At 37.5% G+C, this 72089-nt stretch overlaps 1 protein-coding gene across 2 annotated transcripts; it reads right to left on the reverse strand.

Moving 5' to 3' along the window:
• Positions 1-29294: 29294 nt before the first annotated feature.
• Positions 29295-50931, reverse strand: RHAG (Rh associated glycoprotein). 2 transcript variants are annotated; one of them, XM_049653788.1, is made up of 10 exons: positions 50719-50931; positions 42222-42405; positions 41441-41591; positions 39273-39420; positions 39002-39168; positions 37368-37505; positions 36653-36774; positions 32244-32317; positions 31773-31846; positions 29295-30006 (listed from the first exon to the last, which is right to left on the reverse strand). In XM_049653788.1, exons 1-10 carry the CDS (start codon positions 50873-50875, stop codon positions 29974-29976), a joined length of 1248 nt encoding a protein of 415 aa, XP_049509745.1. In that variant the 5' UTR covers positions 50876-50931; the 3' UTR covers positions 29295-29973. The 2 variants fall into 2 exon arrangements, with proteins under 2 accessions (XP_049509745.1, XP_049509746.1); XM_049653789.1 differs by lacking the exon at positions 50719-50931 and adding an exon at positions 44532-44775.
• Between the last annotated feature and the right edge of the window lie 21158 nt (positions 50932-72089).

The following is a 72089-nucleotide window of genomic DNA, read 5'->3' on the forward strand; positions in this document are numbered from 1 at the left end:
AGCAAATAATTCATCTTGGTTCCTGAGTACTGTCTTATGACTTTTCAGGAGGAACCCCAAAACTGGAAACACACTGAAAAGCTGAAAGAACAAAAAACAACAAAGATAAATATACATATATAATACTTGCAATAATGGGAAGGCCCCATCATTTCTGAAAGCATTATAGAAATAGCATCTCATTTAGACTTCAAGTTTATCTCAACTAACTGGCAGACTGAATTGGACAACGCAAATTCCTCATTGGAATTAAGTAACTTATGATGAATATTGGTATGGTTTATAGTAAGTTCTGTGTACCCAGAGTATTTTGTACATTATGCTGGTGGTAGTACATCTACTTAGAGGTTAGATGAGACATGAAAACAACATGAGCTTTATGGACAGAGCTATAAATCCAAAGGTTTTCTTGCAAACTCCTAGGTGATTCCAGGTCAAGCTATTTTAGTTCTGCATAGTACACTCACTTTACCACTGTTTCTTTGCAGGATCAGAATAATTATTTTTGTAATTTATAATAGGCTTACTGTCCCATAGAGCAGTACCATGTAATTCTAATATTCCGTAATCCTTAAAAACTTCAGGGAGGACTTCATTGTTTGCTAAATTTGGTGGGTTTGTCAGTATATTCATGTGCTTGAGAGAAGCTCTATCATATATTTCATCAAATTCTCTATAGGGCCCCTAACCACCCAAATGACCTAATAAATACCGAAGATAAAAGGCATCCCTAAAATACATATAGTTGCCTGATCCAGTGTTCCCCTGAATCAGTACTTAGAGTAAATACGTACTTATAGTAACAGAACCTAAATTATTACAAAGTGAAATAATATTAACAGTTGTCAGTTGTGCTATTGGAAATGGGAACTATTTGACAAGACTCTTTTCCTTACATTCTAGAAGACAGCAACTTCATCACTCACAAGTATAACAAATTGGATTGTAGCATTATTGTGAACTTACATGGCTCAGAATAAATATTAAAGTTTTAGTTAGTACTTTGTTTAGTATTTGACAGTTCCCCTTTGTTTAAATTCACTCTTGTAAGTGAATTCTACTGAGTGTTCCTTATTCATTCATGGCTTATCCCATAGTCCGTGTATAAGTAGTGGTATAGGTAAAACATGAATGGCCAAAATTGTAAAAATGTATTGAAGTCATATACTGAACTATTTATGGTGTGATTCACAATCTGTGGATTATAAGTAAGATATTTGACACAGTAATGTGTGATTGGAGAATTATCAAATGTGTTAACCAAGCAGGCTTGTGACATCTCTGTACTCAGAATGTTCTATAAAGTGTACATTTTTGAAATGGCAATTCTCTAACAAATACTGTTTCATGGTCTCTTGAACAATCTAGTGTACCTAAGAAGACGTGAAGTTGAAGAGGGAAGATACGGTTACTGCAATCCTAGGACCTCCAAAGAGCTTCACATTTTCATCAATCAAGGTTAAGTCTCAGGAATTGAGTGCCTTGTTAATCAAACCATTTTCCAAGCAACACTGACACAATGCCATTAACAACAGAAGCATTCATTACTGTTTTGCCTACAAGGGAATTCATTAATCAGAGTAGGAAAACACATACACAGTATTAAACCAGTTCTGGGCTGATCGCGACAAACTGTCAAGAAAAGATTTTATAGAGGAACAAAATTATTGGTGATCATGCCTTCTAAGAAGAAGTGACACTTGAATGGACCTTTAAAAATTTCCAGAATTTGATTAAAAGTTTGACACAAGCCAGAGACAAAAAGTGTCCCAAATTTCTAGAAGGAATAAAAGAAGGTAGATCCTGGAAGCTGAAGATCAGGGATCTTGAATGAACTGTTGTTACTCAATGCTGATTTTAAGAGATGTTAGTGGGAATTACAAGAAAAAAATGTTCCAAGGACTAGTAAGTGTGAAAACTGAATTAAATAAAATTAAACAGGTTTTTGGTGTTTTTCTCAAAGGCTTTAATATCCTAATAGGCACACCATGAACCAAAAGAGAGGCCTGTAATATGAGCATTTCTCAAATTCACTTCACTGACACTGGTTTTTTGCATAGAACATCTACTAATGTCTCAAAGAACAAGATTTTGGAGAACAATAGTGTGAGAAATGCCTTTTCAAAAAGTTGTTGAAACATTAAAATAGCTTAGTAGTATTTACTAGATGCCAATATTAGTCTACTAAAAATAATTAAAGATGAAACCATTCCCATTTTTAGAGTTATTAAAGTACCATTAAAAAGTTAATCTAATGATTTAAAGGGTTATTTTTAAAATTTTTTAAATGTTTATTTATTTTTGAGAGAAAGAGAGACAGAAAGTGAGTGGGGGAGGTGAAGAGAGAGAGGGAAACACATAATCTGAAGCAGGCTCCAGTCTCTGAGCTTTCAGCACAGAGCCCGATGCAGGGCTGGAACCCACAAATGGTGATATTACAACCTGAGCCAAAGTTGGACGCTTAACTGACTGAGCCACTCAAGCACTCCTAAAGGGTTATTAAATTAGTGGAATGACATAAAAGTACAATATTTGGATTTCATCAAGGCATTTAGCCAAGGCACATGTGAGCAAGATACAACAACTTTATCTAGGTGAAAATATGGTTAGTATATTTATAACACTAGTGTTATTGTTTACATTCTTTTTAAGAAAATGATTATCTATTTTTGAGAGCAGGGAGTGGCAGAGAGAGGAAGACAGAGAATCTCAAGCAGGCCCCGTGCTCGAGGATATACATTAAGGATTGTTGGCTACAGAACTTGTGGTCTTAACCCAACAGAGGTTTAAGCAAAGAATGAGATGAGGGCTTCTAATCCTAGCTTTTAAAGGAAACTTGACTTTGGAAAATAACATTAGAATTGCAACTTTTGTGCACTGTTGGTGGGAATGTAAATTGCTGCAGTCACTATAGAAAACAGTAAGTCAGTTCCTCAAAAAATTAAAAATAGAAATATATTATGACTTGGGTATTTACCCAGAGAAAATGAAACACTAATTTAAAGGTATATGCACCCCTATGTTTATTGCAGCATTATTTACAATGGCCAAGAAATGGGAGCAACCCAAGTGTCCATCAATAGACAAAAGGATAAGGAAGAGGTGGTATATCTATACAATGGAATATTACTCAGCCATAAAAAAGAATGAGATCTTGCCATTTGCAATAACATGGAAGGACCTAGATGTTATTATGTTAAGTGAAATAAATTAGAGAAAAACAAATACCACATGGTTTCACTTATATGTGGAATTTAAGAAACAAAACAAATGAGTAAAGGAGAAAAAGAAAGAGAGAGAGAGAGAGAGAGAGAGAGAGAGACAAACCAAGAAACAGACTCTTAAATATAGAGAACAAACTTGTATTACCAGAAGGGAAGTAGCTGGGGGATGGGTGAAATAGATAAAGGGGATTAAGAGATACAAACTTCTAGTCATAAATAAATCACAGAGATGAAAAGTACAGCATAGGGGATATAGTCTATAATATTGTAATAATGTTGTTTGGTGACAGATGATGTCTACAAAAAAAAAACCTGAATTTAAAAAATAACATTAGGATTGTAACAGGAATTTCAGAAGGGTTCAATAATTTAGGAAGATGATATAGTTAAAATTATTATGATAGGAAAATAAAAATTAAAATAGGAATTTGAGGCTGGGAGGACAGAGTTCCTCAGGTGTGAACCACTATATATAAAGTGGATAAAGTGGATATGGTATGTTTCAAGCAAAGAACAAAAATTAGAAAGGTAAATTTTAAGAAAAAAATGTAGACATAGTCTAGGGAGAAACGTGGAAAAGACATTTCATAGATGAAATTAACACAGAACAATAGTACAGAGGTCAAAGTGCGAAAAAATGAAGGTATAAATAGTAAAGGGACGAGGTTGGTTAATACATAAGCAAAAATAGGAATGTTAAGAAACAAATGGAGTTGGGTATATGGAATTAGATGAAGGATTTATTGAAAGAAGATCTTGGGATGCCTGGGTGGCTCAGTTGGTTAAGCATCCAACTTCACCTCAGGTCATGATCTCATGGTTTGTGGGTCGAGCCCTGTGTTGGGCTCTGTGCTGGCAGCTCAGAGCCTGGAGCCTGCTTCGGATTCTGTGTCTCCCTTTCTCTCTGTCCCTCTCTCAAAAGTAAATAAACATGAAAAAAAGAAAAGAAAGAAGATCTCATTCTTCTGGGGAATTAACCTGTCATGTGACCTTTGAGTATCAGAGAAAGGGCCATAAAATAACATCAAAAGATCAGAAAAGCAAGTCCTATTGTTTTAGTTAATAATATGTCAGTTGCTCTGAGTCACATATCTGTAAAATTGAGATAAAAATATCATCCCTACTTTCCTCTGAGGGTGGTTATAAGGAATAAGTGATATCCTTGCAGTCCTTTGTAAAATACAAAGTACAATACAAATAAAAGATGATATGATGATGATGATGATGATGATGTTGCATATGGAGGCAAAGCAATGATTTTCTCTTCATTATATCTCCCAGTTTGGTTTTCAAACTTAGAATTTACATAATATAGCAAAACTCAATTTTAATCATCTGCCCTTTAGAACTTAAAAATTGGAATTTATGGACTAATGAAAACTATGAATATTATATCTCCTTCCTTCCTTCCTTTCTTCCTACCTTCTCTCTTTTCTCCCTCCCTCCTTCCCTTCATCCTCCCTTTCTACTATCTATTATCATCTATCTATCTATCTATCTATCTACCTATCTTATTCCACAATCAAGAACTGTAAAATCTTTGAAGTGGAAATTACAGAGATATGATCCAATACTTGGTCTAGCTCTGTAATTTTACAGACAAAGAAATAGAGACTAAATTCTTATATAAATCCACACAGCTAATGACAGATAGTTCTGGGTCTCAACTGTTGAGACCATACTCTTGATTGTGTCTTTTGTACACTCTGTTTTGAATAAAAATTAAAATTTTGTAGAGTAAGACTATGATCATGATTCAGTTCCTTTATAATGAAATATGTAGGATATGGAATATGTATATAGAGTATGAAAAATGTAGATCAAAGTGGTTGCAATAAAGGACACAGATCATAAATATTTCCGGATAAAATACTATTAGAAATAATAGAAATATTATTCTATTGGATATTTGGATATTGGATATTTTTATATATCCAAATTTAAAACAAACTAAAAATTAAATTTAAAGTAGCTTGACTAACTTTGAATCCTGTCTAATTACTCCATTATACATATATGAGCCAGTTATAAATATGTGCATGCTAATAAACCTATCAGGGTAAGAATGATGTAGAAAATTATAAATAGGTATGAAATGAACATTTATTTTTCACCGCCAGCATGGTTTGATATGGCCTCTTCAGATTGAGAATATGTAGATTTCCAATAATTGGCAAAGGTCCGGGTCCTGAAGGAAAATGTTGCTTGGAAGCTTTAGTCATGAAGATTTTCATATTTAAAATAAAAATAAGAAACGCACTCAGAATTGGAAGTATGACTGAAGAGTCAAACCGACTCATTATCTTTAAGTAGAAGTAATTATCAAAATCATAGAAATCTTTGTGATTACAACCAGGCAGAATCAGCAACTTCCGATGCAAATCAAAAACATGAAGGCATTGCTTATAATATTTTCCCTGTCTTATAGTCAACCATCTATTTTATAATTAAAATGAATTCAGTTCTACATAGTGTGCTTGCTTTACTTGAGCCCCTTCCCCCTTCTCTCTTTTCACTTCTCGGGTCGATCCGTTTTATCCAATAAAGCCTGGGAGAGGGATTTTCTCTTCATGTAAAACAATGATTATTCTTGAAATTTCAGGGAAATACATGTTTAATCCTCAACGTGAAGTCTACACTTTCACAAGAAAAAGAATTGTATTGTTTGCTAAGTTACCCCATTATCTTTGTGTGGTTGTTCAAATAAGTGTCATGCCAAGAATTTCAAGGTACTTATATAATGCTAAGTTCTTATTCTTTCACTCTCCTAAAAAAGTTTCACTGGAGTCCCAGTGCCATGAAAAGAGAATTGGTTTTTAACTTGAATGCTGTGTACAGATCTGAGTAAGTGACTCACCTCTTCGGGCCTTAGTTTAATCTTTTTAAACCAAGAGAAATACATAGATTGTTCAATTGTGCTGAGTTAAAAATGAACAGATATACAGCTCCTAACATACACTTAAAATTCATTGCCTGGCTGGCATTCCTCATTTTTTCTCACTTTTTTTTTTTTTTTTAAATTTTAAAGAGAGAGAGCATGTGAGCATGTGAGAGAGGCAGAGGGAGCTAGAGAGAGGGGGAGAGAGAATCTTAAGCAGGCTCCACACTTAGCACACAGCCCAATGCAGGGCTCAATCTCATGACCTGAGCCAAATGATCTGAGCATCATGATCTGAGCCAAAATCAAGAGTTGGATGCTCAACTGTCTGAGCCACCCAGGTGCCTCATGTGCTATTGACTTTTAACCATGCATCTGGGATATAGCCCATTCTAGTGGATTTGCTCAAGAAAGAAATATTTCTCTTTCCTTTCTGTGTTGGAATGACTGTGAGTAAGGAACTCGTTTAATAGTTTAAACTGAACAATTTTTTATATATTGCCTTCTTGATAACAATATTTCTTCAAGTTTCCTACAAGTTGCCATCGTATTCTATATTTACTTTTTAGTTTATCATTCATTGTCTTCAAGGAATTTAAATTTCTTGAAAGTGAGGACTCTATTTTCATCCCCCTCCCCTACGGTGGAATCAACAATGTTTAGAACAGTGCCTGGCGCAATGTTTAGAACAGTGCCTGGCACTAAAAAAATTTAAATTTATGAATGGGGCAACTGGTGGCTCAGTCAGTTAAATATCTGACTCTTGGTTTTGGCTAAGATCATAATCTCATGGTTTCTGGGATGGAGTCCTGTGTTGGGCTCAGTGCTGACAACATGGAGCCTACTTGGGATTCTCTCTCTCTCTCTCTCTCTCTCTCTCTGCCCCTCCCCTGCTCGCATGCAGGTTCTCTTTCTCAAAATAAATAAACTTAAATAAAAATAAATAAATAAATAAATAAGCAAATAAATGATTGAAAAATCTTCTGAACACTTTATTTTTGGAGAGTCATTCCTAGTAACTTAGAATTTGGGGAACTGAGTGACTATATGTACCAAATTCTGTCATTTTGTAAATAAGTAAATTGAGACCCAGAGGGTTCAGATTGAGCCAGGGTCATGCAGCTTTTTCCTAACAGAGCTGCAATCAGGACTTACGGCTGCTGCTTCACAATACTCTTTATGCCAGATGGCTTAATGCCATGATACTAAGTGTTTTGTACACAGTTACTTGACTCCTCTGCTTGGTGTGGCTTTGGATGCCTGGAACACAATTCCAAATAGTCCTGTCTGGGCAGGCAGTAATGAAAACTTTCTTGAACCAAGTCTTGAACTTTTGAATAGTCTAAAAGGGGCAGCTACAGGCACAAAACAAAGGGCATGGAAAGTGACCATTAGTTTCAGAGCCATGTTTTCAATGGCATCCACACTTAACAGTGTTACTGTCAAGTAGGCTCTTTTTCTAAAACAGAGAGTAGAGGGAGAGACAAAGAGAGACAGTCCAATCAGATCAAAGTGGGTGTGTCTGGAATTAAAATAACTTGTAGCTGATTTTTTCAAATTTTGATACAATAATAGGCAATTCAGTATATAATAATAGATCCCAGTGATGTTAATATTATTCCAATATTACAAATGAGGAAACTGAAGCTTTAAGAAGTTAAATGATTAGCCCAAGGTCACATAGTTGGTAAGTGAGAGAATTCAAGTTTTCCCGATTCCAAAGCTCTTATTTTAGGAGAAAGAGTGTATAGGTTATTATCATGCTTTTAAATTGATGGGGAATGGAGGGTCATCCCTCAAGGAAGATACTTTTGATAACTTGAAATATGATTGTTTATTATTATTATTACTGAGAGTTTACCATGTACCCCAATATTATACTATGGTATTTAATTTCTGGGCCTAAGGAGGGTCGGAAGCCTATTATACAGCTCTTGATGCATAACATACGGCATAATGAGAAAAAAAACAAGTGTGGCCTTTGGCACCAAGCAGATGTAAATTTGATTTCAGATCCTGCTTTTAATTTTGTCTTTTGTGGCAAGCTACTTAAACTGTCTGATTCATCTAGAGGATTTATCAAAATTAAAATAAATATATGAAAACAATCTGATTTATTGACCAGTTATCTACCTTTGTTAATGATTGGGCATGCTTTCTATATTCATAGGGCATTAGATTACCAGAATTCCTACTTAAAAGATAAGAGCAATTTCACCCCCCAAAATTTGTTCCATTCTGGTGAGTCATAGATGAAAAGTTATTATGTAAATGGTTGATTCTTTATAAAATGTACTATTATTATTAATCCACACACCCACCTCTCTCACTACATTCAAAACTGTAAGCATGATTCTCTTACTATTTCACTTAGGAAGTCACTTCTGTGGACCATTTTTTGGACACCAGAATATCAAATTTCTCCAAGATTATTTCTTGGAGATCAAATAAAATTGGAGTTTGGGCTATCCAACAATCTGTAAATATAGAAAAATGTAACCAGTTATTCATGAAGATGGCCACCTGATTAATGAATTAGGGCCCTTGAATGTATTTGTTTAGTTCTGATAAAATCCTTACATCTAAGGATTAGTATAAAGTACAGTATCAGGGGCACCTGGGTGGCTCAGTCGGTTGAGCATCTGACTTCGGCTCAGGTCATGATCTCACAGTTAGTGAGTTCGAGCTCCACATTGGGCTCTGTGCTGACAGCTCAGAGCCTGGAGCCTGCTTCGGATTCTGTGTCTCCCTCTCTCTCTGCCTCTTCCCCATCTAGTGCTCTCTTTTTCAAATAAATAAACATTTACTGACAGCTCAGAGCCTGGAGCCTGCTTCGGATTCTGTGTCTCCCTCTCTCTCTGTCCCTCTCCCACTTGTGCTCTGTCTCTCTCTGTCTCTCGAAAATAAATAAATGTAAAAAATAAATAAAAAAATAAATTAAAGTACAGTATCATATCCTCCCCTGTCTAGGGAAAACATCTCAAGATGTACAATAAACAGCTTAAAGGTTTTTGGTGGAAACAAATGCTGGCGAAGCCTAAAAACAGATAAATTTTCACAAAACTGTCTGTAATTACAGTCAATAAATGAATCTTTCAGTTTAAAATGTGAACCCAAATACAAAAACTTTCAGAAATAGGCTGTCTGAGTAGAGCTTAAGGTTTTTAATCAAATCTGTCAATCTAAATAGTATTATTTACCACTTTAAATGATTTGGGAATGGATAAGGCATAAACATACCAAAAACATTGTTTCAGTGCCTCAGAGTTGGGCTAGGCCTAAGGGTGCTTCCTCAAGAAGAGTCTCCCAGAGACTCCCAGAGTGTGAAAGGGTGAGATGGGGTCCGGGAGAGGCAGCATTTTGCTGACAACTGGGAAGTGACTCAGAAGAGATTCCTCTTAATGAATAAAAGAGGAAAAGGAAGAAAAATAAGAAAGGAAGTTTGAAAGAAATAAAGGAAGGAGAGAAAGAAAATATTTTCATGTGGAATGAGAGGAGGGCATGGTGGGATAGTAGCTCACAGAATATTCTGAGGCCAGCCTGTTCTCAGGAGGGTTGGCATGCTGGCTCAAGCTGGAGGCAGACCAATGTTCAGGACCCTGCAGGTAAAAGAGAAGTTTAACCAAGTTTGGCTAACAAGCATTTTGTTCTGATTGATCAGTGGGTAAGTAGTTCAGGTTATAATTTAATGAGACCAAAAAAAAAAAAAGAGAGAGAGAATTTGGAGGATCCCTGTCTGGTTTTGTCATAGGTAAACAAGGGACTTTGTGAGTCTTATCTAGTCTTATGGGGATGGTAGTTTTTGCTTTGTTTTGTTTTGTTTTGTTTTCAGTAAGCTCTTGTTTTCTGGAACATAAAAGGGTAAGGATCCTTTAACGTTTGCTTTTTACAGGAGCACAGGGCTCAGATTAAATTCCACACTATCAAATCCCTGTTATCTAATGTTTGGCATGTTATCGAAAAACTTTGAAACCAGAAAAAGCAATTAGTCAATAAAGATCCACACATATACATTTATTTCCCAACCTTTTGTGGTAAGGCCAAGAGCTTTTTGGGGGGTCTGCATATTAAAACTTCCTATCTATTTCCTGGCATAAACTAACCAAAAATTCACAGTCTAAGATGTTCAGCTTCAGGCTCTTTAAATAACATAAAGGAACTTGACAAGGAATCTAAATAAGAGTCTTTCTAGATTTTTGTGTTGTTTGCTTGCCACTCTCTATGGTCTTAGTTATGCCTAATGCAAAAGCAATTTGTTTTGTTGTTTTAACAACTTGTTTTTATAGTCTTCCTAAAATATCCAACATAGAAATTAACACTTTCACTGATTACATTTATATGAATAAGTGCATAATATGAGCAACGAATTTCAGAAAGCTTCCCTATAAACAAATTACTAAAATTGCATCATTCAAAGAAGTATTAAGTAAATTGATAACATATAATTGCTGAAGGTCTGGCCTTTGCTCTCAGCTTCTGGGAGGTAACCTCTAAGCTCTTGGAATGTCCTGCTTGATTTGTTTACCTAGGGACTTTGGGCCACCTAAGCAGTCTATGCTAACAGTGTGGCCTTAGGCCATGTGGTAACAGCTCAGTCTCTGGAAGGGTAGAGAATAAGGTCAGCCATATGGGTGGCCAATCATGTCTATGTGACTAAGCTCAAATAAAAACTCTGGAGACGAAGGCTTGGAGATCTTCCTGGTTGGCAGGACTTCATATTGCCATTCTGTTCAGTTGTCTCCACTGGGAGAGGGCAACTGGAAGCTTATGTCTGGAATTTTTCTGGACCTGTTCTATATGATTCTTTTCTAGCCTGACTGCAATCTGTATCCTTTTGCTGTAATAAACAGCAACTGTGAGCATAAGTGCTTTTTCTGAAATTCTGTGAGTCTTTTTAACAAATTATTGAATCTGAGGGTATTCTTGAGGACTCTCAAACTTTGTACCTTTTAATAAATTCAACATAGAAATTACCACTCACTTTAAGTACACTTAAACATGAGTGAATATTGAACTGGGTTGTTTTAGAAAGGCTTCATATTGGTAAATTGCTAAAATTGGATCATTCAAACAATTATAAAGTAAGCTGGTAACATATAATTATTTGAATAATCTGATTACCGTAATAGACTAGACAGCTTGCTTAATTCCATGAGTTGAGTACAATAAATGTCAGTAAAGAGAACTTCTACTGTATATTGATTAAGAACAATGAGAAGGCCATTGCACCTGATTTTGCCCACTCCAGAGACATGCATTTTTAGCTGAACATTATGTGTGATATAATGATATCTGAAAAGGATCTACTCAGGACATTTTGAAGATATCTAAAAGACTTGCTGAGAATGACTGAATCTACAAATCATAATGTAAAACATTTATAATTTACATACTTATGGCCAATAAACTCAAAAGGGCGTATTGTGAGATCTGATGTAAATTCTCATTTGTTGCTTAATAAAGAATTGATTATATTTATTAAAAAGTGCTTCTAACAGAATAGTTTTGAGCTGGACTAGATTCTTCTTAGATCAGATCCTAGAGATACTTCTGTGACTCGCTCCTAAGTGTCTCATCTTACACATAATTGTGTTTTGCTTTAAGATACCTTGCCCTGAGATTTTTAATTTTCTCCATGAATTTATTCAAAGAATAAGTGGAGAGGTTTCCATCAATTCATTTATATATGTTTTTACTTCCCTGTTATTAACTGAGTGCTGGTTACACGTTTTCTTGGTGGAGGTTGGAAGCAATAGCACCATAGTACAGCTCACTGCTGTGTGGTCTGGGCATTTTCTCTACAGACAACATTTGGCCCTACAACTGGAACATTTTCTACAACATTTTTTCGGTAAGACTGTGTTCCATGTCATCATCATGGGCATGTAAAACTCACTCTGAACTAAAAAGCCACTTCACATTTGGAATCAAGGATAAAATAAAATGTCCTTAATGCATAGCAAACTAAACATCCATCACGTATTGAAGCAGCAGCTTATACAGTGATATTTTGCAATCACTTCCTCCTCCATTTTGCTCCATTTTAGAACTTTGGGAGAAGAATGAAAGTAATTTGTCCTGGCTTGATACAGATATAATACCTGGATCCTTCTGTAAGATTAAAAGGCTTTAATAAAATGGAATAGCGCTAATTCCGTAATGCAAGTCCAGAAGACATTATTGCAGGGTGATAGGTCACTATTTTTTATTCTTTTGACAAAAATCTCAATTCTTTTTCTTCCTCTTCCCCTTTCCATTTCTTCTTTTAATGGACAATTTAGTTCTATAGCTACAGGTGGGACTGAACAAGGTAGATGTCCAGACCTGGTGGTGAGAGTGACTCAACAGTTCAGACCAACACATATTGCTGGAGAGCCTGTACAACATAAGAAAGGTGTCCATGTAAGAGGGCTGCTCATGGGGAAGAATAAGAGCCAAGAAAAGTGAAGAGAGTGACCACATGGACAAGTGGTCCAGGGCGGGTTCTCATAACCTAACAAAGGGTGAGTTGGCATCTATGCAAGAAGAACCCTGATGATGAAGTGTGGGTGGTAAGGCCATCTGCACAGGTAGTGAGGCAATGGTAGTGAGGGGAGATTGGTTACGTACTGGGGCCTGATTAATTAAATACCCATATTAAGGATAAGAGGCACAAGGTTTGTCACTGATAGAGAAAGGGGCTCCAAAAATAGAAGACAAGAAAGTTAGAATAAACTGGAGTGTTGGATTGGAATGGGAGATGTTTGTGTGAATTTACAGTCTTGAATAGAGTCAATTCTGCTATAGTATGACATGCACATACCTAAAAATTTTCATGTCATACAAAATCAGACAACGAAAAGACAGAGTTTATGGGAAAATAAGGTTGGAGCAAATACTTCATCAGTGATATATTAAAAAAAAAAATAGATTGGAGGGGCACCTGGTTGGCTCAGTCGGTTAAGTGTCCAACTGTTGATCTCAGCTCAGGTCATGATCTTTCTGATCATGGGATAGAGCCCCATGTTAGGCTCTGGCTGACAGTGGGAGCCTGCTTGGGATTCTTTCTCACCCTTTCTCTCTTCCCCTCCCATGCTTGTGCTCTCTCTCTCTCTCTCTCTCTCTCTCTCTCTCTTTCTCACTCTCTCTCTCTCTCTCAAAAAAAAAGAGACTGGAACATAGTAAAAATGATAGCACAGTTGCACATGTTAAATGGCTAAGAAATACAGAAACACTATACTGAATATGTGGTCCTTAAAAAGGACCAGAAATTTGCTTGTGGAAGTGGGTGTGAAAAGGATTACAGCTTCTGAGTTATTGTGAAGCAGTGAAAGGAGAATCATTTGAAATCAGACAGAAAGTTGTAACACCAGATGCAACCAGTATGGCCTGTAGCACATGAAGTAAGTTGAAGCAGATGGTAGATGTTAGGGGTGTGTGTGTGTGTGTGTGTGTGTACATGCATGTGTTTTATGGACAAGGCTTGGTTCAACTGGGTGCAGTTTCTGTGTTCATTTTGTATTTCCTGCAAAGGAAATCATGTCTAAACAAACACAAAATTTATGCTATGCTTAAATTGTTCCTTAATATTTCAGTTGTACTGGAACAAAATCACATTATGAAACAAATGTTAAAGCAGAACTCATTGCATATAGATACAGATACATATTGAAACATTTATAGCGCAAATGCACACATTCATACACACGCTTACATAGATATTTTCTATCTCCAACCACTGAGAGAACATTGGAGAGGCAACATCCCAATAGCAAAGAGCACACTTAGTTCTCAGATCTTAGAATCTACAAATCTTCCTCAATTACACTGGGATCACATTCCAATAAACCCACTGTAAATTGAAAATATTGTAGGTAAAAAAGGCACTTAATACACCTAACCTACTGAACATCACAGCTTAGCCTAACCTGCCTTAAATGTGCTCAAGAGCACCTGGGTGTCTCAGTTGTTAAGCATCTGACTTTGGCTCCGGTTGTGATCTCACAATTGGTGAGTTCAAGTCCCACATCAAGGTGAGCATAAGCCCCACTTCAGGTGGGCATGGGCCCTGCTTCTGGTGAGCTCCAGCCCCACTTCAGGTAAAAACACAAGGCCCAGGTGAGCCCCACTTCTCTCTCTCTCTTCTCTCTGCCCCTTTCTCCCTTATGCTTTTTCTCTGTCCAAAACAAACAAACAAAAATGTCCTCAAAATAACAGTAGCCTTACAGTTGGGCACAATCATCTAACACAAAACCTATTTTATAATAGAATGTTCAATATCTCATTGTAACTTGTGGAATTCTGTATCGAAAGTGAAAAACAGAATAGTTACATGGGGACAGAATTGGTGAGTGGTTATAACTGGTTTTTCACCCTCAGGATCGCACACCTGACTGGGAGCTGCGCTGTAGCTACCCAGCATAAGGAGAGGTGATCAGACTGTGTATCACTAGCTGCAGAAAGATCATAATTCCAAAGTCAAAGTATGGTTTCTACTGACTGTGTATTGCTTTCGCACCATTTAAAATTGAAAAATCAGGGGCGCCTGGGTGGCTCAGTCAGTTGAGCGACCGACTTCGGCTCAGGTCATGATCTCGCGGTTTGTGAGTTTGAGCCCCGCGTCGGGCTCTGTGCTGTCAGCTCAGAGCCCGGAGCCTGCTTCGGATTCTATGTCTCCTTCTCTCTATGCCCCTCCCCCACTTGTGATCTGTCTCTCTCTGCCTATCAAAAATAAATAAATGTAAAAAAAAATTTTTAATAAATAAAATAAAATTGAAAAATCATAAGTCAAACCATCATAAGCTGGGGACTCTCTGTACCACTAAAAGGAACCAGGATTTAGAGAAAAGACTGGTTGAAGAGCTGGAACCAGACAAGTACAAGATAAGCACCACATCAGAAGGACATAGGAACCAGCCTGAGTAGTCTTCCACCTGCCAAATCTGGGACAATTTTACCATTACAACAAGTAATAACTATAATGTAAACAGTTGAATAAAATAAGAATTCATGAGTCTCTATTGACATAAATAAATAAAAATTAAAAGATTGAGGAGGAATGGGGCATATCACATTGTTTTCCTACAAAACAATATTAATGACAAAAGTAAGAACAAGAAACTTTAAAATGGAGAAAGAGGTACCACCCTCATCAGTGATCAAACGATCATTGGCAATAGAGCAAGCTCAAAAACAAGTTCTACCTGATGGGATGAAATGAGTGTATGTAAGTTCACTTTTGTGATACTGCTGTAAAAGTTGTATAACTTGAATCTAGCCATTAGGAAACCTCAGGGAGACCCGAATTGGGGGCATTCTACAAAAAAAAATGGCCTATAATTTTCAAAAACGTCAAGGTCATGAAAGTCAGACTGAGGAACTGTTACAGATAGAGGGATTAGACAGAAATAACAAGTAAATGCAAAATGTGATTCTGAGCTGCATTCTTTTGCTACAAAGGATATCATTAGGACATTTGGTGAAACTTGAATGGGGAGGGTTTAAGATTTAATAGTTGCTATGTGTATCCCCCGAACCCTGACACCAAATTTATATGTTGAAGCCCTAACCCCCAATGTGACTGTATTTGGAGATAGAGCTTTTAGCAGATAGTTAAGGTTACATGAGGTCAAAAGGCAGGGTCCTAATCTGATAGGAATTGTGACCCTAAAAGAAGAGAAAGGGATCTCTCTCTCTCTCTCTCTCTCTCTCTCTCTCTCTCCCCACACCTAGGAAAAGCCATGTGAGGACACAGAGAGAAGGCAGACATCTATAATACAGGAAGAGAATGTTCACCAGGAACCAGATAGGCTGACACTTCGATCTTGGACTTTCCTGCTTCCAGAACTGTGAGAAAATAAACTTCTGTTGTTTAAGCTGCCTGGTGTATTTTGGTACAGGAGCTCAAGCTGACAATGGTCATAATTTGGCAAAGCTATTTCCCTAGTTTTGATGGTTGTGGTTTGGTTTAGAGAATATTTGTTTATAGGAACTATACAGGGACAATGAAGTCAGAAACTTAGATGGTTCCAGAAAAGACAGTTTTTTGTACTGTACTTCTTTTTCTGAAAGCTTCAGATTGTTTCAAAATAAAAATATTTCAAAAACTTACAGAAGTCTCTTTATTTCAAGGAGGTAGAGAGCAAAATATTCAAATATTTTCTGAGGACATTTGGTCCTACTTTAATAGATTTCATTTCAGGAGGATAATAAAATAAAATGTGCAGAAAGCGGACATTCAGATTTATGTTGATGAAAAATTGACAAAAATATCAGCTAGGCTTTTTAGAATAAATCTTTTTTTAATTTTTAATTTTTTTAATGTTTATTTGTTTTTGAGAGAGAGAGCACCAGGGAGGGGCAGAGCGAGGCAGAGCAAGGCAGAGACACAGAATCCTAAGCAGACTCCAGGCTTTGAATTGTCAGCAAAGAGCCCAACATGGATTTCGGACCCACCAGCTGTGAGATCATGACCTGAGCTAAAGTGGGATACTTAAACAACTGAGCAACCCAGGTGCCCCAAGAATAAATCTTTTTTTAAAAACGTATTGACTTTCATATCCAAACAAACTCTTTGGAGTAGATGGGAGCTTTAATTACTGAAAGACAGAAATAAGATGGGACTTGAAACTTTTGTCTCCAGAACTAACTGCCTGAGTGCTGGATATCATGCCAGGTGCTCCCGTGTGTGTGTGTGTGTGTGTGTGTGTGTGTGTGTAATTTACATTATTTTTTCTTTCTTTATTTTTTTTTATTTTGAGAGAGAGAGAGAAAGAGAGAGAGAGAGAAAGTGTGAGCGCACAGGGAAGAAGCAGAGAGAGATGGAGAGAAAGAATCCCAAGCAGGCTCCACTCTGTCAGCTCTGGCCCAACTCGGGGCTCAAACTCACGAACGGTGAGATCATGACCTGCAGGCACTCAATGGGTTTTCATAAAAAATCGATTAAGCAAGATGCAAGTCTCGGCCTAGTTCAATGCTTTGGAGCAGAGATGTGTAAACTTGACCAGGGGAACAGATCAGGCATTTGTTTGGGTTTTATTTATTTTTACGGACCAATATTGCTCTGGTTCTTGAAATTATACCATGTGTAGAAAAGAGAATGCAAGAATGGCTCCTTTTCAAGGTAAGTACTGATATCCCTCGTGACCAGAAAAGTGTCTTCCACATCATACATGATTTTATCTAATGTATATATGGAAATCAGGAAATGGACAAAATTTGAAGGATAATAAATTCCGATTTTTTTTATTGCTATAAATGGGTTCTTAGGAGAACTATATACAAATTCTAGATGCTGGAGGTTAAAATATCCCCACAGTCTTCATGATTCAGGCAGCTGTGGCAGAATGCTCATGTCTAAGACGCTCTTCCCTAGGTCTGATGGAATTCACTCAATGCTGGGGTAAGCTGCTGGCTATGTGGTGCCAAAATCTCTCCCACAATCTTTTTACTAATGCTTGATATTCCACCATGAGACATTCATTTCTCTGCGCTTTTACGACTTAATTTTCAGAGGAAGCGTTTGGACTTGTTTGTAAAAAATCAGTATTTGAAGTTACAAGATCTATGTTTGAACCTCAGCTCCCTTGGCCAAAATTTCAGCTTCCTCAGTGATAATACCTAACCCAGAGGGCCATTGCAAGAGCAAAATTGGATAATTTATGGAAAAGCCCCTGTTAATGTAAATTCCTTAACAATTTTAAAGAATATTAAGATGATTTAACTTTCTTCTAATTTTTCTTAAGTGTCCCTAAGTGTCAAAATGTCACTATTCATCCTCAAAATTACTCCACAGAGTTGGTATTATATCTTTTAGTAGGTGAGTAAAGAGATGCAGAAAACTAAAATACTTTTCCAAAGATACTGAAATAGTGAAAGACTAAGTACGAATTAAATTCAAGACCTGGATTACTCATGGGCACTCCCCCAAAAAGGACTTTGTCCAAAAGTGGGCCTGGCAGATCAGTACTTATTGTCAAATGAGGTCCCCTACAGGAAGTGTCTATGTCTGGTTAACAAGGACAAGATGCACTGGTTGGAGGCTCCCATAGCTGCTCTCATTTTGGTTGGACAACACTGGGGTCAATATTATTCTGAGAGATTTCTGGTGAATACACATTGAAATAAGACCACGATAAGAGCTAAGGTTATTAGTTAGAAAAGACTGGATTCTGTGCCCCCCAAATGGACAGAACATAGGTTTAGGAGTAGACAAGATAGAGGTGGGTGATTTAGGAAATAAGGTACAGGTTAGAGAGATCTGACAGTTCGTGAGTTTGTTAACTCCCCTCATTTGCTACTCTCTCCAGCTGACCTATCCCACCAACTCATATACATGTAACCCACCCCCCCCCCCCACACAAATAACTTCTATCTTCAAAAAGAAGAAGAAAGAATTGATTGAGCAGACTTCTAATCTTTCATTTCATAAACAAAGTACTCTCCAGGGGAAAGAGTTTTGGCTTTATTTCAATAGAGTTGAGTCTTAAATCACTCTTTGCCTAATTGTATGCTTTTTTAATGCATTTTTTTCTGGCAAGTTTTCCTTGAATTTTACTTAGGTTCCTCTCTCTTATTTATGACACTCTGTGTATGCTACCATTCTAGCTCTCTTCACACTTTAGTCTATCACTGATCCACTAGCTATATTCCTGGTTGATATAGATGGATGGATAGATAGATAGATAGGTAGATAGATAGATAGATAGATAGGCAATAGATAGATATTTTTTTTCCCTTGAGGTCAAGGACTTTGTCTTATATTACTTTGTATTTACAGATTTATAGAGTCTGGTGCATAGCAATTGCTCCACAAATTATTATTGAATAAATGAGTAACAGGATAAATAATAAAAATTCCCTTGCTTTTTTGAGACTGATTTTACTCATTTGTTCATTTATTCAATTATTTATTCATTTATCCACTGAACAAACATCACTTAAACACGCGCTTTCTCAAGATATGAGGGTTATAAAGAACAAAATGAGAAGTATCAGCTCTTAAGAGTTTACTTTTTCATCTTCAAAAGGCAAATGTAACATTACCAAATTGTCAAGTACATGGAATCACACCTTTATACCTTATTTAAGTGGGAAGATGGTTGCTTGAGTGTGTCCCTCCTGATTTCATCATACATCTTTTTTTTTTAATTAAAAAACTTTTTAAATGTTTATTTATATTTGAGAGAGACAGAGACACAGAGAGACAGAGAGACAGAGCGACAGAGCATGAGCAGTGGAAGGTCAGAGAGTGAGGGAGACAGAATCCAAAGCAGGCTCCAGGTGCTGAGATGTCAGCACAGAGCCCAACATGGGGCTTGAACTCATGAGCCATGAGATCATGACCTGAGCCAAAGTCAGCGCCACCCAGGGGCCCCTCTTTTTTTTTTTTTTTATGTAGGCTCCTTGCCTAACATGAGGCTTAAACTCATGACCCTGAGATCAAGAGTCACATGCTCTGCCAACTGAGCCAGCCAGCCAGGCACCTTTCATCCTACATCTCTAACCAAACTATAGGACTTGTCCTGAGCTGAGTAGTAACCAGGTCTGCTGTTTAACTGGATGATGTAAGACCTTGGAGAAAAAAAAGCTGATAGAGAATCTCCCTCCTTTGTGTTGGATGAAAGTTTGGAGGCAGTTGGCAGAGACCCAAGGGGTAAGGATTTGAGAACTACTGGTTTGCAGAGACTTGTGAATTCCCAGGGAATTTATCTTCCTGACTGAGCATTCCTGAGATGACAGTGGGTCTCGCTGGTCCCCCATGAGGTGCAGGAATGCTTAGCAGATGCATTGAGTTCCTTCTGACACTGGTCTAGAACATCAAGCATTGACTGCTGAAAAGACTGAGGAACAAAGAAGCTTTGTTCAGGCTCTAATCAGGGGGAGTATGTGTTCACCATCTGGCAAATCTCTGATGTATTTTTGCCAGATTGCTGTTCCTCCCTTCATTTTCAAGATTGTTGCTACCCAAGGTACCTCAGCAACTGAAACTTCACCCCCCAGGGAATAGACAAACAAAATCAACAGCCAACCAAAGGGGTGTCAGAACACAGAATGAAGAGAATCAAGAGATACACAAAATAAGAGGCTTCTAACAAAATAAAGCTATTGTAGAAGTCCTCCCTTAGATCAGCAGAGCTCTCCTATCTTATGCAATAGACAATTAAAGACTGTGGAAACAAGGGCTTTGGAAGCCTGAAAATATCTCTGCTTTCCCCAAACTGCCTGAAATTGCAGTTAAAATTATAGACCAGTCTTTCAGACTTAGATAAGAACAAAGAATAACAAAAACTTCCTGAAACCAATCAGCTAGGTAGAGCTTAAAAATCAGCCAATTAGTACAAATCAGCCAATTAATATAAATAGTATTATTTGATATCTGAAGTGTTTTTCTGGGAGACATACAAAATGGTATAAAAATGTTATTTAAATATTGACAGAGCTAAGTTAGACTTTGAACTTGATCTTGAACAAAAATGCACCCCATTTCCCAATAAACAAAATTGTAAGAACAATTAAGGATATTTAAGCATAGCATGCACACACACACACACACACACACCTTTGCCACATCTATAAAAACGGATGATGATTTGCAAACAAACAAACCAGCAGACAAATGGAAAAAGCACAGAATCTCTGTTAAAACCAATGATAGGGGCGCCTGGGTGGCGCAGTCGGTTGAGCGTCCGACTTCAGCCAGGTCACGATCTCGTGGTCCGTGAGTTCGAGCCCCGCGTCAGGCTCTGGGCTGATGGCTCGGAGCCTGGAGCCTGTTTCCGATTCTGTGTCTCCCTCTCTCTCTGCCCCTCCCCCATTCATGCTCTGTCTCTCTCTGTCCCAAAAAAATAAATAAAAAACGTTGAAAAAAAAAAAATTAAAACCAATGATATAAAAATGGGCAAGGGGCGCCTGGGTGGCGCAGTCGGTTAAGCGTCCGACTTCAGCTCAGGTCACGATCTCGCGGTCCGTGAGTTCGAGCCCCGCGTCGGGCTCTGGGCTGATGGCTCAGAGCCTGGAGCCTGCTTCCGATTCTGTGTCTCCTTCTCTCTCTGCCCCTACCCCCTTCATGCTCTGTCTCTCTCTGTCTCAAAAATAAACGTTAAAAAAAAAATTAAAAAAAAAATGGGCAAGATAATAGATTTGGATAACAGACCCAATAGACTTTAAAAAAAAATATTTACTTTTGAGAACGGGAGGGGCAGAGAGAGAGGGAGAGAGAGACTCCTAAGCAGGCTGTGTGCTGTCAGTATGAAGCCTGATGCAGGGCTTAATACAGGCCTTGATCTCACTGAACCATGAGATCATGACCTGAGCTGAAATCACTGAACCATGAGATCATGACCTGAGCTGAAATCAACAGTCAGATGCTTAACCAACTGACCCACCCAGGCACCCCATCCAGTGGACTTTCTGTGTGAATAACAGGAGTGCTAGACAAAAAAAAAAAAAAAAAAAAAAAAAAAAAAAAAAAAAAAAAAAAAAACCAGATGGAGAAGAGGAAGACATTAAGTAGTAGAAGGAAGTTTATCTGAGCAGAGGACTCAAATCTTCAAATTAAAATGCTTCACCAAATTCTAGGCAAGATGGATAAAAAAGGACATATTCTACTGTGAAAAAAAGGCCATGAACTCAGAATTTTAAAATAAAACTACCAGTTGTAAGAAGATCATTGAAGAAAGGCAAGGAGAAAGTGCTCATAAGCTAAGGGCTGGTGGCCATCATAACCCTGTTTCTAAGCACGTAAAAATTATCGACTTAAAAAAATACTTGTGTCTACTCAAGACCCTCTGAGTTTTGCCTTATTTTTTTTATTAATTTTATTTCTTTAATGTACATCCAAATTAGTTAGCAATATAGTGCAACAATGATTTCAGGAGTAGTTTCCTTATTGCCCCTTACCCATTTAGCCCATCCCCCCTCCCACAACCCCTCCAGTAACCCTCTGTTTGTTCTCCATTGTTAAGAGTCTCTTACTTCCTTTCCCTTATGTTCATCTGTTCTGTGTATTAAAGTCCTCACATGAGTGAAGTCATATGATGTTTGTCTTTCTCTGACTAATTTCGCTTAGCATAATACCCTCTAGTTCAATCCATGTAGTTGTAAATGGCAAGATTTCTTTCTTTTTGATTGCTGAGTAATACTCCATTGTGTGTGTGTATGTGTGTGTGTGTGTGTGTGTGTGTACACATATATCACACATCTTCATTATCCATTCATCCATCAGTGGACATCTGGGCTCTTTCCATACTTCGGCTATTGTTGATAGTGCTGCTGTCAACATTGGGGTGCGTGTGTCCCTTTGAAACAACATACCTGTATCCTTTGGATAAATACCTAGTAGTGCAATTGCTGGGTCATAGGGTAGTTCTATTTTTAATTTTTTGAGGAACCTCCAGACCGTTTTCCAGAGTGGCTGCACCAGCTTGCATTCCCACCAGGAATGCAAAACAGATCCTCTTTCTCCACATCTTCACCAACCTCTGTTGTTGCCTGAGATGTTAATGTTAGCCATTCTGACAGGTGTGAGGTGGTATCTCATTGTGGTTTTGATTTGTATTTCCCTGATGATGAGTTATGTTGAGCATTTTTTCATGTGTCCATTGGCCATCTGGATATCTTCTTTGGAGAAGTGTCTATTCATGTCTTTTGCCCATTTCTTCACTGGATTATTTGTTTTTTTGGGTGTTAAGTTTGATAAGTTCTTTATAGATTTTGTATACTAACCCTTTATCTGATATGTCATTTGCAAATATCTTCTCCCATTCTGTTGGTTGCCTTTTAGTTTTGCTGATTGTTTCCTTCACTGTGCAGAAGCTTTTTATTTTGATGAGGTCCCAGTAGTTCATTTTTGCTTTTGTTTCCCTTGCCTCCGGAGACGTGTTGAGTAAGAAGTTGCTGCAGCCAAGATCAAAGAGGTTTTTGACTGCTTTCTCCTCAAGGATTTTGATGGCTTCTTGTCTTACATTGAGGTCTTTCATCCATTTTGAGTTTATTTTTGTGTATGGTGTAAGAGAGTGGTCCAGGTTTATTCTTCTGCATGTCGCTGTCCAGTTTTCCCAGCACAACTTGCTGAAGAGACTGTCTTTATTCCATTGGATATTATTTCCTTCTTTGTCAAAGATTAGTTGGCCATACGTTTGTGGGTCCATTTCTGGGTTCTCTATTCTGTTCCATCGATCTGAGTGTCTGTTATTGTGCCAGTACTATACTGTCTTGATGATTACAGCTTTGTAGTATAGCTTGAAGTCCGGGATTAGGATGCCTCCTGCTTTGGTTTTCTTTTTCAAGATTGCTTTGGCTATTCAGGGTCTTTTCTGGTTCCATACAAATTTTAGGATTATTTGTTCTAGCTCTGTGAAGAATGCTGGTGTTACTTTGATAGGGATTGCATTGAATATGTAGATTACTTGGGGTAGTATTGACATTTTAACAATATTTGTTCTTTCTATCCAGGAGTATGGAATCTTTTTCTTTTTTTGTGTGTGTCTTCTTCAATTTCTTCATAAGCTTTCTATAGTTTTTAGTATATATTTTTCACCTCTTTGGTTAGATTTATTCCTAGGTATTTTATGGTTTTTGGTGCAATTGTAAACGGGATTGATTCCTTGATTTCCCCTTTTGTTGCTTCATTGTTGGTGTATAGGAATGCAACCAATGTCTGCATTGATATTATATCCTGCAACTTTGCTGAATTCATGAATCAGTTCTAGCAGTTTTTTGGTGGAATCTTTTGGATTTTCCATATAGAGTTTCACGTCATCTGTGAAGAGTAAAAGTTTGACCTCCTCCTGGCCGATTTAGATGCCTTTTATTTCTTTGTATTGTCTGATTGCAGAGGCTAAGACTTCCAATACTATGTTGAATAACAATGGCAAGAGTGGACATCCCTGTCTTGTTCCTGACCTTAGGGGGATAGCTCTCAGTTTTTCCCCATTGAGGATGATATTAGTGTTGGGTCTTTCATATATGGCTTTTATGATCTTGAGGTATAATTCTTCTATCCCTATTTTCTTGAGGGTTTTTTTTTTTTATCAAGAAATGATGCAGTATTTTGTCAAATGCTTTCTCTGCATCTATTGAGAGGACCATACAGTTCTTGTCCTTTCTTTTATTGATGTGATGAATCACATTGATTGTTTTGTGGATATTGAACCAGCCCTGCATCCCAGGTATAAATTCCACTTGGTCGTGGTGAATAATTCTTTTAATGTATTGTTGGATCTGGTAGGCTAGTATCTTGTTGAGGATTTTTGCATCCATGTTCATCAGGGAAATTAGTCTATAGTTCTCCTTTTTAGTGTGTCTTTGTCTGGTTTTGGAATCAAGGTAATGCTGGCTTCCTAGTAAGAGTTTGGAAGTTTTCCTTCCATTTCTATTTTTTGGAACAGCTTCAAGAGAATAGGTGTTAACTCTTCCTTAAATGTTTGGTAGAATTCCCCTGGAAAGCCATCTGGCCTTGGAGTCTTATTTTTTTAGGAGATTTTTGATTACTAATTCAATTTCCTTACTGGTTATGGGTCTGTTCAAATTTTCTTTATCTTCCTGTTTCAGTTTTAGTAGTGTATATGCTTCTAGGAATTTGTCCATTTCTTCTAGATACCCATTCTATTGGCATATAATTGCTCATAATATTCTCTTATTATTGTTTTTATTTCTGTTGTGTTGGTTGTGATCTCTCCTCTTTCATTCCTTGATTTTATTTATTTGGGTCCTTTCCTTTTTCTTCTTGATCAAACTGGCTAGTGGTTTATCAATTTTGTTATTTCTTTCACAGAACTAGCTTCTGGTTTCATTGATCTGTTCTACTGTTCTTTTGGTTTCAATAGCATTAATCTCTGCTCTAATCTTTATTATTTCCTGTCTTCTGCTGGTTATGGGTTTCATTGGCTGTTCTTTTTCCAGCTCCTTAAGGCGTAAGGTTAGGTTGTGTATCTGAGATCTTTCTTCCTTCTTTAGGAAGGCCTGGCTTGCTATATACTTTCCTCTTATGACCGCCTTTGCTGCGTCCCAGAGGTTTTGGGTTGTGGTGTTATGGTTTTAATTGGCTTCCATGAACTTTTTAATTTCATCTTTAACTTCTTATTTAGCCCATTTATTCTTTAGTGGGATGCTCTTTAGTCTCCAAGTATTTGTTACTTTAAAAATTTTTTTCTTGTGGTTGATTTCGAGTTTCAAAGCATTGTGGTCTGAAAATATTCACAGTATGATCTCTGTCATTAGAGATTAGAGATCAACTTGTTGAGGGCTGATTTGTGTCCCAGTATGTGGTGTTTTCTGGAGAACGTTCCATGTGCACTGGAGAAGAATGTATATTCTGCTGGTTTAGGATGAAATGTTCTGAATATATCTGTTAAGTCCATCTGGTCCAGTGCCATTCAAAGTCATTGTTTCCTTGTTGATTTTTTGATTAGACGATCTGTCCATTGTTGTGAGTGGGGTGTTGAAGTCCCCTACTATTAAGGTATTACTATCAATGAGTTTCTTTATGTTTGTGATTGATTTATATATTTGAGTTCTTCCACATTTGGGCATAAATGTTTACAGTTAGGTATTATTGGTGGATAGACCCCTTAATTATGATATAATGCCTTTCTGCATCTCTTGATACAGTCTTTATTTTAAAGTCCTGATTGTCTGATATAAGTATGGCTACTCTGGCTTTCTTTTGTTGGTTCTCCATCCCCTTACTTTCAATCTGAAGGTGTCTTTAGGTCTAAAGTGGGTCTCTTGTAAACAACATATAGATGCATCTTGTTTTCTTATGCATTCTGTTACCCTATGTCTTTGGATTGGAGCATTTAGTCCATTGACATTTAGAGTGAGTACTGAAAGATATGAATTTATTGCCATTATGTTGCTTGTAGAGTTGGAGTTTCTGGTGGTATTCTCTGGTCCTTTCTAGTCTTTGTTGCTTTTGTTTTTTTTTTATTTGTGTGTTGTGTGTGTGTGCACGCGCATGTGTTTTCATCTTTTCTCCCCTCAGAGAGTCCCCCTTAAAATTTCTTGCAGGGCTGGTTTAGTGGTCAGAAACTCCTTTAGTTTTTGTTTGTCTGGGAAACTGTTCATCTCTCTTTCTATTTTGAATGGCAGCCTTGCTGGATAAAGAACTCTTGGCTGCATATTTTTCTGATTCAGCACACTGAATATATCCTGCCACTCCTTTCTGGCCTGCCAAGTTTCTGTGGATAGGTCTGCTGCAAACCTGATCTGTCTTCCCTTGTAGGTTAGGGACTTTTTTTCCCTTGCTGCTTTCATGATTCTCTCCTTGCCTCGGTATTTTGTGAATTTGACTATGACATGCCTTGTTGGTGGTTGGTTTTTGTTGAATCTAATGGGAGTCCTCTGTGCTTCCTGGATTTTGATGTCTGTGTCTTCCCCTGGGTTAGGAAAGTTTTCTGCTATGATTGGCTCACATAACCCTTCTACCCCTATTTCTCTCTCTTCCTCTTCTGGGACTCCTATGGTTCTGATGTTGTTCCTTTTTAATGAGTCACTGATTTCTCTAATTCTTAAATAGTGCTCTTTTGCCTTAATCTCCCTCTTTTTTTCTGCTTCATTATTCTCCACAAGTTTGTCCTCTGTATCACTGATTCTGTGTTCTGCCTCATCCATCGTTGCCTCTGTGACCTCCATTTGAAATTGCAGCTCAGTCACAGCATTTTTTATTTCATCCTGACTAGCTTTTACTACTTTTATCTCCACAGAAATGGATTCTAATCTATTTTCGACTTCAGCTAGTATTCTTATTATTGTGATTCTAAATTCTGCTTCAGACATCTTTCTAGTATCTGTGTTGGTTAAATCCCTGGATGTCGTTTGTTCCTACTCTTCTATTTGGGGTGAATTCCTTCATTTTGTCATTTTGAAGGGAGAAAAGGAATTAATGCAGTAAAAAAATTAAAATTAAAAAAATATTAAAATTAAAAAAATTATAAATTAATAAATTAGAAACACACACACACACACACACACAATCGAATAAATGATGCTAGATCCTAGGTGTGTTTTGGTCTGGGTGTTGAAAGGGGCTTGATAGATTAGAGAAAAAAGGGGCAAGAAAAAAAAAAGGAAATCGTTTCATAATTTGAAAAAAATGAATACACTGAAGTAGACTAAAATGAAATGATGGAAGTAAAATAGAATTTGAAAAAGTTTTCACAACAGTAAAAAATATAGTGGAAAAAAATTAAAGAAAAATATTTTTAATAAAAATTGAAAATAAAAATGAATTTTTTCTCTTTCTGCATTCATGAGAAGAAACAAAATGAAAACGATAAAAAAGAAAAAAAGAGACAAGTGAATAGATGGACCAGCCAACAGACTGAAATACAACTGAAATTACTTCATTTTCCCCTGGGAGTAAAACTATGAAGCACTTTATAGTCCATAAACTAAGCAAGCAGAGAGACTTGTGTTCCTGAAGAGCAAGGTTGGCCTAGTTGGGCTAGTGTAATGGCTCCATTCTCCACTAGATGGCGCTGCTTAGCTTACTGGGGTGGATGGTTGTGGTGCTTGTGTGTGCATACGCGCATGTGCGGGAGTAAGACAATGGTGTTACCCAGCTACCCATTGTCTAGTATGGGAACTTTGTCCCCCGGATCAGCAATCATGCACCCGTCCTTTGTCTTCGGCTTCCGTCCACTTCCCGCTTTTACACAGTGTGTGACCAAGCCCCAGGCAGCACCTACCTCCCTCCCGAGTTTTGTCTCAGATGCGGCTATTTTTCCCGGCCCCTTACTTCTGAGGGACTGCGGCTTTGACCCATTCTGCCCCTCTGCAGGAGGGTCTCACGGAGCAATGGCCGGGTGCCGGCCGCACTCAGGAATGTTTGCAGGACCGTGCTGCTACCAGTGCCCAGAGACTGCAACCGGGTGTCAGCCGGGTCCAGAAAAAGTTTGCGAGATAGTGTAGCAGCAGTGTTTCAGGGATTATGAAAAATCTCAACACATATCTGGCACCAGGTTTCACCCTTAACGACTTTGTTCCAGCACCAGTGAATGTGGTTGTTCTCCTGGGTCCACCGGGGCCTTGCCTTTAGGGGACCCACACAGCCTCTACTAGGTGTCCTCCCAGCAGGGGAACCGCCTCTCCCCATTTGGCCTGAAGACCCCGGACTGCACTCTGCTGCTGGGATTCGCCCTTCCCACCAGAGCACTGCCAGGTATTGTGCTGCGGAGTTTCAGACTCTGCACTCCCCCTGTTTACAGTCTTAATGGAATTTAAACTCTCTCCTTTCTCCTTTTTCCCTTTTCAGTTCAGTCCCTGAGACTGTTTCCACTTTTCTACTGTCTCTCCAGCTGCTTTTGCGGGGGGGGGGGGGCTTTTCCCCTTTTCTCCCCCCCCCCCCCCCCCCCCCCCGCCCCCACACGCAAAAGTGGCTCCCTGCCCTCGGCAGCTTCTCTCTCCCCCAGTTCGCCTCTCAGCACCGTGTACCTGCTGAATTCTGTGGGTCAGGTTGTGCAGATTGTTGTGTTAATCCTCAGATCAGTTTTCTAGGTGTGCAGGATGGTTTAGTGTTGGTCTGGCTGTATTTCATGGACTCAAGCCACACAAAAAACTTCCATGCTGTTCCGCCATCTTGGCTCCTCCCCTCTGAGTTTTGCCTTTTGATCAGCAGGAAATGAGGGGGTCTCTGGACATTGGGTAGTGAAGATGATTCCTTGTAATGATCAGGAAGAGTGGAGATAGTGGACTTTATAACGTAAGCACACTTAAAAAACCCATGTGAAAGAGACTTGGATGTACATTTTGAAAAAGTCACCTAAAATATTTAGGATCTATAAATAAACTATACGATTTGTCCCGTGGAATAAAATATTAATTAATTCACTGTTACTTGTAAGTTTTAAGTTCTAGTACCTAGTAACTGAGGTTTTGTTAATTATGCCAGGGGCTTATTTCCTCCCTGATACTAAGACACATTTTGAGAAGATTCCAGGACTCCAGAAATAGAAGGAAAATCTTAAAAAGCCTATAAAGAAAAATGGTTTTATATGACTATGTAAGTTACCTTTTCTAAAACTTAGTTCTTTAAAAACTACCCTATAATGTGAGACATTAACTTGATTATTTTATAGTGAATATATAGTAATAATTTATTTGAATTGAATATGAATTAAATATGAGGAGAGTGTGTGTGCGTGTGTGTGTGCTTGTTACTAAAATGAATTCCAAACACCAAAGAAAGGAGAGCCAAAGACAATGTTTTAATTTATAATAAAATAACATTTAATTTATTGGAATTTTATACAAAATAGACTTTGGTCAGATAGCATTTGAGCTCTTGTTGCAAATAGTAAACATGCAAAAGGAATTTAGGACAAGAATTCAAGCAAAGACATAACATTACTAACTAGACTATTTTTAAATCAAGAAAGCACCATCAAAACAATTATATTCTTGCTTTACACAATACTTTTCTTTCATATCTCTTATATAGATTTATTATATATTATATTATTGGCTTCAGTTTTACAATTTTGGGATTGAAGACATAGTATGCATATTAAGAATCTTACATAATCAGAGTGTGTTGATTTCTTTGTAAATTTACCTCTATTGGAAAAAAATATATACAAGAGTATACATGGAATTTCACCCTATACCAACCCACTGGCAGAAGTAGTCTGGGAGTCCTAAAGAGAATCCATTTGAACATCTGTTTCATAAGCCACATCCTTCCAACTAAACAATCATTGAGTATCAAGAGATAGCACCAGTCTGTGTGAAGAATTTTTACAGTGGACATTTGGGGCTCAGGACCTATCCATTCTGTTCAATTTTCTCGTTGGATGCTGCCTTTTAAAAAATTTAAACACGATTCTAGATAATGGAAAAGGAAGCTGGGGCACAGGAGGTGTTTAGTCTTTAGGTTCCGGATGGTTGTGTTTGTCACATGTGCTGATGATTGTCTTGTTTGCTGACCTTGAGGACATTTAAAGAAAACAAGGTTAGGGCACTAATTTCTTTCACTTTGGGCTCTCAGAGGTTAGTACTGAAACAGAGGTATATTCTGTAATTATTATCTAAGCTTACAAAGAATTGGGGATAAAAATTGTTTGCATTGGGGAAAAATAAAAGAACAAAAACATTTATCCCACTCACCCTGACTGCATTCTTTTTCCCAAACCTGTTATCCCTGAAAGTCCCACTGAATACATCAAAATATCTATCACTCTTCAGCTTTGCAGGAAATAATTTGGGGGAAATGTGAATGGAGTAATGAGTAGACACTGGAGGATAGAAGGGGGCTGATGTTTTGTTATTTGTAAATCCTCTCATGAGATTCTTTGACCTTCCATATTCTATCTGCTTTTGACCACTCTTATATATGGTATAGAATCTAATGCCACTGTTCAGGATTCATATTATTTTTATGAGTAGCTTTTTATTGCTCTCAGAGGAGCAAAGAATATTGGCCAACTATATTCTGTCTTTTCTTCATGTCCTTTCTGCTTTGGAAAAGACCATAACTTCTGATTTTATCTGCCTGGACACATTGTCTCAACTTCTCTCTATAAATAGGCAGTTTATCCAATTTTATCAAAAGGATGCCCGACAGACATTTAGGCTTCTGTTGAACAAAACGTTCACTAATATAGTCATCACTTACATCCTTAATTAGAACACTGTAGCAGGGAGCAAGACAGCTTTCCTAGATTTGATTCCTGAATTCCATGAGAAAGAAATCAAGAAGCAAAGTCTAAATTTGGTTGATTCTTCCTAAGAGCAGCATTTTGGGAGTCTCAAAAATCCTACTATTAAAGATTTTCAGGCAATTTAACCAATAGTGGAAACCAAAACTCATCTTCCTGGTATCTTATTCAAAATATCAACTTTTGTAAAGAAAAAAGTAAGAAATGTAAACGCCACCATAGTTTTCATTAAACCGTTGGGATAAACTTCAGTTATCCAGGGGCGCCTGGGTGGCTCAGTCTGTTAGGGGTCTGACTTCGGCTCAGGTCATGATCTCGCAGTCAGTGAGTTCGAGCCCTGTGTCGGGCTCTGTGCTGACAGCTCAGAGCCTGGAGCCTGTTTCAGATTCTGTGTCTCCCTCTCTCTCTGACACTCCCCCGTTCATGCTCTCTCTCTGTCTCAAAAATAAATAAACAGTAAACAAAAAATTTAAAAAAACAAACAAACTTCAGTTATCCAATCATTGGATCATCACATTTAGGAATAAAAACTTGTGTGTGTAAGTCTTCCTAAGAGGGTAAATTCTTGATTTCTTAAAAACAGGTTCCACAATTAAATAATGAAGAAACAACATGAATTTTTTTTTTAAGTTATATTAAATCTGGTTGACTTCTTTGTTTGGTAAATGAGACTTCTGCCCAATGTGGAACTTGGACTCACAACCCCTTGATCAAGGGTCACATGCCCTATCCATTGAGGCAGCACGTAACTATGGGAAGGTGAGGGCAGTTAGGGAGAGGGGAAGAGAAGAAAAGGAAACAAACCATAAAAGACTCTTAAGGATAAAGAACAAACTAAGGGTTTTTGCAGGAAGGTGGGTGGGAAATGGGCTAGATGGGTGATGGGCATTAAGGAGAGCACTTGTGATGAGCACTGGGTGTTGTATGTAAGTGATGAATCACTGAATTCTGCTTCTGAAACCAATATTGTACTGTGTGTTAACTACCTCAAGTTTAAATTAAAAAAAAAAAAAAGAAAAGAACACTGTTCAGTACCTCCCAATAAACAGAATCATCAAAGAAGTTCCTCTCAGATGGTTGTCCACGGACAATGAACTTGAGAATTAAACCTGTGAGAAGAGGGAGAAAAAAAGTCACATTAGGATGCTGAAGAGGAAAATCTATTTGCATAGGTAATAAAAATAGTGAGATAAGGGGCACCTGGCTGGCTCTACCTATCAGTAGAGACTCTGAGTCTCAGGATTGTAAGTTTGAGCCCCAGGCTGGGTGTAAAGATTACTGAAAAAAATAAAATCTTAAATGATATATATATATATATATATATATATATATATATATATATATATATATATTTCTAGTTATACAATCATCCCCTTGAGCTTATATGATTCACGATTACTTTACTGTCAAGAGTTTAGAACATTTTCAAATTTACCACTCGATATGTTTATTATCTATTATGCAGACAGAATGAGGTACATGGGAGTGTTTTCTTTTCATCTTAACCTGTGATCAGCCCTCCAACAACTGCCGTTCCGATAGAAGAACCTAGAGCAGCTGCCTGCATGGCCATGGTAGACCTAGGAAGACAAAAGAAAAGAAGAATGTTGTTTTCCAGGCTACCAACTAGCAAATCTCATTTCCTGAGGGAATGGATGCTAGCCATCTTCAGGCCAGAGGGCAGCATTACACCAGCAAACAAATGTTTGTTACAATTTTTTATTTCCTATTTTCATTTTCTTTGAAATTCTTGAGCAATGTTAAAAAGTCCTTATAAGCACATAAGAAAAATTACCTTTCCCTTTAGGAGGGATGAAAAGATCTAACTTAGAAAGAGTTTAATATTTTCTAAAAATATAGTACCAGGTTTTGATCCTCAATCCAATTCATTCAACAAATATTTATTGAGTACTCACTCTGTGCCACATTCTCTTTTAGGCACTGAGGATGGAATAATGTGCAACATGAGTTTCCATCTTTCCCCACCCCATCCCAACAGAAACAATTGTAATTAAATTTTAAAAATCAATAATCAGGGGCTCCTGGGTGGCTCAGTGGGTTAAGATCTAACTCTTGGTTTCAGCTCAGGTAATGATCTCATGGTTGGTGAGTTGGAATCCCTCACTGGGCTCAGTGCTGACATCAAGGAGCCTGCTTAGGATTCTCTCTTTCCTTCTATCTCTGTGCTTCCCCTTTTCTTTCTCTCTTTCTCTCTTTCTCTCTCCCTCCCTCCCTCAAAATAAATAAACTAAAAAAAAATTTGAAAAAAATCAATAAAATCAGAAAAGTTAATTTTAGCATATATCATAGAGACAACTCATTGAATACAGTAAAAAAAAAACACAAAAAACTCTGTAAGTCATCTTAGATGTAGTTACCTTAAAATAAAATTAGTAAAAAAAAATACCTCATAATTTTTGGGAATGGAAGAATGTAATAAAAAGCTATTGAAGTGCATAAGGTTGTTATATGAGTGACAAAAGGACTAGGAGTGTGAATACCCTTTTATCACAGTACCTCACAGTTAGCAGGCAATTCATAAATAGCTGTTGAAGGACTGAATGAGTGTTTATGGAAAAGTAAACATTTGGAAAATGAGAGTATCTTGGTGTTTCATCATCATCCAAAGGACAGAAGGCACTAAACTCAGATTTCGTTTTTTCTCTTCATTTGAAGTGTTTAAATTTTTTCTACTATATAAAAAAAAAATGACCATTGTAAAAATATGAGACCATTGTAAAAACATGAGAAACCATTAATCCAGAAAATGAAGAAAAAAATTTAATTTCCCTCAAACCTTAGTCACAATAAAAATGTAAAATATAAACATATATTTTTACAAAATGCAATCATGTTGTAATATTGATTTTCCCAGGACACTTGGGTTGCTCAGTCTATTAAGTATCCAACTCTGGATTTCAGCTCAGGTCATGATTTCACAATTCATGGAATCAAGCCCCATGTTGGGCTCCCTTCTGACATCAGTGAGCTTGCTTGGGATTCTTCTCTCCCTCTCACTCTGCCCCTTCCTTGCTCACATGTGTGTGTGAATGCTCTCTCTCTCTCTCAAAATAAATAAATAAACTTAAAAAAAAAAGACTGATTTTGCCATTAAATCTTCAGTGCCCTTTGATGTCAGTAAATGTAGACCTGGATCATAATTTCAATTGCTACCAATTACTACACTGTAAAAATGTACTGTAATTATAGCTCTATAGTTTAGATACTTGGGTTGTTTCCAATGTTTCATATTTTTACAAATGCCATGAGAACACATCCTCTTATGAAATGCTTATGAATTTGTCCAATAATTTCCCTAAAATAATTAGAAATGAAATTATTAGTAAAATGAAATTATTAGTAAAAATTTATATACTTCTTAAGGGCTTTTCCAAATAGAAAAATGCATAATTAAAATCCCCATTATTCTACTGTAGCCACCATTCAGTATCATCATTCATTTAATCTTTCACTTTGGTAACTGAAAAATTAGTAACTTGTGTTAATTTGCATTTCTTTGATTACTAGTGAGGTTGAATATTTAATATATATTTATTCATTTGATTTTTTTCTTTTGTAAACTGCCTGTTAATTTTATCAGAACTTGCCAAAATCTTTTCCAAGGTATTAAAAAATATTTTTTGATGAAAAGATTTCCAAGATTACATGGGCTTGGAAAATAAACATTAAGAGCATTATTAGAATTAGGCTGCCATAATGTACGCAGATGTCCCTTAAGAATACTTACTTCTGGGACACCTGGGTGGCTCAGTTGGCTAAGCATCCAACTTCAGCTCAGGTCATGATCTCACAGTTCGTGAGTTCGAGCCCCACACCAGGCTCTGTGCTGACAGCATGGACCCTGGAGACTGCTGTGGATTCTGTGTCTCCCTTTCTCTCTGCCCTTACCTCACTCATGCTTGGTCTCTCTCTCTCTCTCTCTCTCTCTCTCCCTCTCTCAAAAGTAAATAAACATTAAGAATACTTACTTCTTATTCAATGCTTACCAAGAAACCTGATTTGCATTTTCATATTCTGAATAGAAACATCTGAGTAAATAGTCTTGGGTCTTGGCCAAAATATTTTGTCTGGTGTGTGAGATGTATGTGAATTTCACCCAGGAAAGATGTATGTGGATTTCACCCATGTGAATAGACCTTCCAAGGCTCATCATCCAACCCCTCCGCTTTCCCCTCTCCCCCCACCACCAAATCCCCCTGAGTAAGTTGAGAAGTGGTTGCCAAACCTGAATACCGAAGCACTAGACTCTCAACCATGGAACCTTCCCCAAATTTGGCCACCCAGCAAGACCCAGCCTGTGAGAGCCAGATAGTCTTGTTTTATTACATCCATGGAACTGGTACAAGCATGATGCTCAAGAATTCCTTTATGTCTAATCATGAGTGACATCTTAAGAGTGTTTGCAGTGTTTACACACTAGAGCATTTAGGAGTTGAGCTCATGGACTCATGCGTTTATTGTGTTTGATTTGCATTAAAATATGTTCGCATTTAGTCTCCACAGATGTTAGGTCCTGGAGAGAACTGCAAAAAAATATGGATAATTCTGGGGTTGTTCTCCAAATTTTCAAAAGGGGAAAAAAAAGAAAACAAACAGAAGAAAGGGGTCAACTATACACATGAAAGTAGAAGCAAATTTCTGTTGAGTAGTAAATGTGATTAAACTAATTTTTCAAATATTTATCATTACTGGTCTCAACAGAGTTGAATTTTAATCTGTTAAAATTAAAGAAATTTTTCTTTTCAAATTATTCAGCTCTAGTCAGGAGTCACTTTGATACATTTTCAAACATATTCACCTTATCTTCATGCTTTCAATTGGCTTTAAAAATTGAGCATTTTGATTCTTCCTTACTTAATCTCTGAGTGATCTGGACTGTGTGATCTTCCTACCTGTTTTGCATCGATAACATTCATATCAAACTGTTCCAATCTTGTTGCCTAAAAGTGACAACTGATGGCTTATGACATCACTTTTACTGTCTTGGATTTGACTGATAATTGTTCTTCCTCCAGCCATTTAAATCCTATGCCCCTTTTGGGAAGAATCTAGGTCTGTTTAGAGTTGAAGAGATCTTAGAGACTAAATACTATGATTCTCTCATTTTATAGAAGAGGAAATTGAGAACCACAGAGGCTGAGTGAGTTGTAAGGCCCCATAATTAGTCAATAGCAAAGCCTGAGCCATATGCCAGTCTTCCTGATTCTCCAGATCCAGCTGCTTTCTACATTATGTGAATTCATTCTTCTATGTGTTGATTATATGAAATGGCAGCTCAGCTCATCACAGATGCCCCCTCCTTCATTTTGGTGAGAGCAACTAAAAGAGCAAGCCTACTGTATTCTGACTGTGATTATCAAATTGCCAAATATGCTAGAAGACACTTGCCTATGGTAGAAAAATTTAAAATAACACCGTTAAGTAAAAACAAACAACCAACCAACCAACCAACCAATGTTAATAACATTAAGTTAAGACCATCTTCCCTTACAATTCTATTCTCTCAATTGTGTCTCTTTTGCTTCAGTAAGGACAATACTTACGAACTGTGGACTGGATTGGTAAAGTAAAAGCTGTCTCATTACCAGATTCCTCCAAGAGTGAGATAAAACATCAGACCTGGAAAACCTGGGTGGCTCAGTCAGTTAATTGTCTGACTCTTGATTTTGGCTCAGGTCATGATCTCATGGTTCGTGAAGTCAAGTCCCAAGTCAGGCTCTGCACTGACAGCACAGAGTCTGCTTGGGATTCTCTCTCTCCCTCTGTCTGTCTCTCTCTCTGCCCTCCCCTTGCTCACTCTCTCTTTCAAAATAAACAGATAACCAAAACCAAAAGCAAAAAAAAAAAAAAAATCATCAACCTCAGGGTGCAGGAAAACCCATTCTTTAACTCACGTCTTAGATGCTCCCAAGGCTATCGCCACAATGCTTGCGAGGCCTCCTACCACACCAGGTAAGCCATGCAGGTTATGAACACCACATGTATCATGGATCCTCAGTTTAGTGGTAAAAAATGGCTAAAATTGTAAAAAGAGGAAGTTTTGTTATTTTGTTAGACATACAGAGTTTTATAACTGAAGGCAGTGACAAGGCAGGAAAATGTTACTATAGCCCAGTTTGCCATCCGTATCTAAATCCCACTTAAGTCAAAGAGTCTGAATACATTGGTGGCAAAACTACTCATGTCAGTTTTTAGTAGATGGATTTGAAGTGAGTGATTTCAACTCTTCCTCCTTCTTACCTACTGATATCCAAAATCCCCTTCAAAGGACACAGAGTCCTTCATTATACAAAAACAAACAAACGTCATCAACAACAAAAACTTGAATGGAACTGCCCTGAGGAAAGTAACACAAGTACTTAACATTCAGTTCACACTAATTTATAAATAATTGATATCAAATTCTTTCCTGGTACACAGAAGAAGTCAGAGGACAGCAGAAACCATTGTACACTGAAATGTGAGTGGTATTTCTGACAGGAAGGGAAATGACCCTGAAATAAGGAGAGATGCTGATGAAAGGAATTTTCCCAGCTTTTCTCTATTGGTGGGATGTCAGAAGATGATGGTTCAGATCAAAGTCTGACTAAGAGCACTTGTCATACTTACAGTCAGGAACTTGAACCCAAGCACAGAGACAATTCCTGCAATGCTCCCAATGATCATAGAACCATACGGGTGGATCTTCATGTCCGCACAGGTGCCCACAGCAACTCCTCCAGCAAGGGTTGCGTTCTGAATGTGAACCTGCATGGAGCACAGACACACGAATGGAGTGAGCTGAACGAAGGAGACTTCAGAAGGAATGAAGGAATGTATCCAGGGTTGGATGGACTCCACGGCACATTCTTCAGTTCAAAGGGCTATGGATTCTTTTCTAAAAATAGGGTTCTTTGTAATTACAGAAGGCCTTTCTTCCAAGCAGCTGTTTGATATCTTTCTTGCTGGGGTTCCTTGGTAGTGCCTGAGTGATCTGGTTAGTGAGACAAGTTTGGGGAGGGACTTGAGGAAAAACAAACGAGGTTGTAGTGGGAGGCTTGGGAGTGTAGTGCAATTATTCTAGCAGTGTTATATCTATTTATTCAGTTTGGGGGATGCATCTGTGGTTATCATGAACCAAAAGAGGTCTGTGGTTGCTGTGTGCTTTGCGGAGTCCATGATATTCCAACACTCAAGGAATATAGAGACACCAAAATGTGCACATTGTACATGAAAGACAACAGCTTTCACACGTGTCACCGTGCTGAGAACCTTTAAATATGGTGGAAAGAGTGACCAATTTCCTTTTACCAGAATTCATCAGAAAGATTATCTTCTCACTGATCTGCCTAAGGAAGAAAGTTCATCAGTGTTTTAAAAGAGCAGGACTGGGCTGTGTGTGTGTGTTTTTTTTCTTTTCTTTTGTTTTTAATTTTCTTTCATTAAACAATTTGTACAGCATTGAAATCCATGTCCTTGGCTATGCCTGAAGAAATTACAATATCCTTTTCTTCCCTGAGGCTGGAAAAGAAGAGCCGCTGATGTGCAGATTACTCCTTGACTGACATTTCTCTAGCTCACAGGTCAAAATCTCAAGAGACCAACTTGGGAGGATCTTAAAAAATGTTTTGTTTTGAAGTAATTTTAGACTCATGTAATAGTTGCAAAAGTACTGCAGTTTCCATATATCCCTCACCCAGTTTCCCCTAATGTTAACATCTTACATAATCATGAAACCAGGAAATTAGCATTGATAGAGTACTATTAAAAGTCTTATTTGAATTTCACCAATATTCCCATTAGTGTCCTTTTCCTTTTCCAGGGTCCTACTCAGGATCCTACCTTGTCATTAGTTGTTGTTCCTTTGAGAGGGACATTTGCAGCTTAGGAAAACAGAATCAACTTGCACCCTCCTCCTCCCTCATTCTCTTTTTCTACTTTTGGCAAGTCCTGTTTCTAAGGAAAATTTTCTAAGACCTTGGAGACAGTCAACTCTATCATTAAAGAAATATGTCTCAAATCTTTGATTTTTGCATGACTATATTCCGTAATAGACTGTCAGTTCCTTGAGGACAGTCTTTTTGATTTGCCACAACACAAATTTGATGAAGAAACAAATGCGTGCTCTTTTCAAAATATTCTGCAAGGTTTGCCGTGTTGTGATTTCCTGCGGCGGCCCAGCAGCGATGCAAACATGACCTGCGCATCCGAGCGATCGTCAACATCACTTAGCGAAACTTCCATGGTGGTTAATCTGCCCTTACCATATCAAGCCTGCCTCTCTTTTCAACAAGGCTGGAAAATGCATAGGCTGTGAGCACACAGGCGACAAGAGAGAAGTATGTATTTACGATGGCCATGTACTGTTTCTCTCCAGTTTCAGCGATGACTGAATTAAAGCTGGGCCAAAACATCCACAGGAAAAGAGTCCCTGCCGGAAACCACAAAAAGGGACATTAATTCTGGAAATGGAAGACAGTCGCAGGGAGGCAGTTTGCCTTGGGAACTGAATCAGGCGAGTCCACCTCTACTCACCAATCATGGCAAACAGATCTGAGTGGTACGCAGACTTCTCCATCTCGTGCCCCTTCCTCAAGCTTGGCTGATACAGGATGCCTGCTACCGCCAAGCCAAAGTATGCCCCAAAAGCATGGATGGTCATTGATGCTCCGATGTCAGAGGCCTGAGGACCAAAACATGCACGTTATTAGAGGTGAGATTGAGTCTCACTTTGGGAGGAAAGTCAATGAAAGGACTGCTTCATTGGTTAAACAATAATTAAAAAAAAATTAAAAGAAAATATAAGTCAAAGAAAGGATAAAACAGGATAATGAAATTTAAAAAAATACAGGCTTTGGAGACACGCAGAACTGACTTTCAATCCTAGGTCAGGTACTTCCTTGCGATGTGGCTTTAGACAAATTACCATATTTCTCTGGATCTCTGCTTCTGTAAAGTGGGAAATATTACCCAGCTAGTATAGCTATGGTGAGACTTAGTGAGACCACGTTTGTAAAGTGGTAGGTCTTTGTGGACACTCCATTCATTTTAGGTTACTTCTCCAGGTTAGGGAGTTCTTAGTAAAATAACTATGCACTGCACTTGTTTCAAAAAAAAAAAAAAAAACAGAAGGTTTTTGCATTCATTTGACATTACAGTTAAAGCTCATTTCATTGCAATTCAAAGACTTGAAGCTTTAAAAAAGCCTGAGTCTTTCCCATATGTTTTCACTCTGTTATATGATGACATGAAAGCCAGAAAAGGTCCAAGATTCACTTGAAACGATCTATTTAGTTCCCTCTTGAGGACACTGTATGAATTTGACCAAGTTTTCTACATTCTCCTGTTCCTAGAGGGAAAGTTTAGAGTGCCAAACCTGCTGCTTAGCTCTTATTATACTTATTAAGTACAATTAAGGTAGGAAAATGATACACATTTATTAATTTATGTAAGACTTTCATAGTTGATAAACTCCTATGTACCTTTTAGGTCCAGTTTAACTGTCACTTCCTCAGAGAGGTCTTCCTTGATTCCACTATCTAAATTAGGTCTTCCAGTTATGTTCTCTCATAGCCCCCTCTACTTATTTTTCATAGCATGTATTGCAATTTATAATAATATTTGTGTATATGTGTATGTGTGTATGCACGTGCCTATAGGTGAGTGGGTCTTGCATGATTATCTATTTGATGTCTGTCTCTCTCACTGGACTGTAAACTCTATAAAGACAGGGACCTTCACTGTTTTTTCTGTCATCACAATCACATGACACCTGGAAAGTTGTCAAAAATATTTTCTGTTGAGAGGGGAGTTGGATGGGGGGGATGGGTTAAATAACTGATGGGGATTAAGAAGAGCATTTGTTGATGAGCACCAGGTGTTGTACAGAAGTGTTGAATCAGTATGTTGTATACCTGGAACTAAAATTATACTATATGTTAAACAACTGGAGTTTTGTTTTGTTTTGTTTTGTGGTTTTTGTTTTTGTTGTTTTTATTTTAGGGAGAGAGAGAGAGAGCACGAGCAGGGGAGGGAGCAGAGGGAGGAAAAGAGACAGAGAATCCTAAACAGGTTCCATGCGCAGTGCAAAGCCTGACACAGGGCTTGATTCCATGACCTGAGTCAAAATCAAGAGTCAGACGCTCAACCAACTGAGCCACCCTAACTAACTGGAATTTAAATAAAAATTTAAAAAATTATTTGCTGTTGAATTAAATGTTCAGTACTGGAGAGTGCCCAGAAGTATTCTATTGACTGTTCTTAGGGGGAATCAATGAGCTTTTAAAGGTAGGGGAAAAATTTAGGCTTTAACAAAAGTCTTAGGAAGGGCAAGGTCACCTAGTAGTTGAAATATAAATAGGAATTGATCATTGATAGGAAATATAATGTAATAAATAGAGTTGTGGAGTTAGAAAAATCTGGGTTTAAATCCATATTTGGGACAGTTTTTCAGTATCTGTGATGACTAGTTGTAATTTGTAACAACTAATAATACCCAGGTTATAGTGTGGCGGTGACAGTGAAATGAGGCAACGTTGATGAGACTCCTGGTTTATGATAGGCACTTGAATAAGTGATGGGTATAATTATACTTGCTGTGCTATCATGCTCACTGATGTTTGTCCCTATGTAGAGTGGACATCCATTAGGTGTAACCAGAACTGATGTCCAAAGCTAGTAAGTATAAATCCTCTAATCCTTACCTCAAATATCTCACCAACCAGATATTCATTGCCAACAAAGGCAGCAATTTCTAGTATTGTCATGGCCAGCATTTGGGTTGGACTTATTTTTCCCAGGACAGCTCCAAAAGAAATCAAGACTGTGGCTGTACTGAGGTCTCCATTTATCATGCTAAGGGAAAAAAGGAAAGAATACATTGAAGAATAAGGCACACCCAACATAAAACTGAGAGTAGGGATTTACTATAGCACCATTTTATCCAGAGTGCAAGCCCTGCTCCCCTACTGCTCCCCATCAGGCACTCCTCCCAGGCACCCTTTCACACACTCCACTTTCCATCTTCCATGCTCTCTAGCAGCTCCAATGTTTCCTTTATTTTGACCTACCTGTTCTTGATCTCACTGAGGTTTTCCTTTATTTTTGTTGATCTGATAAATGTTTTTTACAATTTTTTTACATTTTTTACATTTTTACATTATCTACAGTGTTTACCTTTCAAAATGTAAATATAGAAAAGTAGCTAAAGGAGGATTTTTGCCCCCTGTAGCTGAGATGGAAGGAATAATGTTTTTATGAAAGGGGATTTCTCTTATCTTTAAAGTCAAACTGGAGAAGATATAGACACGAATGTATGACCCTGCTCAGTACAGCAAGGTGTTGATTCACATCCTAGGATCCCAATATTCTTCTCTTGTCTAAGGGGGACAATGTGCCAGCTGGTTCAGAGGCTTACTGACAAGAGACTAAGCAGAGAAACAATTGCTCTGAAAACACAATTGTTGAAAAATAAGGGATGCTCACTTTTTGATTCCAATGTGAATTTTCTGTCCATGGTTGTGCACGATCCCCCACATAAAAGTGCCCCATTGGAGGCCCAAAGCAGCAATGAGTAGATTGATGCCCACACTACTGAAGCCATAATTTTTCAGGAAGGTCATGAGGAAGCCAAACCCAACAAATATCATTACATGTACATCTTGAAACACTGCAAAAAAAAAAAAAAAAAAAAAAAAAGTAGCGGAAAAAAACTCTGCGTTAAGGGAGAACTAAGAAAATGTTACATCATGAAATACCCCATTTATTAAATTTTACATCCTCTACGTAAAACACTGCAAAGAGACAGCATTAACTGGGCAGCCAAAGGCTGGGTCTCAGTGCCAGCTTGGCTCCTTACCAATCATGAGACCTTGGGTAACTATTCAAGTTTTTCTTGGAATACTATGTGCTCTCTTACCCGTGTGCCTTTCATCCTCTCCCTGAAGAGTTTTCCATTCCTTTCTACCTGAGGAAAAGTTTGCACAGAACAATGCAAACATCACCCCCTCTTGCAGACCTTCCTAGTACTCCCAGGGAAAACTAATATTTCCTCTTCCACACAGCATTCTGTACATACTTCAACTTTAACATTTGACACACTGTGTTAGCATATATTTGGCATGCATCACCCTGTAAGAGTTCCTTGATGAGGTGTTTATCTCCTGCACCAGATTTTGAGTTTCTTGACTGAAGGGATTAGAACATATTCATTTTTTGCTCTCCAGGATTTGGCATAAAAATCTGCCTATAAGATAAGAGGCAATAATGACTAAATGAATGAGCTTCAGTCTCCAATGATCAAATCTGTATAATAGTACCAGATTATTGTTGAAGTCCAGTATGATAATGTCTTTGTTAGCACTTTCTAAACCAAAGCAAAAAAAAAAAAAAAAAAAAATGCTGTATCCTCTCGAGGAGCAAATACTTTACTTAGTGTTTGGAAATGTAAGCTAAGGTCCCCCAGTTCTATTACATGATTGTGTGACCTTGGGCAAGTCACTTACTCTCTTTGAGCTTCAGTATTTTCATCTGCAATACTGAAAAGGCCCTGTTTCACAGAGGAACTCTGTGTGAGATAACCTGTGTGGGAAGGAGTGTGCAGTAGAGCACTATATAAATAAAACATAGGGTCAAAAACAAATAAAACATATGATCAAATATGAGATAGTGGAAACATAGGCTTTTCCCTCAAGAAAGGGATAGCTTCATTAGCGAGACATGCATTTGGTTGAATCCCATGAAATGGAAAATTTTGCATTAAAATTATCAATGAAAATGATTAAATTATTGGCAATTTCTTGTGGTTCAACCTAATGGATACACAAAGCAAACTGAGGTCAAATTGGGCACAAATATAAAAACAGAGAGACAAAAAGAAAACATTTAAATGTTGGATTAATATTAATCATTGTGGCCAGGGGTTTAAGTGAAAATAGGCATGAGAGAGGACATTCCTAAGAAATGTATCTCAGAGGAAACTGATGTTAGAATCCAATTAATTCATCTGAAGGGTGGGCTTAAAATTTGAATCCAGGCCTGACTCCACCAATTCCTCTCTGCATTGAGCACTGTAGGGATTAACAGGAAAATAATGAAGGCAGAGTGTTGGCCTCCCAGGCTCTCAGAGACATGTTACTACCCTTTGGCTCTTTCTACCTCTGTCCTACCATTAGGCTCAGGAGACAGTGTGTTTGAGGTTGGGAGACGATGGCACTCAGGTTTGTCTGCTGTAGGAGATGCTGTGATACGCTGCCCAGATACCTCCTTTAGAAATGGATAACTTATTTTTCCATTTCCCTGGATGTAGGGAGTCCTGCTACATGAGAGTCTTAAGCTCTCAATTCTCTCCGGAAAATATTCTTGTCAAGGTCACAGCCTTTTCCTGGGGTAGCCTGCACCAGAGAGAAGAATGCTGTGCAGTCCTAGTTGGATAAGGCAGATTGATGACTATTTCACCTATGCCAGCGTTTTGGCTGACCACCCTCATCTCATATATACCCAGACAACTTTGGTATTGGGGCTTTACAAGACCTGTTGATGGGCAGTGGTCAACTAACATGAACCTGTTTGGTTTTTGAAGTATTAAGTGACCATATCTATTAACTGTGTGCTCAGATGGTTTTTTTCCCCTCAAAGCTTATTCTTGCTTTTCGCCACAAGGGGGCTTAAGAACCTCATCTATTATTTAAGTTGCTATAGAGAGCTCACAAAGTTGTGAAAACTCTTGACAGATCATGATTCTGTATAAAAAGTATGGATAAGAAAGAGCTATAAACAATTAGGATTATGTATTACCTTTTATCCTGCTCTAAGATTTTGTGGGTGGGGACTGGAGGGAGGGCCATGAGATTAGTTCTATGTTGTAAGAAGGCCATCAAAGGAATAAAGTATTCTCTGTAGAAGAAAAGGAGATTGAACTTTTGTAAAGTCTTCCAACAGGTTTTAAGAATTGCCAAGACTTGTCTGAATCACATATTCTCAGTAGAGTGTGATTTTTGTCTCCCCGGTAAATGTGACAATGTCTGATGTTTTTGTTCTGTTTTACATCCACCTTTATCTTGTGTTAGGATATCTTGCAAGCTCTGATAACTCAACATGTTTAAAATACAACCGATGATTCCAACTCACTTTCTACCACCACTAGCACCAAATGAATGAATCAGATCCCTCCTTTCCTTCTATTTCCTACATATGGCTGTTGCCTCGAATGTCCTCTCCATCCCAAACCCAACACTTCTTTACCTGACAAACTTCTATACATCCTTCAAGAACCAGATCGTCTGCTATAACATGGCGCATACCCTCCCTTATTTTATTTTCTTTGCTTATGTGTTTGTTTTGTTATTCTATGTGCTCGCATGCCATTTATTCAAATAGAGTATTGAGCAAGCACTGCCAATAAGGCACTCTTTCAAGAGAAAGTGAATCCAAGTGTGAAGGCAGTAATCATGATGTGGCTAACAGACCCCAGCAGAAAGTCTGGCACCTGTACCTTTTCAGGAAATGCCTCAGATAAGCAGGAATAAATGGATCACTGGTAAGGACCATTGAGAATTTGTCTGACTGGGACCATCAGGACCTTATTCAGAAAAACTGTTTTTCTCGATCAAGTGGTGAAAATTGTTCAGCTGGCCAATTAGAACTGGTGGCTTTCTTGTTTTGTTTTGTTTTTTAACGGTTAAGGGCTGGCATGGTGTTTGCCAGGCATGTAACTTTTTTTGCTCTTCTAGAGTTCCAGTCCTTGGAACCACTGGGATTATATTCTGAACTCATCTTTTCTGAGAAGAAGGTATCCTTAGGGTGGCATCTTTACTCCCCACCTCCCAAATATTTTAATTTCACATATTTAAAATATTTAGAAAAATAGTACAATGAACATCTATGTACTATTCAACTAGATTTATCAGTTGTTCCTATTTTCTATATTTTTTCTCTCTCTCTCTCATCAGATATATATATATATATATATTTTTTTTTTTTTTCCTAAGCCATTTGAAAGTAGGATGACATTTTGCCCCCAACCTCTTTAGAATGAGTTTCCTAAATAACCATAACACCATCCTCACATCCAAGAAATATGACATCAATACAATAATATTATCTAATACAGTATCTATATTCAAATTTCCCCAACTGTACCCAAATTGTTCTTTTATAGGATTTTTAACTCATTATCCATTCAACTGTCATTCATTTTTTTTTGTTTGTTTGTTTGTCATGTGTCTTTATTTTTCTTTAATTTTGATCGGTTCTCCCACATGCTTTTTATTGGTGGTGTTGTTCTGTCTTTTACATAGAATGTCCCACAATTTGGATTTGTTTGACTGTTTCGCCATAATTAGAATGAGACTATTCTGGGAAGAATATTCTACAGATAGTGCTGTGTACTTCCCATTGTACCACACCTGGTGGTGCATAAATTTTGTCCTATTATTGGTGATGGTAAATTTGACCACGTGGTTAAGACTGTTCTGCCAGATCTCTTCACCATAAATGTACCTTATGCCCTGTAAAGGATAAGTAGTCTGTGGGGCAATTCTTTTAAATGTGTGTTCTCCAGTAACTTCACATAATGGTTCTTGCATTCCTTGAAGAGTCTTGCTGGAATCAATTACTACATTTTTAATTTTAAAATTATAATTTTCTATATCTATTATTCCTTTTGTATTAATTAGGTGGCATTCTTTTGTGAGGAAGAGTTTCCTCTTTCTCCCCTTACCTGCTTTGGGGAATATTTCTATGGGTTCATTGGCTCCTTTGTCTTTATTTCAATGAGTTACTATTACCATCTGATTATTATTTTTAACTCTCTATTTATCCTCAACTTGTCTAGTTGGTGCTGCTTCAAACAGGATCCTGTGTTCTTTTGGCATCCTCCCATTAGCTGTTACACCCTTGGCTTACCTTGTCTTTCTTCACCCTGACCTTGAACCAACAATTTCTCCAGTGCGCCTCTGAGTGGGGAATGGTATTTAACTACTAGGGTTTGGGTTTTATTTGTGCCCATCGCTTCCAGTCCTTTCCAGTACACAAAAACTATTCAATCAAAGGCAACACACAGGGTTCTACTGGAGGCTGATATCTTACTGTTAGGTTACAAACTACAGACAGTATGTTAATTCAGGAATAGTAACAATTCCAGGTAACACTTAGAGTAACAGCAAGCAATTCTTTAGGAATCATTTACACTGCACAAATTAGTTACTCTTTGCCTATAACATATCTAGATTTGCTGACTCTTTTGGTAATAAATGAACTGAATAGTATCTGAGTAAATATAGAAACAAATTCTTAAATGTAGATTTTTAAAAATAAATCATTGTACTTAATCCATTACTGGTATTGAAATTCATAAAATAATGTCTAGTGCTGTGTACATCCTTTGTCAGTTTACCTATATCTTCAGTGGTTCCCAAAGCGTGATCTGCAGACATCTGGGGGTTTTGGAGACACTTTTAGGGAATCTGAGAGGTGAAAACTATTTTCATGATAATTATACAGTGTAATTTGCTTTTGTGTGTGTGTGTGTGCTAATATTTCCAGAGAAGGTGAAATAAATATATGTAAAACTACAGGCACTTTAGTCTGGGTGAAAGCAGTGGCATCAAAGTGTGCTGGTTGTCGCGGTATTCTTTTTTATTTTTTTTAAAAAAATTTAATGTTTATTTGTTTTTGATAGACAAAGAGAGACAGAGCACGAGTGGGACAGAGAGAGAGGGAGAAACAGAATCTGAAGCAGCCTCCAGGCTCTGAGCTGTCAGCACAGAGCCTGATGTGGGGCTTGAACTCATGAACTCTGAGATCATGACCTGAGCTGAAGTCAGACTCTAACTGACTGAGCTACCCAGGCACCCCTTCTCATTGTATTCTTTTTTTTTTCAATATATGAAATTTATTGTCAAATTGGTTTCCATACAACACCCAGTGCTCATCCCAAAAGGTGCCCTCCTCAATACTCATCACCCACCTCATGGTGTTCTTAATGTCCACTCACTTGCAGGAAAAAAAGTAGGTTTCTTTCTTTCTTTCTTTCTTTCTTTCTTTCTTTCTTTCTTAAGAGAGAGAGAGAGAGTGTGTGCAAGTAGGGGAGCAAGGAAGAGGGGGAGAGAGGGAGAGGGAAAGAGAGAGACAGAATCCTAAGCAGGCCATACACTCAGTGGAGCCTGACAGAGGTGGGGGGGGGGTGGAGGACTTGACCCCGACCCTGGCATCATGACCTGAGGTGAAATCAAGAATCAGATGCTCAACTGACTGAGCCACACAGGCACCCCAAAAATGCAGGTTTTAATTACGAATTCTTTTATGAAGCAGCAAAAATTATCAATTTCACTACTGAACTCCTTCTACGTGTCCTTTTCCTATTCTGTAGGAGAGTGTGCTGAAATGCAATTGTACATAAAGCGCTGCTGAGACATGTGGTCATCTCAGGAAAATGGCACTTTTGTTATTGTTTGAGTACCAACTGAATGAGCAATTTTTTTTTGTGGAACTCTATTTTTACTTGAAATAAAGACTGACATAAACTATGGTTTTTCAGACAGGTATTGACATTGTCTAAAAAATGAGGGGAGGCTGTCCTTTCAGTGAAAAGAATCGACAGTATTTGTTGCCAGGAATACATTTTGACTTAAAAAAAATTAGAATTTCAGAGTTTGTGTCTGCCACTATGAACTTATCAGCTTCCTGATGTTCTCAAGGGTTTTCTGGTGAGACTGTTGGTGATATTAACAAGTATCCTCTTCTGTTATTATATGATGGAATATGTCCATGTTTGGAATATTTGCATAACTGTGAATCAGTATTTTTCAAATGATTGATGCACACTGTAACAAGATCTCACCTTGGTAAAAGCTCTACTGAAAGTGCAAGAGAGGGGCACCTGGGTGGCTCAGTCGGTTAAGGTTAAGCGTCTGACTTCAGCTCAGGTCATGATCTCAGAGTTCGTGAGTTTAAGCCCCTCTTCGGGCTCTGTGCTGACAGCTCAGAGCGTGAAGCCTGTTTCAGATTCTGTGTCTCCCTCTCTCTGCCTCTCCCCCACTCATGCTGTGTCTCTCTCTGTCTCTCAAAACAAAAAAAAAATTACAAAAAAAAAAAAAAAGTGCAAGAGAGACCAATGGATTTTAATGTAACAGAGTACAAAATGATCATGGACATGGCTTTAATGTCCCATAGATATTAAAGATGTGTGTCTGCAGAATCTCTAATAAAATGTTGACAGGCCTCAAAGGGCCTTCTCCTTAAACTCTCCTTTTCTCTGCTCTGTCTATATGTTAACAAGGATTAGCAGACAGTCACAGTAGAACTTCACTCCTTGTCAAATTATTTGCTTCAGCAGTGTGACCAATACCTTGCCAGGAGCCATGAAGGCCAAAAAATCATAGAGTGTAGCTTGTTTCTCAAATGAGTGTCTATGGAGTCATTCAGGACATGAAACATGATATTCAGATGTGCCACAGACTTCCGTGGCTGTGCCTTGGGATGGGCTGTGTGACACCATGTATTGCCCCACTATGCAGAAAAGCATAGCAGGATGCAAGCGATGAATAAACTCATATCTAATTGACTTTACTTAAAATATAAATTAATATTCTGCTTCACCTATTTGTGAAAAACTCATAACTTTTGCCACACTGCATCTGAGAACTGTTGTAACACACGTTGAGTTCCTCATGCAGAAGCAGAGCCTTCCCCATACTGGAATCCCCCCACTTGGTGCAATTCATACGGTACAAGTCAGGTACCCCCAAGGGTCTGACTTGAACATTTCTTAATAAGTGAATGTTAAATAATCTTCTCTCTAATGACTTACGCTGTCACCTAAGTTTTGTGTGAGTCAATTTGAAATGTAGGGAAAAATGTAGAAAATGTAGAACAAAAAATATGTATGTATAACCATAATCATGTAGCTTTTAGGGCCATTCCACAAAATATTTTATCTGGCGGTAATATGGCTGAGTCATTTAACAGTGGTAGGTCATGATGTCTGCATGAGAACACTCCCTGTTATATAAACTTCCTCAAAAAATGTAGCAATGAGGGAATGAATGTCATATGGTCTTTAAAAAGCTTAGATATATGCTATAGAACCTTAATACGCATTGCTACTATTTTAAACATTTAATAAATTAATAAATTTAATCATTAATAAATTAATAAAAAATTTATGTGTGCCTTATTAAAAAAATACAATGTATATAATAGGGATATATTATCACCTCCCTGCCTGGTTAATGATGTAATGAATATGCCTGGCTCATAATAGGCAGTCAGTTAACAGTAGTTATTAACGTTATATTAACTATTTCATAGCCTTCCCCGTCAAACTTGAAACTATATACCTTCTTTTCATCAGCTACCATTCCGGAGGAAGGATTCTGCTTTTAAAATATGTTAGGTGCTCACACTTTCTTCCCATTGCTAAGGAACAAATTACTTTCCTTTTAGAGCATTATAAAACCCAGGGTACATCCATTTACTTCCTATACCATTGATAATACCACTTCTTATACCTTAGGGCCCCCACATGAAATCCATGTTCCCTTCTCAATACTTCACTTTGTTTCTACTCTCTCCTTGAAAATTACTTTTGACTCTGTTGTTGTGTTGTTGTTTTGTGGGGTGGTGGGTGATATTTTTATACCTTACAAAACTAGGGATCAATTTAAGGGAGAGTTAATGTCATTTAGCAGATGTAGTTAACACAAAAGATTGACCAATTATTTTAATTTTTGCCTTCTTGTGCTGATATTTTAATAGACTCAGATTCTATCCAAACACATTAACTACAGAGACCATTGCCATGGACCAGATACCTCAGCACAAACTTATAATAATACCCTCAGCACTCATAAGTATCATAAATTGAGTTCCAATGTGGCACTCAAGTGGTTACAGAATTCAGAGTTCACATTCTAAGTCCCCCAAATGGGTTCACATTCTAAAAACCCCAAAATGTATAATAAGAAGTAGATTGCCTACTCACGAGAATGTAACTCAAGAAATCTGTCCACTTTTGTTGAGTTGGTGGTGTTAGGTTGCTGGAGATTGATCTGCTCCGTTTCATACTCGACAAAGTATCCAAATAAAATAATCATGGCAACCTCCAAGACGATGGCCACCATAGGGAATTTGAGCTTCATGTTTGTGGAAAAGGACAGAGGCACACTGAGGGCTTCACAGGCTGTAGGAGGTTGATAAGACTGCTCTCTGTGTGGAATCAGGCTGCCTGTTCAACTCACTCCAATGACGTTGCAAGAAAAAAAAATGGGCAAGACTGATGAAAACACCCCCACTTCTTGGGGAGAATTATGGTCTGTAATCAGATTATTCTGAATGCTAGTTTGAATAACATACAATGTAGATTGGAAGAAGCCAGGTGAAGGAAATGATCTATTGCACAGAAGTGTCTAGAATCTTATTTACTTCTTCAGTGCTTATTGTATGGCAGGCACTGAGCTAGGCTCTGTAGGAGACATAGAACTAAAAGAATATAGAATGGGTCTATTAACTTCCAGAAATATAAGCAAATGATTGTATAAAAACAGATAGGTAATATAATAGTGGTTATAAAAGTATTAGGGAACATACATAAGGCAGCAATTTATTTGGTCTTGGGCTAAGAACACTAGCACATAAAATGATATTGATGAGGACATTAAAAAATAAATAGGCTTGGGGCACTGGGTGGCTCAGTTGGTTGAGGGTCCGACTTTGGCTCAGGTCAGGCTCTCGCAGTTTGTGAATTCGAGCCCCGCGTCGGGCTCTGTGCTGACAGCTCAGAGTGTGGAGCCTGTTTCAGATTCTGTGTCTCCCTCTCTCTGCCCCTCCCCCGCTCATGCTCTGTCTCTCTCTGTCTCTCAAAAATGAATAAACGTTTTAAAAATTAAAAAAAAATAAGCTTTATTAATAATACAGGTAGAAGGATTAGCATAAGATGCCAAGGAATTAAAAAATACCATGATAGTTCTTGACTCTATCCTGGAATTGTTCTTGTAGCAGTATCGAGAACTTTGAGAACTTAGGGCTAGCAGTAAAATAAAATTCCTTTGGTGAGTCCCATTGTCAAAAGATTCTATTCAGAATATAAGTGCAAATGACTGCTAGGCCAAATCGTATGTCACAACAAATGTCTACAAAAGAAAGCAGCAAGTTTATTTTTTGTTTTGTTTTTGTTTTTCTGCTCTGTTTGTCTACAAGAGAACATGAGATATTAGGACTAAGTGATTTTGACATTTTATAAATCTACAATCCAAAGATTTGGGAAGTGGCCATGTCCATTGTTCCTTATAGGCTGGTACAGCAGGAGTGGGTTCACATACTTAGCTATGGGAATACATATGTCTATTCCACACTTCGATTTCTGGTTTTAGAGAGGCCCAAAGAGCATTCATGAAAACTCAAGCAAATCATTAATGCAAAGTATTTATGTTGATAAACTATACACCAGGCTGTAAAAAACCAAGTAACAAAGTATAAATTGTGAGAAGAGCTAAACAATACCATAAAGCAATGTGGCTTTAAACTATTTAAAAATGATAATATAGTAGCTATATTGGAGTATTGGCCATTGAGGAGTTCAGATCTGTTGCCCGTCTTCTGAACCTTTGCACTGAAATAAGCTGAATCACATACAATCTGGGAAAATAGTTATTTTTTTCTTTTAGCTCTTTGCTCAAACTGCTCTAAATGGAACATCCTTTTCACATATTTTTTCCCCATACCTCGCACTTATCAGCCTTCAGTTCTCAGATAAAAAGTTACTTTCTCAACAAAGCCTTCCTCAATCTCCCATTTGAGCCCAGTAGATCTCATTAAATTGTGATCTTCTCTTTCATGCCACTTCTTATAGTGGGTTGTGTGTGCTATGTTTCTGTAGTGTTTGTTATTTTTATTACATTTTAAAAATGGCTATCTCCCCCACGGCCCTGTTGCTCCCTGAGGGCAAAAGCTATTGTCTCCTTAGCCCATTATTTGTTTTCCAGAGTCAATACTGTGCCAAGCACACAGTGGACAATCCATAAATATCAGTTGAGTTAATTAAATTAGAAGAAATTTTGAAGGAGGAAGAAAGCTCAGAAGGCAGTCCAGGTGGTGTGAGGGAAGGAGATAGGGACAACCTTACCCTAACAAACTGCATTTATGGATATATAGAATTCCCAACAGTTAAACTACACTATTGCTATTTGCTCTTAGTATTCTAGTCAGTAAGGGCTCATCATCAGGATCTCTGCGGCTTGAGCAAAACTGAGGGTCGAGCTCAAACTATGACACATGGAAAGACCAAAGATCAGGCGTATATGGAAACAAGGCCCAAAGTAGTGTGACCTTAAATGTCATAACAGCTTTTAGAAAAGTCTCTCCTGACAGGGTTTAACCACAAAGAGAACAGGCTGGAGATTAGGATTAGTGTAAATGACTGGAGACAACTTTCTTCAATGGGTAAGCCCTGTCCTCATCCTAGGTTGATCCTTAACTTGCTGTGCGGCTTTAGAAAAGTGACATAATTTCTTTATCTTAATTCCTGAATACATGTAAAATGGGATAACAGTTATTATTAAGAACTTTAACTTGAGTTTTCTTATTTTTGTTAGCAAAAACTGATTGAAACAGGACCACTACTGCTCTTAAATTGTCTCTCTCTCCGTTTATGTGGATCCACAACAGGGGGACATTGGAAGACAAAAGTGCTAAAAGGTTTTCAGCATTTTCTGTATTCTCGACTCAGTTAGGTGCCTATTTATCCACTGCATTGGGTCCCACCACAATTGGATATATTTCTCTATTTCACAAACATAACTTTCTCCACTGAGTTAAAATATTTAAATTGTTACTCAGGCACCCAACTGCCGCACTGATATGAGGTCCAGTGACTGCCTTGCGGTGCTTCTCTAATGTTTTATTTCCCAAAAGAGACCATGGGCTTTTTTTCATCTAATGGGACGGTCAGTTCAGCTTCTCTTCCCAAGTGCAGATTGGAACATTTTTTGCTACCACATGGTATCTAATAAAGAAAAAGTTCTTCTCATTCCCATAAAGGCTCTTTCCACCTTTTTAAGGCTATTGTTGGGGGGCCCTGTGCTCTCCTCTATGGGTTTCTCATAGCCTGCATGACTGTGTTCAGTATTATTTCCTAGAACACTACCACTGAGTTGGGTTATAGGACCAGAGGAGTGATCTCCAGCATACCCAAAGTAGCTGTCCAAGAGCTTAGGCTTTTAAGCAAGGGGTTCGTAACATGTCTTAGTTCTATGGACACTTTGAACAGCTTGCTGAAGCCTCTGGATCTCTTCTCAAAATATTTCTTAAAGGTACAAAATAAAATACATAGAATTACTAAGGAAACTAGTTACACTGAAATTTGTTGATCAAAATATAATAAAATATAATAAATATATAATCAAAATATAATAAAATCCAAAAGTCTGATGTATACACTCCTTTATAATGCACAAAGCAACCAGATTCAGTGGCATTTCTACTAATATAATTTAAAAATAAGAGTAATGAGTGTTATTAATTGTTACTCATTTTAAGATATTTAGAAAAAGTATAATATGAGAAAATTATCTGTGATTTCTATTGGTCACAAAATCATAAAACCGCATTGTATATTTACAATGAAAATACTAAAATCAGTTAAATGCATTTTTCCCTATTCAAATGTATGAACATGAATTCTATTCTTGAGGCCCCAGGTTAAAAATGTCTGTTCTAACTTAGATCTTACTTCCCCTTTTCTTCAATGTAATTTTACCTTATGAGTCTCCTTATCATTTCCTTTTTTTTTTTTTTTTTTAAAGTTTGTTTATTTATTTTGAGAGAGAGAAGGAGCTTGTACAAGCAGGGGAGGAGAGAGAGAGAGAGAGAGAGAGAGAGAGTGAGAGAGAATCCCAGTCTCCAAGCTGTCAGTGAGGAGCCCAACTCGAGGCTTGAACTCACAAACTGTGAGATCATGACCTGAGACGAAATCGAGAGGATGCTTAACTGACTGAGCCACCAAGGTGCCCCACGAGTCCCCTTATCGTTTCTTGTTCCTGGTAATTCTCACAGACACCTTCGTTTATAACAATAAATCTCCTTAACTCTGAATCCCAGGAAATAGAGGAATATTAGTCAAAATCTTCCTAGGAGACCATGTACTTCTTAGACAATTTGATTCCATACCCCCTCATATGACCAGCTTTGCATAATCTATAATAGCTAGAGAGTCTATGAAGTGATGATCACTAGCAAAGACAGTAAATGAAATTTTGCCAGGTTAGAAGAGAACTCTATAGAAATGATAAATTTGAGACCCATAGAATTTATGCAACTTGCTCAATGTTACACAGCAGGTAGAAGGCAGAGAAGGCCAAATAAAGTTTTGAGAAATATCCTAAATTTCCCTTCTTTCAGCTATTCCATTTTGGTTTTTTTATGTAAGATAATTTATGTTCACACTGGTCTCAAGGTACTGAAAATATCAAAGAAACATCTGAAATATCAAAGAAAGGATTTTTTATTTTAGCTCTGTTTTTTGCTTATTGTATTTTATTCTACAATTTATTTCAATTTAGAAAGTGCTATCAAATTAAGACAGATATCAAACTTCTTGCTTGGAGCACTCTTTTTCCCAACCAGGATAGATTTAGATGACAGAGAATGTTTTGTATTTGCATATAGTTATTCAGTAGATGCCCCCAAACTTTGTCCTTAAGATGTAGTGGCTTTCTTGTAGAATATTAAAATCAACATGAACTTCAAACTTCATAGACTGAGAAAAAAATGGGTCTTATGTACTTTCCAAGTCAAAAGATATGGAAATTACATCTCTATTCTTTGGGGAATGCTATATATACATTTACAGTCCATATTACATATTTTTAAATTTGTTTACATGTTTACTTAATGTAGTTTTTCTCTGGAAAGACTGGGGATCACTAACATGAATTACTCCTCCCCCCCTCCCCCCACATATTAAATGGACAAATCTCATCATCAACGTATGGTCAGGAACAAAGAATCTTCAAATCTGATTGTTATCACGTAAAAGTGTTGAGTCATCATTGACATTCTATAAACACATCCCCCTTTTGAGTGGGTCACTCCTTGCTATTCACATTTCCCGAATGTTCAGAGGGAGAGATCTTGCCTATGGCAAAGGTGGGATGCAGATGTAAAAGTTCCAAGATTATTGTTGAGATAAGCTTTTCATTAAGTGCATGACTAGTGTCTCCTCCTTTTACTGTTCTCTTGGTCTGGTGTTAGATTGAAGAAATGGATCTTACATGTAGTATGTAAAGTGCTTCCCTGGTTTGAAAAGTGCCTGACCTACCTAACTGGATGACTTATATTATGTGGTGGGGGAAAAAAAAATCCTGGTTTAAGAATTAGGTCCAGGGCAACAGCTTTAACATGAGTATTTGCTATTATCTTTCCTCTCCTCTACTAGATTTGAACCTCGTAAGAGAAGACAGCCATTTTATTCATTTTTTTATGTCTGGCCTGACCTTTTTTAAAATTTTAATTTATTTAAACAGCTTCATTGTGATATAATTCATATTCCACGCAATTCACTGATTTAAAGTGTACAACTTGGGGTGCCTAGGTGGCTTAGTTGGTTAAATGTCTAACTGTTGGTTTCGGCTCAGGTCATGATCCCAGTGTGGTGGGATGCAGTCCTGAATCAGTCTCCTTGCTGATTGTGGAGCCTGCTTGGGGTTCTCTCTCTCTCCCTCTCTCTCTGCCCCCTCCCTCTCCCCTGCTCACTCTCATGCATGTGTGTGCTCTCCCCCTCTCCAGAAAAGTGTACAATTTAATAGTTTTTAGTATATTCACCAAACAACCATCACCACAGTCAATTTTAGAACAATTTATCACCTCAAAAAGAATCCCATACACTTTTAGCAATCACACTTTTATCTCCACACTCTGTTTCCAGCTCCAAGCAACCACCAATCTACTTTCTGTCTCTATTGATTTCCCTATTCTGGACTTTCATATGAGTGGAATCGTAGTGTGAAGACTTTTGTGACTGGCTTCTTTTCTTAGCACAATATTTTCAAGGTTCACTTATGCTACAGCATATTTCAGTACTTCATTCCTTCCCATGACCAATTCATATTCCATTGTATGGCTATCCCATATTTTGTTTATCTGTTTTTCCACCGACAGAGATTTTGATTGTTTCCAACTTATGACTATTCTGAATAATGCTGCTATGAACAGTCATGTACTAGTTTTTGGTGTAAACATGTTTTCATTTCTTTTGGGGTATACTTTGAGGGGTGGCATTTCTAGGTCACATGATAATTCCATGATTAGTTTGAGGAACTTCAGGACTGTTTTCCAAAGTGGCTGTACCATTTGATATTTCTACCAGCAGTGTATGAGGGTTCTGATTTCTCTACATCCTCACCAACATTTGCTGTTATCTGACTTTTTGATCTAGTGGGTATGAAGTGGTATGTCATTGTGGTTTTGTTTTGCATTTTCCTCAGGATGAACAATGTTGAACATCTTTTCATGTCTTTTTGGCCATTTGTAATTGCTACCTGAAGTAATGTCTATTAAGATTCTTTGCTTATCAGGTAATTTTTTAAGTGTCATTGAATTGCACTGATCCAGGTTCTTGACAAGGCTTTGTCACTAACTCATATACCAAAAAATGGATCTCTTAAACTGTCTCTGTCACTATTTTTTTTTTTTTTTCGTCCTTAATGTGGCAGTGGGAATTCTCATCCATCTTAAGCAGCTATTGTAAAGACTAGGTGAGAGAGCATATATGAAGGCACTTTATAAATCATAAAGAGACGAGAAATCTAGGTTATTAAAGAGCTATCAAGGTGACAAATGTATGGGGCAGGGTTTCTTTTTTCTTACAAAAATTTCAAACTTCTGTATCAAAGTACAATCAATTGTAAAAATGAAGATACCATTTAAATAATAAAGTCATCAAAATGGTGATATCCTATCAACATTAGGAATCAGAAAAGATTCTTAAATCATTTATATTGAATGATTTTATGTTTACAAGAGTTGCAAAGATAACAGAGAGTTCCTTATTACCTTTCATCCTGCTTCTTCTAATGTTAATATTTAACATAATCGTAGTATACTGACTACAACCAGGAAATGACTACTGGTAAAATATTAACTAAACTCCAGACATTATCACTAGTGTCCTGTCCTGTTTCTGTTCCAGGGTTTGATCCAGGATCCATGTTGCATTTAGTCGTCATGGCTTCTCGGTCTCCTGCAATCTGTGACAGTTTCTCAGTTGTTCCTTGTCTTGCTTGACCTTGATGGTTTTGAGGAGCACTGGTCAGCTCTTTTGTAGGATACTCTTCAACTTGGGTTTTTCTGATGTTTGCTCATGATTAGCTTGGGGTTATGGGCTTTAGGGTTAACTACTACAGAGAGGAAATGCTCTTCTCATCCTATTATATCAGAGAGTACATGATGATATGTTTTATTACTGATGATGTTAACCACCGTTACTTGGTTAAGGTAGAGAAGAGTTTTAATGTTTAAAAATATTCATTCTCCACAGTCTTGCCAAGAAAGGATTAGATCCCAAACATGTTTCCCTAAAGTCATTAATAAAATGAGTGTGGTAGCTGCTATCCCACTGTACAAAATTAATATAAAGAACAAAAGAGAAAGAGGAGATAGAGGAGGAAGGCAGGGGACAGAAATTTGCATCTGGGTTCCAGGGAGATCACCCTATTAGTATGCTGGCCGTTGGGCCCAAGGGAGTATACAGCTGAAATGAAAGGGAAGTCATAGAAACCAGGCATGGCCTTGAGCAAGCTGTTTTTCAAAGATAAAGTTGAAACCGAAGATCTTCCCCCAAAATACAACAGACCTTTTTCTTTCTTTTTTTTTTTTCCCTTCCAGAACTTGGTCTCTCTCCCCACCACATTTTATCAACGTGTCTCAGCTTGCCGAGCTTCAGGCACTAATGCGTCTTTAGAGTAAGTGTTTGGTGGCCTTTTTAACATCTACTGGCACCTGATACCTGCCAGGCTCTTTACACAAGCTAATTATAATCCTTAAAACATTCCAAAAAGGTAGGTTTGTTTCTTATTATCATTGTACAAATAGAAAAACCAAAAAACAAAATGACTTCTGAAGTCTAATACCATTTAGAAAATTCCAGGACCCAAATTAAAATGCAAGTCTGTCTGACTCTGAAACTGTTGTTCTTTTTCTTTGACTCACCAACCAATCTTGGGTCTCTTCTACCTAGTCTTTCATGTATTATCACATCCTAGAAAAAGTGCTTCCCTTCATAGAAATATAAACTATTGTATATGTATATATGTATGTACATTTATATTATATATTTATATTATATATTTTAGTTTTTAAATTATAAAAGCTATAAACAAATTTGCCCTTTTGAAAATGATTCATACTGCATGGAACTACATAAAGTAAAAATGAACATCTACCTGTTCACCCCCATTCCCATATCAATAGTTTCATATTCATCTTTCTGGCCTCCTTTATATATATAAATGTTTTTATATTTACATATAAATATGTTTTTATATACATAAGTCTTATTTTCTTAATATCACCATCACAATATAATACTTTTTTCTTTAATTTGAGAGAGAGAGTGAGAGCAGGATAGAGGGGCAGAGGGGGAGAGAGAGAATCTTAAGCAGTTTCCATGTTCAGCATGCAGCTCCACACAGGGCTCAATGCCACGACCCTATGATCATGACTTGAGCTGAAATCAAGCATTGGATGCTCAATTGACTGAGTCACCCAAACACCCCAATACTCTTTGATTAAAAACTTAACCATAAAAACAAAAGAAAACAAACAAAAAACCATATGTCTTGAAGTATGAGTTTTACCTCTTTATTTTTTAATTTATTTTTAACTGAAGCATAATTGGCACACAATAGTACATTAGTTTCAGGTATACAACCTAGTGATTCAACAACTCTGTATGTTATGTGGTGTTCAGCACCAGTATAACTCTCATCTGTCACCATACAACACTATTATAATACCATTGACGGTATTCTCCTTTATTTTTTTTTAAGTATTTATTTTTGAGAGAGAGAGAGAGAGAGAGAGCGAGCAAGAAGGGGAGGGAAAGAAAGAGAGGGTGACAGAGGATCCAAAGTAGGATCTGTGCTGACAGCAGTGAGCCCGATATAGGGCTCAAACTCATGAACCTGAGTCAAAGTTGATCAATCAACTGAACCACCCAGCTGCCCCCTCTTTATTTCTTGAGATGTTAAGAAATATTTCATAGTATAGATGAACCATACGTTTTGATATATTAATAAAGGATCACTAAAAATTCTTATTAGAAGATTACAGCCCAAAGGATAAAAACTATGCTTTGAAACTTTAGGCATTACAACCAGCTGGGAAAGGAGATGTTTGAAAGCGTTTTGGGGCATGTAGTAATATAGATTAGTTCTTAGTATGCAGACCTTGAATCCAGCCTGCCTGGCTTCTTATCCCAGGTACAATGTGTACTTGGTATATGAACTTGGGTAAGTCAAATTCTATGATTAGTTTTGTTTTCTAACAAATGCAGATAATAATTACTTCACAGAGACATAAAAAAAGTTATAATGAGGATTCAAAATGTAGTGCATATGAAAGACTCAAAACAAAGTCTGGGACATAATATGGACACATAAATGTAACTATTTCTCTTATTGTCATTTTTGGCCATGAACATCCAAGACTATTTTGAGGGAATTTTTAAAGACCTTGGTTCTCACTGTGGAAACGCAAGTTGGGATGGATATTTCAAATTCTCGCCAAACCCCCTTTGTCAGTTTAAGCCTGGGAACCATCAATTGGATCCTCATATCTGGAATTTAGAGAATTTGGGGACAGTTATGCAAAATGTATGGGAAGAGACACCCTGGAGGCTATTTGTGAATAGCAATAATGGTGGTTTTCTAACCAGAATAACTAGGATGTTCCCAAGGTGTCCTCTGCCCGTGAATCAACTTGCTTTGATGGGGCTTGTTTCCTGACCTTTAAGTCTCCAGCCCTTAGTTAATTTTGTGAGCTGCTTGGTACTCTTCCAATGAATCCATTTTCTCCTTAGAAAAAATTTAGTTTCTGTAGTTTGCAACTAAACACCTTGATGGTTCCATATCTTCTCTGTACTGTTCTTTAATCTCACTATTCACTCAAAACATTCACTGAAGCCTTCTTACATATTGAAAGAAAAGCTACAGCACGTGATTTTGCTTCTCCTTAATAAATTTAAGAATGTGTGTAGGAAATACACATTCACATTAGGATCCCCTGATCAAACTGCAATGGGTTTTTGGATCTGTCAGTGGATTTAGGGCATTTTTACCAGTCAGAATCATGAGATTGCATATCTATAAACACACACGTCTCGGGGAAAAAAGTCACTTTAAGCTAAACAAGAGATTAAGTGGCTACTTATCAACATTTTAAAGAGTTTTTGCATTCAGTATTTATTTCTCAACCATTTTGCATGTGAGAAAAGCATAATCAGCTGGTGTTGTCTGGGTGTAATAACTTGGCAATTTCTGTTCATGTTTGAGTTTCTGTGGGAACTCCCTGTCAAACTGGCATTGGATTGTGCTTTTGGCTAGGGCAGTCTCTCTATTTACAGTGACTTCTGCCTGATGTAATACCATCAGCCTAAGAGTATTTCTCTCTGATCCCATTCAAATCCAATTTTACATCTACTAAATGGAAGCCTCAGGTTAAATATCCTTACATGATTTCATTTTTATCTTAGTTCCCAGCTTTAAAGATTAGCTCACTTAATCTTTAACTACTTGACCCATTTATTAGGACACTTTGGTCTGACACTCTTAACTTTCCATGACTTCTTGATTCTTGGCTCTGTTGTAATTTGATTCTTTCTCACGTTAGTGACTCTGTAAATGCTCCTAGTATGGAGATGATGCCATTTACCAACAGAATGTCATTGCACTGAAGGTGTTCTGATACTTGCCTCTAGTTTATGGCCACTGCCCATCATGAACTAGCCAACCTTTTTAATAAAAGACATTTTAAGCAATGTATTTCTTGATGTTGAATATACATGATAAAGATAGTTTTTAAAGAATATTGTGGTGTATAGGAGTGTGTGGGTGGCTCAGTCGATTAAGTGATGGACTCTTGATTTCGGTTCAGGTCATGATCTCATAGTCATGAGATCAAGCCCCTGCGTCAGGCTTGCACTGAGCATAGAGCCTGCTTGGAATTCTCTCTCTCTCTCTCTCTCTCTCTCTCTCTGCCCCTTCCCCACTCATGTTTTCCCTCTGTCTTTCTCTCAAAATCAATCAATAAACATTAAAAAAAGAATATCGTGGCTTATAATGACTACTTTTTATCAGGGCACCAGTGGATAAAGGCAGTCAGCAGGAAGAAATGAAAAATTTACAAATATATACTATAAACAAAGAGACTCAAGTGCATTCAATTAATCCAAAACACTGTTCCTTTTAACAACTTTTCACCCACAAAGATCAGTTTTCCCTTTGGAGGTTTTTTGCTCGTTGAGAGCTTTTCTGCACTCTAAAATTGTGTATAATTTATCAATGTGATTCTTTACACTTTTCTATTTTCCAAATTTTCTAAAACTACTGTGCATTATTTTTACACTAATAAGGAAACTAAAAACATTATTTTAATATGTTGTTGGGTCATAGAGATCAGAAGGGATATAAAAGACAGTTAAAATCTTTGAAAACTAGCTCAAAAGGAATTCTTATTTCTCATTAATGGAAAAGATAAAAGACCTTAGAACTTAAATCTTGAAGACAAATAAAAGATATTTAAAAACCTTGATGTACCTTACCTAGCTTCAGGATACTTATAACTTTGGAAAAATTCTGTGCCTTGAAGTATACCGACTCATTATCTAATTTCCAATCCTGTAACAAAATTCACCTATTATACAAATAGGTAAACATGTGGAGCTATTATTTAATATTTAGACAGAGAACTACAGACATTATTGATTCATGAGTATGTTGATGACAGACCTCTTCAGTTACAATGTAACTGAATCATCATTAATGGAATGATAGATGGTATTGTCTCAGAAAAATAGATCTATATCATCTTCTGTACTGTTAGGTAGGTAAATGGAATATCATCACAATGGAAAGTTTTATTTTTTTTTTGAGCATTTTCTTTTGGATTGTAGCTGCTATTAAAGAGGAGTCAAGGGGTGCCTTGGTGGCTCAGTTGGTTAAGCATCCAGCTCTTGATTACAGCTCAGGTCATGATTTCACACAGTTTGTGGATTCGAGCTCACATCAGACTCTGGAATTCTCTTTCTCCCTCTCTCTCTGCCCCTCCCTGCTTGCACTCTATCTCAAAAATTATAAATAAATAAATAAATAAATAAATAGTCAAGTATTTGGGAAAAAATAGGAGAGTGATGTGGAAAAATGAAATGCTCCTAATAATTTCTGTCCGGTAAAAATCAGACAGTGAGCACAGACCTGGCATATAAAGAAGTCTTGTCTGTACTATTCATTGATATTTTAAAAGTCCATTTGTGAGACTTATGACTAGCGAATGGATATTCATGAACTGATCTTTTCTCAACCAAGGAAAATCTACAGTTACCTCCAATTTAAGTTGAAAATTAAGAGGATAAATATATTGTTATCATACAATCCATCAATTCTACTTCTGGGTATAAACCCAAAATAACTGAAAGCAGGGACTAGAACAAATATTTGTGTATTAATGTTCATGGCAGCATTATTCACAATACCAGAAGGGAGAAGAAGCAACCAAATATCCACTCATGGATGAATGGATAAACAAAATGACTATAACTTAAAAAAGAATGAAATTCTGATAGATCCTACAACATGGATGAACCTTGAGGACAACATGCTGAGTGAAATAAGCCAGACACAAAAGGACAGATGTTGTATGATTCCATTTATAGGAGGTACATTGAGTGGTCAAATACATAAAAGACAAAAAATAGAATGATGGTTGGAAAAGCCGGGAGAAGGAGGAATAGAGAGTTATTGTTTAATGGTTATAAAGTTTCAGCTTGAAAAAACACTGAAAAAAGTTGTGGAACTGGATGCTGGTGCTGATTGTACAACAATGTGAATGTAATTTAATGCTGCCGAATTGTATACCTAAAAATGGCTAAAGTGGTAAGTTTTATGTTATGTATATTTTGCCACAATTTAAAAAAGTTATTTCCTCTGGGGTGCCTGGGTGGCTCAGTCAGTTAAGCATCTGACTTCAGCTCATGTCAAGATCTCACAGTTCCTGAGTTTGAGTACCCCGTTGGGCTCTGCACTGACAATGCGGGGCCTGCTTGGGATTCTCTTTCTGCCCCTCCCCTGTTCTCTCTCTCTCTTTCTCTCTCTCTCCCTCTCTGTCTACCCCTCCCCTGTTCATGCTCTCTCTCTCTCTCAAGAATAAATCAATAAACATAAAAAATAATAAAAAAGTTATTTCCTCACTATGACTTCAACATTAATGAAGGTTATGAGATATCTTGTGATCACAAACATAACATTAAAGTACTTAACATGACATATAGCATCTAGCATTTGCAAATAATTAATTCACCACCTCTTCCTTCTAACTATTCTCCTGTCTCAGGCTGGAAAATAAAGCACCTTCTGTCACTTTCTGGACATAATTTTTATTAATGACTACTCTGCTTCCAGCACCTTTCAGGGCTTGCGTTAATGTCTCCTTCACTTTATAACCCAAGGTAATGCCAGGGGAGCCGCTGCTGCCCTCACTCAGCTCTTTCAGTTTAGAATTTTTCCAGAGCAAACAAAATCTTTCAACAAACCACTGTCTCACCTTAGGAAAAACCATCAGTGCCAGTAGTGCAGGGATTAGGGAAATCAAAAATTAAAAAGAATTTTGCAATATGAATTTTGCATCTAGGTTGGCTTTCCTAATTAAAAACAAAAAAGTTTCTGGTACCACCATTTTAAATTTGAATATTTTAAGATCCTGTTGGGATGGTTTCACGGTTCACTGTTCATCTGTGACACATCATCATGGCAACTCATTTAAAAAATGTTTTCATTTCAATAAAAGAAATGTTTAGTTCTGGCTATTTTTTTCTTCCTTTCCCATGTTCTTTTTCTTTCTGCTTTCATTTTTTCCTCCTGCAATTCTCTTTAAATAAAAGCACAGTTTGTATAACAAAAAATTGAACTCAACAGAATAACTAGGTTTTGGGGGCATTGTAATATTGGGATTTTGAACTGGAGTGGATCATCACTTCTGCAAGTCAGATATTTTTAATATAATTACTGTGTTGTGCATTTCACTCATAAATGTGGTATCAAAACCCTCAGTGTTCAGATTATACTATCCCAAATGTGAAAACATTTATGAAATCTAGTTGCTTTTAAAGAACATCTTTTAATTTCATTGTTAAAACTCTACATGACCCATCAAAGTATATTTGTTACCACAAATATAACAGAAAATTATAACTAACTCTAAAATATGTCAGCTTCTTTGTGAAGGTTTTATGATGTTGTTGCCTATTTTTTTTTTTTAATGCTTTTGTTTTTCTCCCAAGGTTATTTGTTTAGTTGACAGAATTGTGTTTTACTATAAGAATTTTGATTTCGAAGGGTGCCTGGGTGGCTCAGTTGGTTAAGCATCTGACTTTGGCTCAGGTCATGATCTCACGGTTTATGAGTTCAAGCCGCATCGGGCTCTGTGCTGACAGCTCAGAGCCTGGGGCTTGCTTGGGATTCTGTGTCTCCCTTTCTTTCAAACCCTCCCTTTCTCTCAAACCCTCCCTCACTCGTGCTCTGTCTCTCTATCTCTCAAATAAACATTAAAATTTTTTTTAAAAATTTGATTTTGATGTGTACCACAAAGAAGTATCTTAGTGTCTCTCTCACTCTCAAAATAAATAAATAAAACTAAAAAAAAAAAAAGAATACTTAAAAAAAAGTATCTTAGCTATTTATAATTTTGAATATATAATGACCTTAATCTTATCCTTTAAAAATAAATATATCTTTGCAGTGCCTGGGTGGTTCAGTTGGTTGAGCATCTGACTCTTGATTTTAGCTCATGTCATGATCCCAGGGTGGTGGATGGAGCCCCACTTCAGGTTCTATACTGAACGTGGAGCCTGCTTGGGACTCTCTCTCTCCCTCTCTCTCTCTCTTTCACTGTCCATCTGCCGCTCTCCCCAACTCATGTGCTCTCTCTCTCTCCCAAATATAAATAAATAAATAAGCAAACAAACAAATAAATATTAAATAAAAATAAAAATAGTCTTTTAAATAATCTTCCTAGAAAAAAATGAAATAGCAAAATAAATTCAGTATACAATTTGAAGGAAATAATTTTTATTCTTTTTGAAGAAAATAAAATTTATATTCTTCCCTAAACCTCCATGTATTACCACTAGAATTATTTAAACAATAAATTTGATGAAACATTTGACTAATATTTTCCTTGTTATGATTCCAATATTAGCTCTAATCATCTATAGAGTTGTTATTCATGTTATCTTTATTTCAGTATAAAATTCCTTTGGATCCTCTGGAAAGTTAGTAAGAACTGATCATTTTCCACTTATGAAACTATATTTAGTAGAAGAGATTCCTAATTTGAAACTGCATGTAAAATAAAAACAGCATTACAGTGACATTGAATTCTTTTCAAAATATTTGTTAAGTTTTTTAAAGCATAGTTGAGAATCTTCTCTTCTCATACTGTTTACAATGATAATGCCATAGGAGCAAAGGTTGAGCTTACATCTTGTCTTTTCCCTTTGTTCCTACCTGTTTGGTGAGGGCAGAATAGGGAGTGAGGGGGCAGTGTTTGGAGGGGAAGATGGTTAATGGTTCTGAGTCCCTTGTGAGGTAATTAGAGAGGTATGCCTCTGCACATCTTGGGATTGAGGAAGAATTGATCTTTTTCTGATCTCTTCCATCTCAGATGACTTTTGTATTTTTTATCTTTGGCTATAACCATGATGGCAGATTGATTTGGTAATGCTTAGTATTACCAGGGACACTCTTTAGTAATATTCAAGTAAAGCCAACCATTCTGTCCCTTGCTGGACCATCCTAAAAAAAAAATGCTCAATTAAAATTCCCTTGCTCTACAAATACTAACTTTCCTCTTTGCTAGAATCTGAGGATGGTGAGAGAATGTGCTTTGTTAGGGGGCTACTTAGCTCTGAGTTTTATTTTTTTTTATTTTTTATTTAAAAAAATTTTTTTTTTTTTACATTTATTTATTTTTGAGACAGCATGAACGGGGGAGGGGCAGAGAGAGAGGGAGACACAGAATCACAAGCAGGCTCCAGGCTCTGGGCCATCAGCCCAGAGCCTGACACGGGGCTCGAACTCACGGACCGCAAGATCGTGACCTGAGCTGAAGTCTGACGCTCAACCGACTGAGCCACCCAGGCGCCCCAGCTCTGAGTTTTAGAATATAAAGATGAAACTGAATTCTACAAGTTCTAGTTACCAAGTTCTAGAATCTAGTGGAATCTAGTTCTACAAGTTCTAGACTTCTCCTGTGACATAGGATGAATACGTAACCCCAACCATCTTATAAATGTGGGTCATTGCATTTATAGGGGAATGGTATTAGAAAAACTATTCAAAGTTTATGTCCTCTATAAGATAGCTAAGTATGAAATTTTTGTACACATATGGATAAAGAATTAAACTCAATGGGGAAAAGCAAATGTCTGTTCATTTTATTACTGACCCTTCTTGTCATTCAGGATAAGTCATTTCTCTAGTTTGTGCACTATTTTCCCTTCTGACAAATCATGATAACCTTATAAAGAGGAAAGACCTCTGGAATTAGAACTCTTTTAAAATAACAACTTTTGAACAACTTGAGCAAGTTAGATAATTTTCTGAGCTTCAATTTATCATTAATAAGTTGATACTTACATTGTACAGATAAAATAAGAGTGGTCTACTATAGTGATTGGTGCAAAGTAGTTTGTTAGTAGATGTTAGTTTTTATTTTATCTACTCGACACATTTTTAGTGGTCCTGACAAAACACATAAGAGAGTGCTTTGGAGATCTAGGATTAATTTTGGATTGATGTATCAATACATAATGGAAACTTGGATCCATTTTTATTCATTCATTCATTCACATATGGACGCAATGATTATTTTGGTTAGAAACAAACAACTGAACCAAAAATTGGTCAGTCTAGCATTTTCAGCTATATTTAGGTTAAAATAAAAAGACAAAAATCATGTGGAAGGGTGACTAAGTTGAATAATAATTTAACTACCTATGGTTTATTCATATGACTTCATTATATGGTATCTAAAAATATTAATCATTAGTTGTTTGCCACCATTTTGTGTGAGGATCTGTCCTTAGTATTAAAAATACTCCCCAAACTATGTATAATCTGGTAGCTTTAGGATCTATTGGTTGAGAAGATGCATAATAAAAAAGCTAGTGAGACTTCTACTTTTCCGTGCATTTGTATTTCAGTTATCTTATCACAGGAGTATATGTACAAGTCCTGTATTTCAGTGCATATTTACTAAAGCTGGGGCTTATTATTGAACATATATAAAGGTAATTTAAAGGCAAAATGGAGAAGTGTTTTTATTAGTTTTGTGCAAATATAAACCTACTTTTTCCATGATCTTTAGAAAGTCATGGAAGGAGATTTGAATGCAATAAATTTATTCATCCATTCATTCCCTCATTCATTCTTTCAAAAACTGCTCATAAGCCAAGGTGCTCAGGATGTAATGTGAACTAAAACAGAGATGATCTCCTCATGGTACTTTTGGTGGGAAAGACAATTAACAAACAAAACATTTTATTATATAATTTAGCAATAATAGTAATAGCAAGTAAGTAAGGGTTAAAAGAATGAGAGATGTGTTTGTGTGCAAGTGTGTGTGTGTGTGTGTGTGTGTGTGTGTGTGTGAGAGAGAGAGAGAGAGAGAGAGAGAGAGAGAGACAGAGAGAGAGAGAGATTGGCAGGGTTGGGGTGGGGAAATATTTCAGGGAAAATCTAATGAAGTGACCAACATCTAAGCAGTTTAAGTGTTCTGCACCCAATTCCAATATGGTGGTGGGGTTTTCACACCAATAAGCAATTCTTGAACATTAGCTGGGTGTCCTACAATTCAACTCCGTTCTGACCCTATCAAAGGAGATTGCATCAGATTCCACAGATTATGGACTCAGTGACACAAGACTACCTTTCACTTCAAATGCTGAATGGAAGCCCATGTTAGCACCTTTCTCTGACCACCAGTTGTAGATTGAATGTTCCAAGGACTCCCTCCACAGATTCAATTTATTTGCTACAACAGCTCACAGAATTCAGGGAAACATTTTACTCATCAGATCGCCGGTTTATTATAGAAGGATATAACTCAGGAACAGTCATATGTAAGAGCTGCATAGGGCAAGGTATGAGGGAAGGACAGGGAGTTTCCATGCTCTCTGAGTGTGCCACAAGCTCATCAACTGAGAAGCTCTCTGAACCCTGTCTTTTTGGGGTTTCGTGGAGCCTTTGTTACATAGGGATGGTTGATAAAAGCAATGGCCATTCACTAACGCTTCTCCCTTCCTGGAGGTTGGGTGTGAGACTGAAAGTTCCAACCTTTTAATCACATAACTCCATTAGCAGCAGCCCCTATCCTTAGGTGTAGTCCCAAAGTCACCTCATTAACACAACAAGATACATGTATTTCTCTCATCCCTTCAGAAATTCCAAGGGTTTGAGCAGACCTGTGCCAGGGAGAGGTTGAATATCAAATACATATTTCTTATTATAAATCAGAATACCACAGTCCACCTCCTAGTCTTTGAGAAAAGATCCCTTAGAGCAAAAACAGTCATAAAACCCAAAAGATACTGGCATATTACTAGAATCTCATTCAGTCATTAATCACTATTCCAGTTCATCATCATATCTTATGGAAATGCCTAGGGCAAGACCACTCAGGTTTGCAGGCTTCCATTCCACCTTGTCAGGTTCCAAAAGCAAAAGTGGTCTCAGTCATAATATGGCTTACCCTTTCAGGCGTCTGGTATCATCGAGTTAAAGGAAAATATCATCTCTTGCTCTGGACCTCTTCCAAGGTGTTAATGTAATAATGAATTTCCCTCGTTACATAACCCACATACTCATTTCTTTCTTATGAATCATCCCTGTTTCCAACATTTGTGGTTGCAACCCTGGTCCTGTGACCAATACATGAGGTAGTGGAGGAAAATGTTGAGGTGATGTGGGGAAGAAGATTTAAAAACTATGATTGTTATACTGGAGTCCTCCCAGCTTTGGAAAGATTTGCACTGTCATACTAGCATCCTTCCCCACCCGTACCTCCCCAGATCTACCAGAAAAAAATCAAATCTGGTGGGGTACTTTTTAGTGAGCGCACAACTTGTGAAGGTGTGTAAACCAGCACTTTGTTGGTATCTCTTATTTTAGACAAGCAGTGTTTTAATTGCTCACTCCAATTCTCTAACTACCACTCTGTGGAGGATAGCTCTTTGTCTATTGTTGGATTTCATGGACTGTAAAGTATGGTCTTTGGTCTAAGGAAATGACAGTTGGCCATTACAACTGGTGTGATATCTTTTGTTTGGTTCTTTTATTGTACTCTGAGCATGTGTCTCTGTCCACTGGGTCAGCAAAGCCCAACGCTAAGCCAGTATCTATTCCTGTCAAAATCCATTTGTAGCCCTCAAGGCTACCAGTAGCAGTCTGATTCGCCAGCTATGATCAGGGCCTTCCCACAAGGGAATCTGACACATAGCCATCTGCAGTCTCTGCCTCTCTTGTTAGCAGACAGAACAGTTCTTATTGCCATGTGGTGTCTCAGGGAAGCAAGAGGACTCTAATTAGATTTAGCCCATCTCTGTACTACTGCCATACCCCCATATCCACTTATTTCAAGGACCCACATTGCTGCCTCAGGGGAGCATGTTGGATATCTGCTGTCAATTCCAGTCACTTTCCAAACCTAGAAAGTAGTTCTTCTAATGGGCATCCACCTGTCCTGCTTTAACACACTCCACTAATTTCCATAGAGCCATGCTCCATAAGGTCATCCCTTTAATAGACCAGGTTTCCATTGCCCCTCTGCCCAGCCATATGGCCATCCCACTGACCACTGCCCATGAGTCAGTAAAAACCCAAACATATGGTCTTTTCCCAGTGTTCAGTTCTTCTATCACCGCTAGGAAAACAGCACACCAAGCTGACCTTTCTTACCTTCTTCAATCAGAGTGGAGGATTTACAAACAAGATGTTGTTGTTCATTCACTTGGGAACTGCCAGCCACAAACAAAGAAGCTCTTCGTCAGTCAGTCCAGAGCTCTTATAGATATTGCCTAAGCAACAAAAGAATCCAGAAGTTCCTCTCACACAGTTCCAGAGTCCATCCTGGAGAAAAGAAGCTTCCTGCCCACGAGTATCTCTCTTGCATTCTCCTCACAGCAAGATTATGTATAAACGATTTCCATATTATTATGGAACTTTTCTGGGTACTGCCATCCCCAATAGAGCATTTCTCCAACATCATCCTAGACATGGCTATTTCAGATTTCAAAATTGCTTTCGTTTTCAGTCATTGGTAGCTTCCATTAATGCCTGATAGCAAGGTAGTAAATGCCACTCAAGTGGAAATTCTCTAATTCAAAGCCCCAGTGGCCATCCCTGGAAGGTGCTCATGGGCATTTGTTCGAAATTAATGTTGAGGTTCCATACAAAGCTATCACACAGAGAATTTGTATCTACCCTTGTTCCAGGTATTATTCCACACTGTCTGGGCTTGGGTAATCTTACTCGTTTTCATTTAGCATGTCCAATAAACATCATTTGAAGGGCTAATTTACATGTCTTCTGTTTTGTAATACTAGATGGAGGAAATATTCTCCAGTCAGATACAATCTCCATCTCCATAATATAATAAGGTAGAAGATATACAACCACTTCACATAAAGCCAGTTCAAACTTGTCAATTCTTTTGACATTAGTAAAAAGAAGGTAATAAAAATAAGGTAAAAAACATTTACCTTAATTCCATCAAACCTTACATTCCTAAATGTGTCTTCCTTTAGGACTTCAACAAGTTTTGGTTTTACAATACTAGGTCAGGGGATTTTTCCCCAGTATAACAGAATATCCATTCCCTTAATACATGCACGCAAAGGAGACACAACTTCCTTATATAAAACTTGCTTAAACATTCTTATTTTCATAATCTTATCAACCAATCAGTCTAATTATAGTTCTAGTCAGGGCTTCCCCAATGGGCTTTGAGACCACAGTTCCTGGGACTTCTGTGGTCAAGGAGTCCTGGAAACTTATTTTCTCCACCCCCGACCATTTTACCTATTCTTGTGCA

This window comes from Panthera uncia, assembly GCF_023721935.1.
Source record: "Panthera uncia isolate 11264 chromosome B2 unlocalized genomic scaffold, Puncia_PCG_1.0 HiC_scaffold_24, whole genome shotgun sequence".
Taxonomy (NCBI): domain Eukaryota; kingdom Metazoa; phylum Chordata; class Mammalia; order Carnivora; family Felidae; genus Panthera; species Panthera uncia.

Coding starts and splice junctions, on each gene's coding strand:
- RHAG (XM_049653788.1), bottom strand. CDS start 50,875: ATGAAGCTCAAATTCCCTATGGTGGCCATCGTCTTGGAGGTTGCCATG. Junction 39,421..41,440: donor TGGTTGGTGAGATATTTGAG/GTAAGGATTAGA, acceptor TTTGGTCCTCAG/GCCTCTGACATCGGAGCATC. Junction 36,775..37,367: donor TTGGGTTCAAGTTCCTGACT/GTAAGTATGACA, acceptor TTACAATTTTAG/CCATTTTTTACCACTAAACT.